The sequence below is a fragment of the Pogoniulus pusillus genome, chromosome 18, assembly GCF_015220805.1.
Source record: "Pogoniulus pusillus isolate bPogPus1 chromosome 18, bPogPus1.pri, whole genome shotgun sequence".
Classification (NCBI taxonomy): Eukaryota; Metazoa; Chordata; class Aves; order Piciformes; family Lybiidae; genus Pogoniulus; species Pogoniulus pusillus.
The window spans coordinates 14,068,271-14,139,169 of record NC_087281.1 but is presented as its reverse complement, the minus strand read 5'-3'; the positions used below and the strand labels follow the sequence as shown (position 1 = coordinate 14,139,169).

The window sequence follows — 70,899 nt, the reverse complement described above, 5'->3', positions numbered from 1 at the left end:
GATATCTGACAGGATGCAGTGATTGGACGTGGCACTTGGTGCCATGGTCTAGCCTTGAGCTCTGTGGTAAAGGGTTGGACTTGATGATCTGTGAGGTCTCTTCCAATCCTAATAATACTGTGATACTGTGAAAAATAGAAGAGGATTTTGGTGCTAGGAACAGAAGAAAAGAGAGTTTTAGCAACACATAAAGCAAAGGCCAGCCAGAGTACAGCTGACAGGGCAGGTTATGGGTACGGTTATCAAAGGACTGTGATAGGAGACAGAAAGGATAGGCTGGAGGAGAGAGAGGATAAAAAGTTCTCTTATGCTACACAGGGACCGCGAAACTATGGCAAACCTGAGAAAAGATTTAAGGAAAAGAGCCAAGAGGTAAGGCTTGATAGAAGGGAGGCTGATTGATACCTGCCTGAACATGAGCCAGCAGTGTGCCCAGGTGGCCAAGAGAGCCAATGGCATCCTGGCCTGCATCAGGAATGGTGTGGTCAACAGGAGCAGGGAGGTCATTCTGCCCCTGTACCCTGCACTGGTTAGACCACACCTTGAGTACTGTGCTCAGTTCTGGGCCCCCCAGTTTAGGAGGGACATTGAGATGCTTGAGCGTGTCCAGAGAAGGGCGACGAGGCTGGGGAGAGGCCTTGAGCACAGCCCTACGAGGAGAGGCTGAGGGAGCTGGGATTGTTTAGCCTGGAGAAGAGGAGGCTCAGGGGTGACCTTATTGCTGTCTACAACTACCTGAAGGGTGGTTGTGGCCAGGAGGAGGTTGCTCTCTTCTCTCAGGTGGCCAGCACCAGAACAAGAGGACACAGCCTCAGGCTGCGCCAGGGGAAATTTAGGCTTGAGGTGAGGAGAAAGTTCTTCACTGAGAGAGTCATTGGACACTGGAATGGGCTGCCCGGGGAGGTGGTGGAGTCGCCGTCCCTGGGGCTGTTCAAGGCAAGATTGGACGTGGCACTTGGTGCCATGGTCTGGCCTTGAGCTCTGTGGTAAAGGGTTGGACTTGATGATCTGTGAGGTCTCTTCCAATCCTGATAATACTGTGATACTGTGAAGTGGAAGGGTGAGAGGGGAGTCTTTGGCCATGAGGCTGAGGCTAAGGTATCATGTAAGTGACTGCTGTCATCTGGGGACCAAAACCCCAGGGTAAATGGAGAAAACACTGTGGAATGCCAGCAGGCTAAAACGAGAGCCCAAGACATTCCACAACTTCAACGCTACCAAGCATCCAGATTTTCCACAGCCTAAAGACCATCCCTTTTTACCCTCGCTCTTGTAGTCACCCTCACCAGCAAAGTTCATTTCTCAGACACTGCTCTATTCCCTTCACATATATGATGGAAACAACCACGGGACACAGCCTACTTGGCTCTCGTGTCTGGTATGCAGCTCCCCTTGGCACCACGGCTGGGCTGGGGCTCTTGGTGTGTAACGAAGGGCAACATGGTCTAGTGATCTCAGCAGGCAAGGCCTGGGAGGTGTGGGCATGCCTTGCTTCTCCTGCCAGCTCTCACACTTTGCTCCTCCGCCTTTAAAATGGGACTACCACCTGCCAGCCCCACAGGCTTGTCACGAGGATTGATTAATGTTTGTAGACATCTTTAAAAGAGGGGGAAAGATCAGCAGACAAAGCCGCGAAAAGGCTGCATGTGGACAAACGGTTTTATTAGCGCCGCTGCGGCTTTCACTGCGCCGACTGAGGCCTGCCATAGAGGCACGGCTACATTTGGATTCAGTTAGGTCTGAAAGATTTGCGGCTGTCAGGCACAACGACAACACACAGCAATTACAGAACAAGTGACTTAACCGAGGGGAACACTGCCCGGCCCTTGCCTTTCGCTTGCCTCCGAAAGCCCCTCTGGTCCCCTCCCGCACCCTGAGGTGGCTCTGTGCGGCTCCGGCCGCGCTCTCACCACGCACACGCACTCCGAGCAGCCACCACACACGCTCCCTTGGCCCTGGGCTGCCACCCGAAACTCTGCCTGCCTCTGCAGCCCAGCCCGTCCGGCCGCAGGTTTCACCGCAGGCACGTCAGCTCTGGCTGCAGGCTTTTCTATTCGCCCTAAAACCCCGCACTCGAATTTCGCCTGCGCTCCCACCGCAAGCGGAGGGCAAAGGCAGGGGCTGGGGTAACCCACAGCACAGCGGGGCTGCCATTCCAGAGCACAGATAAAAGTGAAACCTGAGCGGAAAATGTTTGCGGTGCCACTGGCAATCAAGGGCCGGGTTGTCCCAGCAACGGGAACACTTCATCAGCTCAGCTAACAGATGGTCAGTGAGCAACAGGCAGCATATGTTCCAATAAGCACTGACATCAGCACAGATGGAGGGTGGGCAGGAGGCTGGCCCTGAAACATAACCTGACATTTCCTTCTCATTTGGTGCTGCATTGTTGTAACTCACACAGGAAGATTAGCAGGGAAAAGTGAATAGCATTAGGGAATCTGCTCAGGAACCGATTACTAACACTTCGCTGCAGTTTTAGACTTTTTACTTAACCAGAGTGCAACATTGTTAACAACATTCAGGGGCAGAAAAGGAAAGCGCAGGGAGTTTTAACGATGGGGCCCTATTTTCATCACATCTTGGTTGGGTTTTTTTTTTCCCCCCCCAGGAATGGTAATTAACAGATTGGCACCTTCCAGGACTCCAGATCTCTCCAGTTCTACTGATTCCTACAGCTTTTTCTTTTACTCCTTACATCCTTGCTCCAACAGAATGCACCCAAATACCCCACGGGATTAAATGAAACTCCACGACACGTCGTCACAAAGGGTATAACTTTCCTTAGCTCACAAATAAACTTTAATTGTTGCTAAAGGAGATAGAAAAACTTGCCACAAAAGGGGGAAAAAAAAAAAAATCAAGCATATATCCTTGCTGACAAGCATTCAGTAAAAACTAGGACTCAAAGGAGACTATAGTCCTTGAAAATCAGCAACAGATTGATTTGGGACACAGGCAATCAGTATGCAAACAAGATACACACAAGTTCTGTATTTACAGACTTGCATTGAAGGTAATGGGAAAGCATGCTGGACTGGCTCCAAAATGTCTCTTCGTGATCGACAGGACCATGTCAAGTAGATACCTCCAAATGATGTAACCATAGTGCTATATCACAGATGAATGCTAAAGAAATGCAACATGTATAGCAACAATTTTTTGTTACCCCGTGAGGTACCTTTAGGAGTCTAGTCCATGGCTAACGTGTGGGAAAGCTAAGCAGGCACCTGTTTTCAATGCTAATGGGATTTGTGTGTACATCCATCTCTTGTGTCAGCAGAAGCCGCCTCCAGTAAAGCCAGGCTACAGTCTGGGGGGCTGCTAAGCTGTCTGGGGAATGGAAAACCCACCTCTGCTCCCTGTGCCTTTCTTTGGAGAGCACGAATTTCATCAGAGATTTGCACTCTGGGTACCCTGCTCCACGCTCCCCTGTTCATTCATATCATTTCTTCTGTGAAGATTTACCTAGATACTATGCTCCATTCCCCCCAGTCCTCTCACTCCCTGAGAGCCTAAAAAGTCCCTCCCCAGCTTTTTTGGAGGCCCCCTTCAGATACTGGAAGGCCACAAGAAGGTCACCTCAGAGCCTCCTCTTCTCCAGACTGAACAGCCCCAACTCTTTCAGTCTGTCCTCACAGCAGAGCTGCTCCAGCCCTCTGAGCATCCTCATGGCCCTTCTCTGGACATGCTCCAGCACATCCACATCCTTCTTGTAATAGGGCCTCCAGAACTGGATGCAATACTCCAGGTGTAGGTATATCTCTAGTGCTAGTGGTGGTAGTGGATGGGTGTACAGAGTAGCAATATTAAAGCTGTTAATGATGTTTAAGTTTAAATTTTTTCTTAGATGAAATGCTTGGAGGTCTTAAGAGCTGTTGAATAGTTACATGCAAGGTTTTGGGTTTTTTTTGTTTGGTTGTTTTTTTTCCTAATAGGGAAGCTCATTTGATTCCTGACCACACAAATTGTGCTCTAGGGCACATTGCAGTGGCACTGAGGGACACCCCAAAAATGATGGAACCTATCCTACAGATCTGTTCACATAAGGTTCTCCTGCCCTCCAAGCTGTAATCTGAGAGGTGAATACCATCCCTTCCCTTGTAGCTGTTCTTCTAAAGGTCCCTTTAGAAGAGTAGCACAGGCAGACACAGGCAGACATTTTCAAGTGGTTGTAGATTTGCATATCTCAGCATCTGCCCTCAGCATTACAGACTCATCAGAGGCACTATCAACACATTTACCAATCACCCACTACAGCAATCAGTGCCCAGTGGAGCTGAACTTAACAGACTTCTAAAGGTAGCAGGTTGTACTCCAGCAAATGATAGCGGGTGTCAGATGATACTGGTGTGCTTTGACATAATCACAGAGTTAGCCTAGGAAGGTGCAGAGGAATTCAAGTTTCCTAACTGTCCCATATCCTACCAACCAGACAAAATCCTCCTACTGCAGGCCAGTTTAGACACACATCAAGTCTGAAAACAGGTTCAACAAGAACTCCCTATAAAACAATGCATGTCAATGAGCAGATCACAGACTGCAGACTTCTGCATCAGTAGGTGTCCCAAGCACATGCTCTTGTTGTTAACTTCCAGAGGCTAGCACTGCAACTCTAATGAAGCCATTCAAGAACACTTTCAACATGAAAAGACCCAGTAGCTGAACCATTTTGATTAGTTTCCAGCACAAGGACGCCAAGCTGCTGAGAGGTGCCCATTTTATGCTCCGGGCTTTATGCATTATGTTATCAGTGACTTTCAGTATGTCCAAAAGGCAATTTGGAATCCTGGGATTATGCTGGCAGAAGCCCACCTCTTTCAGTGCTGTTTGGGGAACACATCCAGTCATAGAGGATGTTTTGTTTCTTCCCTTACGAGCTAAGGTTGTACATCCTTACAAATCAGGATCCATAAGAATTGGTTTGGTGCTGCATAATGTGCTCTTTATCAGAAAAAAATAGCTCTATTTGCACTAGATATGTTCCAAAATATGAGGCAAGTAGGGCATTTGGATTAGTTAATCCAATAAGACAGGCACTAAGCGTGCCTTTTCTCCCCATGTATGTATCTGTATGACACAGTCTGGACAGAGACCACCCCTGTACTCAACACTGGTCAGGCCACACCTTGAGTCCTGTGTCCACAAAAGCATCCATGAATTCAACACCAGACACTGGGCAGCCTGGGTTTAGTATTTTAACCACTGAAGCTGCAAAGTACCAGCACAGGCAAGACCTATAGCAAATGTGCTATACCTACAAGTAAAATCTCTGACGGCGCAGACAAACGAAACCAGGTCATTTAAAGTCAGCTCACTGAGGGCTTCCTGAACCTTTGCCTTTGGGACACAGAGAGCAGGGCCCATAAAACACTGAAGAATCCTTACTGAGAACAAATCCTGCAGCCTATGAAAGACAGCATCGCAAATGGTGGTGTTTCATCTAACGCTCCCATCAGTAGGAGGACTTCAGTGATAACGCTAAAGCATTGCAAATAGAGGGATCCCAGCAAAGCCTGCTTTGAGGAAGCATACACAGAGGAGTTCTAATGTGGCTCATGCAATGCCAGGGGCATATTTGTGCAGAAACTGCCAGTGCTTTACAAGCAATTGCAGGTGCCTGATCTTAATGTCATCAACTGCTTCTTTTTGTCTTTACTGTAGCCAGGACTTGTGAGACTTAGTCAGGACTTACTGAGAGCAAGTCCTGCAGCCTATGAAAGAGAGCATCGCAAATGGTGCAGTTGCTTCATCTAACGCTCCCATCAACAGGAGGACTTCAGTGACAACGCTAAAGCATTGCAAATAGAAGGATCTCAGCAAAACTGGCTTTGAGGAAGCATAAACGGAGGAGTTGTAACGAGGCTCATGCAATGCTAGGGGCATATTTGTGCAGAAACTGCCAGTGTTTTACAAGCAATTGCAGGTGCCTGATCTTAATGTCAGCAACCGCTTCTTTTTGTCTTTACTGCAGCCAGGACTTGTGAGTGCCAGAGAGATTGAATGCTTTGTAATGAAGGTATATTGTAACATTTCTCTCCAGGTGGCACTTTGTTAACAACAATTAGATCCTGATTGATCTTTGAAGGGCTAATTCTAATGTGGTTGCAAGGGTCCTACAAGGACCAAGTGTTGAGTGGGGGCACTTTAAAAGTATTAGTGAGGAAAAGGAAGGGGGGGGGGGGGAGAATAGTGCTATAAGAAATTTGCAATACAATACCCAAGCCTCTTTTGCACCCCACAGTAATTTGTTCTTATTCCTGTTATTATCCCCTCGGGCACTAATGGTCACTTTATTAATTAGTTGAAAATTGCATTCTAGGTCAAATGGCAGCTTTTTTCCCCTCCCATTGTTGCAAATTGCTAGTGGTATGGCCCTGTAAATGGCAGCGTTGCTGCAAAATGGGAAAGATCCTTTGCTTTTCAAGATAAAGCCCGTGGACCAGCTGCACTTTCCATGACATTTCTAAGCAGAGCGTTTCCCTAGGCCTGCTTTTAAGCAGTTAGAAATTAAACAGAACTCACTGTCATTGTTAAGATTTCTAATCATAGGCTGTTACTGTATTTGCTCTCACTCTCTTCACCCTCCCCCCTGCCCCGGACATTTTAATTCCAACCAAGTCTATTTTCTAAGGTGCATCTCTGCAGTGCTTGGCTCCATTTTCCAGGAAAGCACCCAGCACGTTTAGGTGCCTTCCCTTCTGGTGCTCTAGGGGAAATGCTTTGGAGACATCTGCCTTAGCAGGAGCGGGCAGATTCGCAGCCACTGCTGAGAAATAAGGTCCTGTCTGTGGCAACTGCAGTTGGAGAATCAAAACCTACAAACCATTCTCCAAAATATTTGCTGGCTACCGAATGTAGCAACAGAGCAAACCACAGCCTCAGAAAACAAAATGGAAAACCCATAGAATTTGTGAAAGTTTCTGGTAAAGAAAACTCCTAGTGAGGACAATAGCCTTTAAACCAGAGGATCAGCCCACCAGAAGTGAACATCAAAGCAGTCTATTTTCCATTAACTGCTTTCTGGAGCCTACTGTGCTGGATGCAATCTGTCATGCGAGTTTGTAGCCCGGCAGTCAGGAAAGCTAGCAGTAGTCAGGAGGCCTGGGCTAATTTCCCAGCAGGGTCAGTGGAACACATCTAGAAGGGTGCAGTTAATCTGAGGTCGGTTGCACAAGTCATCTGAGAAAAAACACAGCCCTCAATTTCTACTTTTCAAACAGTTCTGGCCTCATATCCTCATCAATCTTCTTCTGTTAAGTGACCACTAAATTGATTCATGTCCTTCTGTGGTGGGCCCAATTTAAAACTTAACAGAATTCATGGGGCAAAAAAACCCAACCAACTTTCATAGATTTAACTGAAGTAGTTTTTTATGACTTCATAAAGGAAACTTTTGGTACAGGAAAAAAAAATCCAGAGAGTCTCTTACAGACATTTCACCCATGCTACCCTCACATACCTGGAAGCACAACTGTTCTGGGGTTTGAAAACTCTTCCCTTTCATGGATAGCTCATACCCAGTGAAGGGGAAGGCAAATGCATCTTTATCCTCCAGCAGGCTGGATTCTCATCCTCTTGAAAACTAAAAGCTGCAGGCTGGCACCAGCTGTAGCCTGAAGTGAGCCTTATACAGGGCACTTAACCCACTGAATCACTGCACTCCTGGAGCACAAGGAACAGAAGACAAGCCTTCCCCCCCACCTCCCCTGCCCTGGCCCCATTCTAATTTCTGAAACAACAAGCTATCAGCCTTGCTAAGTTGGGCTGTCCCTACAGACAGATGGGGGGGTGTTCATCAGGGACAGGGATGGTGAATTGATCAAGCAATAATACATTAGTGCAAAAATAAAAGGCAAAATGACAAATTTGGGATTTTTTTTCCCTACTCCCAACAAGTAAACATTAGGACACACAAACCCACTCCTAGTAGCACTTAATCATCGTGGGTACTTTTTTTTAGTTTGATGCTATTTTTTAACTTGCTTGCAGCAGAAGTTTCTTACACTACTGTTTGTTGCCAAGAACTCATACAGCAATGCAGGTTTATTTCTTCAAACTTGGAGTTTTTGGTGTAGCTGCACTAGCTGCCTTCTTAATGCTCTGTGTTACTGTGTATCAACTGGGTAGCTGCTCTCCCTTCTTTGGAAACGTATCACTGCAAGCGGATTTTTTGAACCTCTCCTATTAGATGGGATATTAGAAGAAACCATCCCAGCAAGGCAGTTGAATCCCCCATCCATGGAGGTGTTTAAAAGACAAAGAGATGTGGTGCTGTGGGGCATGGTTTAGCACCAGACTGGCTAGATAACAGTAGGACTCGAGCTTAAAGGTCTTTTCCAACCGAAAGGATTCTATGATTCTATTTGCTCCTTTGTAGTGTCTCCCCTCTGCATAGAGAAGGTAAAGCAGAAATGAAATCACATCTACAAGACCAAGGCTTTGTTAAAGAGAGCAGTACTGCAATTTGCCCAAAGATGGTTAAGACTCTGAGTCAGCCTTATCACAGTATTTAAATGGCTTGATCTTTCCTATGCATATTACATAACAAGAGGTCTAGCTTTATCACCAGCATGCCTCAAACCTGGACGAACTTTATTCAAACTGAAAAAGCCTCCAGCAGAATGTAGATCAGAAGAACTGAAGGATCTGATGGGTAATTAAACCAGAGGACAAAGCCCATTGTAGGCTGACATCCTTTTGGATGGGCTGCATCATCATCACAAACGAAAATTATTCTCAGAAAGTAAATACAGAGCCTGCTGAGTCTCTGCTGTTAACGAACAAAACAAGCCCTTGACTAAAATAAAGCTGGATCTGATAAAGCTAATCCCTGAATAGTTACATCTTAGGTTTTTCTTAATGCCACAAATGACAAGAGAAGTTTCTCATCACGTTTCTGACTGCTTTCACTGAGCAACTATTCCAACTACCTACAGCACATTCAGGAATGACATCCAAGACCAGAACTAGTTCTTATAGTATAGTTTTGCTCTTTTGTAAGAGTCCAAATGCCAGCTGCATATTTGACTAACTAATTTTTAGAATTATAATAGAATGAACCAGGTTCTTCAGCATGAGAGTGGTGAGAGCCTGGAATGGGTTGCCCAGGGTTGAGGCCCCATCCCTGAAGGTCATAGAATCATCATAGAATCAACCAGGTTGGAAGAGACCTCCAAGACCATCCAGTCCAACCTAGCACCCAGCCATAGCCAATCAACTAGACCATGGCACTAAGTGCCTCAGCCAGGCTTTTCTTCAACACCTCCAGGGATGGTGACTCCACCATCTCCCTGGGCAGTCCATTCCAATGCCAAATCACTATCTCTGGCAAGAACTTCCTCCTAACATCCAGCCTAGACCTCCCCCAGCACAACTTGGAGACAGGAGGCACCATTCTCTATGGAAAAGCCTTCAGTCACCAAGTATTTTCAGAGGGCTTATACTCAGGTTTCTGTGCATAGTATTTTTTGTGTCTTCCAGCATTAAAATAAAGAGAAGATTAACACATTTGAAATATCACCATGTTTCATATCAAAATGAAAGACTAGGTTAAATATATTAACACTGCATACATGCCTTTTTATCTATACAACCACTGCTAATAATAGCTCATTCAGTATGTGATCTAATGACCAGCTGTGGAAGAACAAAAAAAATCATAAAGATAAAAGAAAAAAAAAAGGAAAATATTGTAGGCATCCTTGGTAATCTCTCTTCCTTCCCTACACTGTGTAATCTTCAAGTTTGTGATTGTCTGAGATCAGCAAATCAAGTAAGCAGTAGTTGCAAATGCAATCAAGGAGGAGAGGGGAGTCTTTTGGTGACCGTTACTGAAGAAACACAATTTTTATATCAAATATGAACACTCAGGGCAGAATGTAACATTCCATGTGACTGAAATTCTGCAGAGTAGTCCTTTAGGTCACCACAGTATAGGAGGGACACTGAGGTGCTGGAGAGGGTGCAGAGAAGGGCGACGAGGCTGGCGAGAGGTCTGGCAAACATGACCTGTGAGGAGCAGCTGAGGGAACTGGGGTTGTTTAGTCTGGAGGTGGTTGAGAGGGGACCTTATTGCCCTCTACAAGTACCTAAAAGGAGGTTGTAGTGAGGCTGGAGATGGTCTCCTCTCCTGAATTACTAATGACAGGACAAGAGGAAATGGCCTCAAGTTGCATCAGGGGAGGTTTAGGTTGGATGCTGGGAGGAAGTTCTTTCCTGAGCAGGTGGTCAGGCACTGGCACAGGCTGCCCAGGGAGGTGGTGTAAAAGTATACAACATAAAATGGAACTGACTATTAGGTGTGATATATTCCTGATTAGAGCTTTCCCACTATCATTTTTTTACCTGCTTTTTTGGTGATCTTCAGCACACAGAATTTCATAGAAATGTATCTTGTTCTCTTATCCATTTTCATCCTCTTCCTGAAATGAACAAGGTCACCTGGGTGATGTAAAAGACAAACACTTTTGACAAGCCAAATAAAACACATGAGCATCCATTAACACTAAGTATTTTAGAAGTTATGGCCTCTGGGAGGGTAGCATTTTGTGATCTGCATTATGTAGGTGATGAAAGTACCATAACAATGCATTCTGGGCATATTAATTATCCAGATCAGTGCTTGTGTTTTGAACCTTAAGTCCTGCAAGTCTCAATGCAAGCATTAAGATTTATAGCATCTTCTATTCTCTGTTAGTATGAGTCATGAGACAGTTTCCAGATATAAACTTAATTTTCAAATGCTTATAAAAATAAATCCTCCTGGCAGTATTATAATTGGGCAGAAACCCAAGACAGATATACACTTTCTCTATCAGTAAAACCTGGAATGATGAGACATTGAATCAGTCAGGGTTGGAAGGGACCACAAGGAGCATCGAGTTACAACCCCCCTGCCATGGGCAGGGACACCCTACCTAGAGCAGGCTGGACATAGCCTCATCCAGCCTGGCCTTAAACACCTCCAGGGAGGGGGCCTCAACCACCTCCCTGGGCAACCCAGTCCAGGCTCTCACCACTCTCATGCTGAAGAACTTCCTCCTCACGTCCAGTCTGAATCTCCCCATCTCCAGCTTTGCTCCATTGCCCCTAGTCCTGTCACACTCCCTGAGAGCCTGAAAAGTCCCTCCCAACTTTTCTGTAGGCCCCCTTCAGATCCTGGAAGGCCACAGAAAGGTCACCTTGGAGCCTCCTCTTTTCCAGACTGCAGAGCCCCAACTCTTTCACTCTGTCCTCATAGGAGAGGTGGAAACCCTAAATAGAATCCAGAAGAGTGGCTTTTCCAGCATGAAGACCACGCTTCTGTGTGTAAATACAAAGTTTTGTCCACGTGTGACATCAGTGACTTCAGTGTTCAGAAGATCAATCAACCTCAATACACCAATAACCAGACAAGCACATACAAAAATCTGCAAACTGCACCAACTTTCAAAATCTGCTCTAAATATTTTGCCTGTCTTTGGCTATCCTCTTTTATTTTCTGCTTGTCTTTTCTGAGAGCAGGAACAGGATATCAGGCTTTCACTTCTCTTTCACCATATACTTCCTTTATGAGAAGAAGAGTGGTCATTATATAACATCACACACTGAAAACGCTTAAGTACAAAGCTACAGATACTGTGATTCCACAGCACATAGACAGATGAAAACTCCTCAGTCCCATTACCATCCACTTGAGAGAGCCCCATTCAAAGTCTGCTAAGAAAAGCATGAAATTGTTGAAGGTTGCATAGATGGAAACAATTTTCTATTAGGTGACACAGATGAGTAAACTGATAAACACGGTTCTAAGTGTGTCACTCACTTTCCTTGTGGCATTAAGTGTTGCTGACACTTTTTCCCTCTGTTACAATTTTTATACTTCATGATTTATAATTAGATTTCTATAGAACTGCCTAGTCAGTAATTAAGAAAAGGATCACTGCTTATTTGTAGCTGAATGAGTATGCAAACAGCAGACATATGAAAGTTGTTAAAGAGGAGTTTTTCATGGTACCAGTTCACCAACACATCATTCTATGGTGCTGTTAGAAATTGCACAGGCTCTGTTATTTCTCATTTCTTTAACATTATTTACACTGGATCTGTTTAAAATTAATTAATTTTATAATTAAAGGCATAAGTCAATGAAATTTTAATTGCAAAGTGGAATACATACATTTTAAAGAAATAATGCTGAAGACAAGTGTTTAAATTAGAAATCTGGAGAGGAAAAAAATACTTAGTTCTCTTAAGTATTATTTATTATAGAAACATAGAATCAACCAGGTTGGAAGAGACCTCCAAGATCATCCAGTCCAACCTAGCACTCAGTCCTGGCCAACCAACCAGACCATGGCACTAAGTGCCTCAGCCAGGCTTTGCTTGAACACGTCCAGAGACAACGACTCCACCACCTCCCTGGGCAGCCCATTCCAATGCCAATCACTCTGGGAACAACTTCCTCCTAACATCCAGCCTAGACCTCTCACAGCACAACTTGATACTGAGTCCCCGTGTTCTGTTGCTGGTTGCCTGGCAGAAGAGACCAACCCCCACCTGGCTACAACCTCCCTTCAGGTAGTTGTAGATAGCAATGAGGTCTGCCCTGAGCCTCTTCTTCTGCAGGCTAAACACCCCCAGCTGCCTCAGCCTCTCCTCACAGGGCTGTGTCCCAGGCCTCTCACCAGCATTGTCGTCCTTCTCTGGACATGTTGCAGTACCTCAACATACAGTAGCAAAGCATGGCAGATTCTTTCTCTCCTCAGCAGTGATGTGGTTCACTCCACACAATCACTTAAGAGACAGAAGTTGCTTAACTAGAAGTGCCAAAAGTAATCCCTGGAGGTATTCAAGAAATGTGTGGACATGGAACTTCAAAATGTGGTTTAATGGGCATGGTGGTGTTGGGTTGATGGTTGGGCTGGATGATCTTACAAGGTCTTTTCCAACTGAAACAATTCTAACAGCATTTTTTGGCTGCTGTGAATTGCTGCATTTTACAGGAAGGTCGTTTTGTTTCAGTGGCAGATGATGTTTATATCAATGATTTCTTGGTTCAAACTTCAGTAGCAAAGGGATAATCCTTAAGACAAAAGAGATAACCCACAGTTAAGACACAAAGCACAATTCAGCATGGGTATGTCATATTATTCATGGGGAGCTAACTTTTGCAATATACACAACTGCAATAAAAATATGGAAAACACTTTTAGTCTCAAAACACTTCAGTCTTTCCCTTGTCAAAACATAGCCATAGTGGTATGCTACTGTTTTTCTGCTGGTGTCTTTAACTTGCACTTCAGTGACTCTGGACTCATAGCAAACCTAAACCTAACATGACAAGTGATTAACACACTGAGTATCACAGCTTGGAGTGATCTTCTCCACAATCACATAATCAGTTCATCTGTACAAGTTCATAAAAAGAGTCTCTCATAGACAAAAAATATTTCAATGGCAATTATCATCTCAGCTTGCTAGCTGGGCACATGAATTCTTTAGTGAGGGGGAAGGTGGAATCTTCTCCTCCAGTCTGGATGTCTCAATCCATATTCTCTACCTGGAGGAAGCAGGAGAGGAATTTAACATTTGTAATTAACATTAAATCAAGAACACAAGAACTTATTCAGACAGCCTGCAAGAAAAATACTGCAGTTATACATCGTCCAAAAAAAGAACACATGCACCTTTTAGGATACCAGGTAGTGACTAGGGGAAATGGACTGAAGCTGGAGATGAGTAGTTTCAGAGTGGATGTGAGGAGGAACTTCTTCAGCATGAGAGTGGTGAGAGGCTGGAATGGGTTGCCCTGGGAGTCGGTTGAGGCCCCATCCCTGGAGCTGTTTAAGGCCAGGCTGGATGAGGCTGTGGGAAGCCTGCTCTAGGGTAGGGTGTCCCTGCCCATGGCAGTGAGGTTGGAATTGGCTGATCCTTGTGGTCCCTTCCAACCCTGACTGATTCTATGATTCTCTCCAGTTAATATGGAATTAATGGCTAGTATTTTGAGACACTGGAGAATAAAGGTCACTGCGGCATTGCTCTTCTTAAAAGCTCTTGGGACACTGTAACTTTTAAAATCTAGCCCAGTTAATGGGTTAGGATAGTCAATCATACACTGGAGTTGGCAGAACAGACTCTGTGAATCCAGGGAAGGAAAATACACCATTTAGAGCCAGACATAAGCCACATTAACAAACACCTCAATATTAGTTTAAGTGTGCCTGTGTCCAATAATGCTTTAGTTACAGATTCCTATAAGCAAAGTAGTATTCAAACTGTAAATTAAGAATGTTTTGGCTATTGAAGTTCTATTAAGTCCCACCTACATCACAGTTCTATCAAAATTCTGTTAATTTGAGACATGCCTGAACACAGAGTATGCAACATGATCGTGCTAAGCTGTAAATATAAAGCTTCACTCCAATTTCCAGATCGACTGAGCCTAGTCTGGGTGATTTTCCTAAGTGTGGGGGGGTGGATAACATCCAAACCATCACAAGAACAAAAAATAATAAATAAATAAATAAACAAACAAAAAAACACCTCAACAACAAAAAACAAGCCCAACCCCCTAAAAACCCCACAGCTCAAAATACAGTTGGAGGATGAGAATTAGAACAGCTCAGTGGTTAGTATTCACCACTAAGTTAAATTCTTTTTGCCTAACTTAAACCCTTTTCTCTGCCTGAAAGGATTCAAACCATCCTCTCAGAGAAACTGTAGTGCTTGTTAAGTTGATGCTTTTGGGTAGAGACACTTTCCTGCATGGTGAGACACTGTCATGGAATTCTTAAACATTCACTGATAAGAAACAGCAAAGGCTGACTAATCATTAGGTACACTCCAGACAAAAGATATGGATCCAGTGGTTACTGTTCCATTATTTTTAAATGCATTTTATCCAATGATTTATGTAAAATATGCAACAGCAGGAACCATAACATTGTACAAAAGAAGGTATACAAAAGTCAGAATGGATAAATAGGTATCAGTAATGTGACTCTGAAGTTTTCTCATGTAGGCCATGATGGCACACAAAATCACTGAGGTAGTTTTTTTGTTCTCTCTCTCTTTGGTGATACACACATATAGCAGAGACAACAGCTACATAATGAAGCAAAATAAATACCTTTATTAGTAAAAATAGGGAAAAAACACTGTAAAAATGGCTCTTCTTGGCAGATCAATTTAAAATGAGCTCTAAACCTCAGCAAGGCTCTTTTGTAAGGACATGCAAGATAGAGCTTGCATTTCTATTACTTCAGCGATGACCTAGAAGCTGAGACCCTGATCCAGAAAACTACTTAAAAATGTTTTCAGTTTAAGTATTTTGTTTTAGTATGAACTAAGACCCACAGCTGAAGACTCCAGACAGTTATGTGTGGCTGTGCCAGTTTGTTTTAGAACTATTCCAATTTTCATAGAATCACAGAATCAACCAGGTTGAAAAAGATCTCCAAGATCATCCAGTCCACCCTAGCACACAGCCCTGTCCGATCAACTAGACCATGGCACTAGTGCCTCAGCCAGTCCTTCCTTGAACACCTCCAACAACTCCACCACCTCCCTGGGCAGCCCATTCCAATGCCAATCACTTTCTCTGCCAACAACTTCCTCCTAACATCCAGCCTAGACCTCCCCCAGCACAACTTGAGACTGTGTCCCCTTGTTCTATTGCTGGTTGCCTGGCAGCAGAGACCAACCCCCACCTGGCTACAGCCTCCCTTCAGGTAGTTGTAGACAGCAATGAGGTCAGCCCTCAGCCTCCTTTTTTCCAGCTCCCTCAGCCTCTCCTCACAGGGCTGTGTTCCAGGCCCCTCACCAGCTTTGTCACCCTTCTCTGGACACATTTCAGTATCTCAACATCTCTCTTGAATTGAGGAGCCCAGAACTGGACACAAGCCTCAAGGTATGGCCTGACCAGTGTTGTGTACAGGGGCAGAATAACCTCCCTTGTCCTACTGGCCACACTGTTCCTGATCCAGGCCAGGATGCCATTTTAAACACAGTTCAGCTGAGAGCAAGAAATAAGCAAGTTTAAATAGCACAGAGAAAGGTTTTTTTTCCCAAGAACGCTGACTAAAAGATGACTCCAGATTCTAATGCTGGCACTCCACCTCACCTTGCAGAGTTAAGATTTCCTCATGGTAGTACCCAGCTATAACCAATAACTAGTTTTGCTACTGACTGCTGTGGCCACAAGGTAACTGCAGGAAAAGGAAACAGTGGTGATGTCTGCTTCACTCACAGGCTTGCTGAGATGTATACAAACAAGAACACAAACAGATAATGCAGTTGCTGTGCGTCTTTGGCTGCCTGCACTTTTCTCCCTAACCTGCTGTCTGTGTCTATACACAGTACTGTGTTGGCTGTGACACTGTTGACAGAGATGATCTTAAATACACAGTGCACACATTTTTTACCTTGTGGTTGAGGATTTCCTGATAGGAACTCTCTCGTCTGATTATGATACGGAGGAATGAAAGAACTTCTGTGTGCTTGCTGGAACTTGGGATTAAATTGTCTTTGTTGTGTTCCTGAAAAAAAAGAAGTATTTACTAAGCAGCTCTGACTGTATATAAAACGAAATGAAGAAAAAGGAGAGACAGCACGTTCTTTTTTTGGGAAACAACATTTCCTAGTTTTATGTCAAAATAATTAGGCAGGATTATGATTTCTTCCAAACTAAACTAAGTCTAATAAGCATGATTCTTGTCCTCATTTCCATCTGTGCACATCATGATTACAAGCTGCTAACAAGTGTATTTAGAAACCAGACATGACACAGATTTGGAGGCTGCAGTCATTAAAACAGAGCAGAAATCCTGTTCTAAGTAGAATCACAAATCATAATTAAAATGGTCAAGTACAGTTCTCAAGCAATAGCAGATGCTAACAAGATCTGGTATCGTAATTCACTGTGCTAGTTTGAAGCTAGCTGGAATATTTTGGTGAGAAGCATTAGATCATAGGCTGTGAAAAGGAAACAGTGGTGATGTCTGCTTCACTCATAGGCTTGCTGAGATGTATACAAAAAAGAACACAAACAGATAATGCAGTTGCTGTGTGTGTCTGGCTGCCTGCACTTTTCTCCCTAACCTGCTGTCTGTGTGACTATCCTTCTGCTTCCTAACCTGCCTGGCCAATTCTCCAAACACACCTTGAACGTAAGGCAAAGTCTGGGATAAGGTAGAGGGGTGGAAAGGAGGTAGAAGTGTGGTTGGGAGCCCCTCCTGGGGACTGGTTTTCAGGGGGCTGTTGTGTTTCTGTATTACTTTTTAACCTGTATATTTCTGTATCCAGCTGCATCTATTGTAAATACCTGCTTGTATATTGTGCTAAGCTGTAAATAGAAAGTTTCGTCTTCATTTTCAGCTTGGCTAAGTCTAGTCTGGGTGATTTCATAAGAGTGTGGAAGGGGGTGGGTAACACCCAAACCATCACTTTCACCAACACATACCCTCAGTACCACATCAGAAGTATTGTTATTACATAATGCAAAGTATTGAACTAGCAGAAAATCAATCTGTCTGTTGTCATTGTCTCAAGAAATTCTGAAGCAGTAATTTTTTTCCTCACATTAACAACTGGTCAGATATTAAGCAGGTAAAAACCTTAATTCCAGTATAAACACTGCAATGCAATGTGAATTAATTTGAAGTCTCTGAAGCTGCACCATTCAGGCTGATCTGTGAATGATGCTGAAAACCTTTTAGATGTCATTTACCCTGAACATCAGGCAGCTGAAGTAGGAAAAATAGTGTCTTTAGTAAACCAAGCCATAAAGTTGGAGGAATAAAGCACAAGGACTTAGGCAAGACACCTGACACTGCAGGCTGCCCAAAAGGCACCTTCTATGAACTGTATCAGTCAGTCCAGTAAGGAGCATTCTCTTCAGTGCCTCACTCAGACCTTCCAGCTATCAATATTAAAATAGCTCTTCTGAGTCATCTAATTCCTTCTAAAAGAACAAATGTAGTGACTGAGTAAAACAGCAGCAATGTTTCTGTCAGCGAATGATGTTATGTTTACTGCGCATATATATCTTGAAGGAGGTATTATCCAGACTTGGGTAATCAAATTCACATGAATTCCTAAAACCCACATATATTTTTCTTAGATTTCTCCTTGGTTTCTTGCAAAAGAATCTTACAATTTACTTAGCTTGACAGGCAGCCTCTATAACCAGCTGGTGCTGTTGCTGAAGGATAATTGAGCTCATCAATATACAGACTCTATCGAGAAAATGAACACAATGCCCACCTGTGGTAAATCCACTCCCTCTTGGTCTGCTCTGTATTGTTCTTTTCTTAGCCATGCAAGCATTGCAAATGATAGTCTTCAGATTCTGGAAGGGTGCATACAAAGACTCCTGGAGACAACGGGGTTAAAAATCAATGACTGTTCTGATCAATCACATATACCACAATTAAAAGACTTTTGTCTTAGCCAGACTTGAACACATATGAAGATCCAACACCACTGCCAGAGCAGGACCATAGAATCTAGCTTAGGTCACACAGGAATGCATGCAGATGGGTCTTGAAAGTCAACAGAGAAGGAGACTCCACAACCTGTCTGGACAGCCTGTTCCAGTGCTCTGTGACCCTTACAGTAAAGAAGCTCTTTCTCATGTTGAGGTGGAACATCCTGTGCTGTAGCTTTCATCCATTGCCTGTTGTCCTATCACAGGGTGCAAGTGAGTAGAGTTTGACACCCAGCCCTCAGATATTTATAAACACTAATTAGATCCACTCTTAGTCTTCTCTTCACTAGACCAAAAAGCCACAGGTCCCTCAGCCTCTCCTCAAAAGGGAGTGCTTCAGTCCCTTAATTATAGCCCTCCACTGGATTCTTTCAAGTACATCTCTGTCCCTCTTGAACTGGGGAGCCCCAAACTGAACATAATATTCCAGGTGAGGCCTCACTAGGGCAGGGGAGAAGGAGAGGAGAACCTCCCTTGACCTGCTGGACACACTCCTCTTAATGCACCCCAGGATCCCCTTGGCCTTCTTAGCCGCAAGGGCACAGTATGAACATGAATATTAAATGAACAAACATGGGCAGGTATAGCTTTTTCAAAGACCACAGAACTGAGCATACAATTACTCACATTGCTTTCCAAAAGCTCTTCCACAGAGCAACCTTGGTGTGCCTGCTGATACTTCACTTGAAAAAGCTTTCCATCAAATGCTTCCCAAGGCATCAAATCATTCATTCTGAACGGAAAGCCACAGGCACTGTTCACCATAAGCAGAGTTGTAAGACCACGAACAAAGACAGCGCCAAGATGTACAGCTCTGGAGTCCACTTGTGCAAGCTGTGAACACAAACCAAAGCCAGCCCTCATAAGAACAGCAGAGCAAATCACAGAATCATAGAATCACAGAATCAATCAGGTCGGAAGAGACCTCCGAGACCATCCAGTCCAACCTAGCACCCAGCCCTGCCCAATCAACTAGATTGGCACTTGTCCTGATGGCATGCATCCAGAGGTGCTGAGGGAGCTGATAAACAGTTAATGATGGTCCTCTATTGCACAGTAGAATTCATCATAGGATTCTGTACCTTTATTCAGTGAAGTGAAAGAAATTTGTTTTAACAAATACTGCATCTCACTCAAGTTTTTAAGAAAGATAGATTCAAAACAAAACCAGGAACACAAAAGAAATGGGTATTCTCCATAGCATTTCTCAAGCATTAGCAGTTTCCCACAAAGAATTCTCTTAGTGGAATGCAAAATATGAACTGGGAGTATAAAGTGATGTGCGGAGTGATCCATTGACCTTCCATGGTTTGATCAACTGGGAAATGTTACAGTACTTAGTGATAATTTAAATTATCAGATATGACAGGACAATGTTTATTGTACCCAGGTTTTTATTTTAAACACTCTGAAATTTCCTCTAACTGGAGTCTGAAAGTCAATTCATTTCGCTTCAGTGTGAATGTCTCCAGAAGAAATACTGGAATGGCATGACAATATCCAGAATATCAAAAAGAAGAAACTCATTAAGACAATTAAAACTCATGGCCAAAATAAATTTGATGGGTGAACTGAACAGCCTACTGTGGCAGAACAGAGCAAGCTGCAAAAGCTTTGACTCCAATATGCGGGGGGAGGGAAATGTAATTTTAACTACTGTGTAAACACTACAAAGCTTCTTGGTGGGGAATGTATTTTCCACTATCTGTACTGAAGCAGTCTGTCAGGACCAGGAGGGCCATAAGTGTGGCCATCAATAATGCAATCTGTGGCAGCTCTTGTACCTTTACAGTACTGTATCTCTTAACAGTGTATCAGGAATGGAACAGAATCCAAAATAGCCCAGAACAGAAAGAACTTGGCCAAAAATTTATACCAACATGATTTATACCACCAATAATCTCTTTATTACATATCAGGTAATGGTTTCAAATCAGACTGAAATTCCCTGTCATACAAACTCAGTCAGCATCTTCTGTCACTGAGTTATCAGTAAATACTGATAATGTAAAAAAATTAATTGTGGAAAATAAACTGTCATGAAGAATAATGAAAACGAGTACTTAAAGGGATGAGAAGAATAAGTGCTGTTATCTGCAGCAAGCAATTTCTCATATTCATAGAATCATAGGATGAACCAGCTTGGAAGAGACCTCCAAAACTTCCCTTAAGCACTTAAGTATCAGGATGGAGTCGTGTGTGTGGATATCAGGTAAGCCTTTTTTAATGGAAATCTATATTGGTAAGATCATGGCAAGAACTATCAGCAGTGATTGCAGGAAATACATTCAGTGCAGGGTAGTTTCCATTTCCCATGTTTAGCAATGAAAAACAAAGAAAATGAAAGCAGAGTGAGTGTATAACAATGAGCCTGTGCACATGGCAAACCACAGACTTGCTTTGCCATGGGAATGCTCACAACTGCTTGGTGTCTCAATGCAAAGATGTCACAATGAGAAGTGGAAAATTCCAAAAGAAAGGAAGGCTTGTCTTCCAGGGCATTGCACCCTAGAGATTATTTCTTATTAGAAATTGTGGCCTTTTAACTATTTTTATAAACTCAGGACCCCAGTGAATCATAGGAGATACACCCCTGTGATCCCACTGCTGCTACTCCTACCACCGACTGATGACATTTGTGTGAGAGAGACAGGGAGTGCGTGAGAACTGCTCCTCCTGCACCAGCTGCCTGCACTGTGCCCCTGCTGCTGCTCCTACCAACAGCAGCTCCCCACATTCTCAGCATTTGGAAAAACAGGTTACCTTTCCTCCTTTCCAGCATCAACTGAGAAGAGAGCTTAAAGTTCACAGCCCTCTAGTATCGTTGCAGCAGAGGTTACTAATATTGTGCTGAGAATGCCTGAGCTGAACTGGGTAAGCCTACTTGCAAAAAATCAGAGAAAGGCTACAGCACTCACATCACTAACATATGTTTTTTTCTTGCAGTTTGGGAAATGTTCTTGCTAGAAGAGTCATCATCGTTGACTTATCTCATGCCCTTTTCTGCTCTATAAACACAGGGCTTTAGCCTGCAGACCACAAGTTCACACTGATCTCTGTGCTTCTGTGCATCCTCAATGACCACAGAAAGAGGCTTTACAAGGAGGAAAGTGCTTGCTTGTAGCATTTTGCAAATCTAGACCCAGACACTGTATATCCTGCTGAAGAATTTTCACTTACAGGAAGAAAAATACATGGATGTTGCATATGGAATGTAAATTTCTATCTCAAACAATCTTTTAAGTAAATTTCAAGTAAATACTTACAATATAAAACAAGTCAATACTAATAGTCCTCTGAATCTTTGTGGATTCAAAACAGATCTTTTTGATAGAGGTGTAAACTTTATCCCATGCACTTTGAAAGCTGCACAACTTTTTTTGCAGGATTGTACTAAAATACCCCATGACTCCATCACCACTTTATGGAATTTAGAGGGTGCCAATCATATTAAAAAGATGAATAGGTTCTATGGTACCTGAAATGTAAGAGCAAGTATTTCAGTATGCCAGATGTTTAGAGACACAAACGAAGATCAGAACCATACTAAATGGCAAGCTCATCTCACTATCTTAAATTCTAGAAATCAAGGGGAAAGATGATCATAATTTTACAGTTATTTACTTAGAATAGAATCAGTCAGGGTTGGAAGGGACCAGAAGGATCATCTAGTTCCAAGCCCCCAGCCATGGGCAAAGACAGCCTACCCTACATCAGGCTGGCCACAGCCTGATCCAGCCTGGCCTTATATGTCATCTGTATCTCAAAGCACTAATTACTGCATTTCATTTAAGAAATGGTTCCTCTAGTAAGATTTTAAACAATGTTCTGGAGACTTTTTTTGTTTTAAAAACAATTGCATTAATAATTATCACTTAAGTTGTTGTTAATACATTTATTTCTTTCCTAATCTGTTGCCTTCTTCCGATGGCTGAGTTGAATACAGAAGATCTGACTGTGGCTAACATTTTTTATTAGAAATAGGTAACTTTAAAATTACATAAGGTATTCCCTCTCTCCTCCCCTCTTCCCTATACCAACCATTCTCAAGAGACCACATACGTTCCTGTTATAAAAAGAAAATCATGATACTCAAGGGCAGGTTACTGTTTGGTAATTTCTAGTTAAAATTAATCAGCTGAAGAACTAAAAATCAAATACATTTCATCCAGGCAACAAACAATGATGATGACACTTCTAGCAAACCACTTCTCAAACAGTTCAATTATTGGCTGTTGTTGCAGCAGCTTTAAAGTATCACAGAATCATAGAATCAACTAGGTTGGAAGAGACCTCCAAGATCATCCAGTCCAACCTAGCACCCAGCCCTGTCCAATCAACTAGACCACAGCACTAAGTGCCTCAGCCAGGCTTTTCTTGAGCACTTCCAGGGATGGTGACTCCACCACCTCCCTGGGCAGCCCATTCCAATGGCAAATCACCCTCTCTCTGTCAAGATCACCTTCTGGACTGCTTTCATCAGTGGTTTCAGAGCACTCACACTGTCCTCCTCAGGTTGTTCATTACTCTCTGCTAGTCCTGGGGAAATGACTGATCTGTTTGGATCAGAACCTGCTGATAAAAATCTGAGTACTGCCCTAGCGTAACCGGTTCTTTTCAGATAGATCTGAACTCAGTCAGTCCCTCAAGCCCACCTTTAATTTGAATAATCAAATATTTAACCACATCTCCCTCAAGCCCACCTACAACTTAAATAGTGAGTATTTAACCACAGGCAATTTATGCTCAAATGCTAAAGGCAGCAGTTAGATTCTGTCACAGGAATTGTCATCAGAACAATAAGGCTTAGCTTTGCCTGGGAAGGTAAGGCATGTTATGTTCCAAAACTACAGAGAAGAAATGTCAGCTGATGACAACTTCACTGAAATTGAATTTTCTGAAAAAAAACAAAACAAAACATTTTATTTCAACCAAGACACAGAGTTGCTTCTTGAATTCCACATCATCCTGCCTTCAGCCATTAGTCTTCCTAGGGTGCACTGACAAAAGATGCTAAAACTCCTGTGTACTGGAACTATATGCCCTCTTCTTGAGCAAATCCAACCTAAACTGTTACAGTGGAAGTAACTTTAAGGAGTGCTATCCTACAGAGACAGGCTGGTGAAACAGTATGTTTACTTGGCATCAGGTCAGATTTAAGCAAGAGGCTGCTGGGAGCGCAGTACATGACCTGCTTTCTTGACCTGTCAACTTGATGGGAGAGAGAAGCACCAGTATTTTGAAAACATGTCTAAGGTTTATTCTGATAAAAGATTATGCCTTAAATTAAGCTCTTCCTGCTTAAACAGTGTTTGTGCAAAGGAAAATAAGGGTTGAAAAGAGACCCTATTAGGGCATGTGCTGCAATAGAAACTAGAAAAACCTGGTTTAAAGCACTTCTTAAGAACTCACAGTAAATATTTAGCAGTAAACAATCCAATTGTTTAGTGTTTATATGCTGAGAAAAGTTTATTTACTGAGTTTTATCAGGAGTTTGATGTAAAATGATACTTCTCTGTGAAATGAGACTGTTATTTACATTAAGCAAAAAACTCCACTGAAGTCAGCCTAAAAGGCTTTAAATTAGCTCTTATCTTTAAGCACCCTACAAAATAGCAACACAAAAGTACTACTGCTAACCAGTATGCAACCAGATAAAAATCTCCTTCAGTTCCAAAAAGACTAGTTTTCATTACTTACTTAAAACAAAAATGTAATGTATCAGAGCTTTTGATCATATCTACAACAAAACTCAGCATAAATGACATAGCTGTGTTGATGAATGTCACCAGTTAAAATATCTAGCCTCCTCTGCCTAATTGCATTGTGTAATGCACAGAACACTACCATTAAGGAAAAAAGTATTTAAAATAACATTACTTTCCTTATTTTAGCCACAATTGTTAGACTGATCTAAATTGAGCCAGCATTGTGCCCAGCTGGCCAAGAGAGCCAATGGCATCCTGGCCTGGATCGGGAACAGTGTGGCCAGTAGCACAAGGGAGGTTATTCTTCCCCTGTACTCAGCACTGCTCAGGCCACACCTTGAGTCCTGTGTCCAGTTCTGGGCTCCTCAATTCAAAAGAGATGCTGAGATACTGGAACATGCAGAGAAAGGGGCTACAAAGCTGGTGAGGGGCCTGGAACACAGCCCTGTGAGGAAAGACTGAGGGAGCTGGGGGTGTGCAGCCTGGAGGAGGCTCAGGGCTGACCTCATTGCTTCTACAACTACCTGAAGGGAGGCTATAGCCAGGTGAGGGTTGGTCTCTTCTGCCAGGCAATCAGCAACAGAACAAGGGGACACAGTCTCAAGTTGTGTCAGGGGAGGTCTAGGCTGGATGTTAGGAGAAAGTTCATGACAGAGAGAGTGACTGGCAATGGAATGGGCTGCCCAGGGAGGTGGTGGAGTTGCCATCCCTGGAGGTGTTTAAGGGTGGTTTGGATGTGGTGCTTAGGGATATGGTTTAAGGTGAATCTTGTAGAGTAGGGTTATAGGTTGGACTTAGTGATTCTGAGGGTCTTTTCCAACCCAGATGTTTCTGTGAATTGTCCTAACATAAGACCATCCCCTCTCTTAACCTGCTTTAATAAATACCTCTTAGGGGCATCATTTATTTCCCACTGAAACCACCAGAAGCAGCAGTGAACTTCAGAATTAGGCAAAATTTAGCATGTCTGATGCTCTGCAGTTTCCAGAAACATGCTGACGACTGTTAATAATATGATGTCTAGTATATAAGTTCTCCAAACAAAACAGTCATAGAAACAAGGTGGTTAGTATTGAGAATTCCAGGTGAACAAATACTGTTTGCCAGTGCAATATAGATTGTAGTGTTCTTCTTTAATCCTAGGGTATCTTTACATTGCAAAGCAGCTGCACAGTAAGACTGCTGATAGTACAGTTCACTTTTTGAAGTGATATGGTTCAAGGTAAACAATTACCACTAAGAAATTCTCCAGGTGTATAGTCCACAGGTTGATGAAAAAAGGAATTTATCTGCTTCTATTTCCTGAAATCCAAGACAATGCATGTTTTAACACAGCAGTATCTCAGATGATCTATGAAAGGAACTCCTAACCTATAACCTGTGATCAGGTATGTTCAAGGTACCAGGAACTGATTTGCAATTAAGCTGCAACAGAGTATCCACTTCCAGAACATCTATTTTGTCTGACATGGAAAACTACCATAAACAGCTTGAAAGTTGCTACCTTTTAGCAAAAAAACATCAATCCTATCATGTAGTTTAGATGAATATATACAGTGAAATTAGAGAATCCTTGTTGGGTGCATACAGCTGTTGCTTAAAGACAGTCTTCTGAGCTATCCAAGACCTGGCAAGTGAAGATTTTAAAGGAAGTAACACTACTTACATGTAATATTCTACATCTTCTTGTGTCAGCACTGCATCATAATAAATAGAATATAAGTTGGGAGGTGTCTTACGTGAGACTAACTTGGCCATTTTTAAATGTGTATTTACCAGGAAGAAGAATGCTGTTTAAAAGAAAAGATATGTTCTATATAATATGCTAAAGTTTGGGATCTCAGCACTTCAGCCAGCATTGCACTCTGCAGGTGCTTTGCTGATGAAATAAGCATTCACAGGCATTCTAAGCCTCAGCCATTTTAAAGCAAAAAGTACCTTATTGATCTGTCAGAAGGTGTTGTGCCAAAATAAACCTCCAGCAGAACCACTACAACTACACTTTCAGCCTATGACTGAAAAATACTACTTGCTCTTGTTGCTAGATTGAAGCATGCCTCTGTTGCATTGAAGCCTCACTGTACAAATACAGCACACAATTGTGCAATCTGGCAAGAAAGAAAAAAGCACTGAACAGACTGAGGGACTGTTTTTTGGCATAGCTCTGCTCTTACTAAATTCAACAGTAAAGCTCTCATTGACTCTACTAGGAACTTAATGGAATTTCAGTCCTAGCATAGGAATATTTTCTGCCAATGCATATTTCTGTATCCTATATGCAGAAAGTAACTAGGAAACTACTGCTAGATAGGAAATGATAGTTAGGTATGCATTAACTGCTCTTGCTAAAACAAATACATAGTTTTTGATATGGTAAGAAACTGAACGTCTCATATTGAATCCATCAGGGGAATATACAGCAGCCTAGATGAACACTACATACCTTTCTAGTTAATGTGTATATGTTTCCTACCAGTGCTGGTGTAACACCAGACACACTGATTAGATCCCTAAACAATAAACTAAATCTTCCCATAAATCACTGATCTTGTTTGGAGGTAACACACAACCACCCTTACACACCTGGTGTTTATTGTCCCTGTGTGTCGTTTCCTCATTTGGAACGCTGGGGTAGGTTTCCCTTTACAAAGGACAACATCTTGAAATTCTAAGATACAATGATGTATGTTACATGTGCATGTAGCACTCTTAGCACAGCTCCATTTCTTTACAAAAAGCTCCTTAAATAACACCTCAGTGAATGTCAAAGGAAATAACCCCAAAATAAAGGTGAAGGAAAGGAGAATGCCTGTGACACATTAACATTAATAATATATTAAAGCCTCACTTTTGGCTGAAGAACTGAGTTTTGAGTACTACAAGAAAGAACTAAATGATGAGAAAGAACTAAACCATTTTACCAAAGTCACAGAAGAAACAAAAGGTAGGAACTGGACACTGCCTTGACTTTTAACTCTGGACTATGATAATGCCAATCAAGAATACACTTGAAGAGAAAGGAATCAAAAGAGTTCTTGGTTAGGCTGGCTGTTTCTGATACCTTCAAGGTGGACATTTCTATTACAGTAACTTTCAAATTTGCACTACATCCTACACTGTAGCCATATGCCTTTAGGCTTGCTTCGTCTTGTTTTTCCATCCACCTATGACTCATTAGGTTGTTTGAGAAAAAAATGTTTTCTTCTCCTAAGTTACACACAGCTATCTACTTCTCCAGAGAATGCCTAAACAGATGTGCAGCTTGCACTCTGGCTCAGGCACGGCACAGGCACGCAGGCAGGTGCAAGCAGCCCTGAGCAGATGACAGGCAGGTGCCACTGCTTCCTGATGGCATGCTCCCTTCCCTCCCTAGCTCCAGCCCCTGAACATCACCTGCCCTGTAGGAACACAGGTCGGCCCTGAAAGGCAATGACCAACAGCCCCACCTACACCATGCAAACACCACCTCCAGCCCTCATGTACTGATAGTTCCTTCTAAAATGCAATATACAAGGCAGTGAAAAGTATTTACCATGTTACTAAATGTACACTTTGATCAACATAAACTTGGCAGGAAAATAGCAGCTGCTACCAGAAATTATTATTTTCCCTGTCTGTAGTAAGTTATCTTTAACTTTTTCAAAGCTGTCAGTTTGCTTAATATTTTGGGAGAGGTTTATTACTCTTACCACCAATAACAACATTTCACTTTCTGCAATTTTATTGAGCATGGATTAAAAATTAACAGTAATTATCTTAAATTCCAGAGTGTCTTTTACCTTAAACATAATGAAAAAGTCTTTATTGTCTAAAAGCAATTTATAACTGAAACACTTCCTTTCTGTTGAAACCCTACTAATGAACCATGGCAGTAAAGCAGAAAACTCAGATAAGCAGAGCAAACTCGTGACATCATAGAGAAAAACACACTGTTACCTTCCATGAAAAGGAATATGAATCCTCTAGTTTAAGGCCCTTGCTCAAAAACCTGCTGCAGATTTTCTGTAGGCAAACTGCACCAAACTAAACAAATGCTTTTTTTTTTTCCCAGAGAGAAGAAAAGTTCATCTAGTCCTGCTGGGGTTTGTATTTGTGCCCGTGCTAGTTTCAGCCTAGGTGGGATATTTTGGCTAGAAGAATTAGATTATAGGCTGTGAAATGGAAATAGTGGTGATGTCTGCTTCACTCACAGGCTTGCTAAGATTTATAAGAAAAGAATATAAACACTGATAAGGGAGTTGCTCCTGGGCTCTGGGGCTGCATGCACTTCTCTCCCTAACTTGCTAACTAATCCCTCTGCTTCCTAACCCCCCTGGCTGATTCTCCAAACTCACCCTGAATGTAAAGCAAAGTGTGGGATAAGGTAGAGGGGTGGAAAGGAGGTGGAAAGGTGGTTGAGAGCCCCACCTGGGGACTGGTTTTCAGGGGGCTGTTGTGTTTCTGAATTGCTATTTAACTTGTCTATTTCTGTCTGTAGCTGTATATATTGTAAATATCTGCTTGGATATTGTGCTAAGCTGAAGATCTAAAGCTTCATTCTACTTCACAACTTGGCTGAGCCTAGTCTGGGTGATTTCTTAAGTGTGGAGGGGTGGGTAACACCCAAACCATCACAGTGCCAGTGACGCATAACAGAATTCAGAGTTACATGAATTTTGATACTCCAGCTGATGTCAAAATGTACGAAACCTTCAGGAAAACAGGCTCTAACAATACTAATAAACATACCCAGTCTGGTAAAGAAGAAAATGGAGGACAGTGAGACAGAACAGCAATACTGTCTGGAAGCTGAATATGTTAGCTGAAGAAAGATTATTTATATATATGTTTATGATCCAAAGGCAGCAAAGAAAGGTAGAGACAGTTGTCAAGAAAACTCTTGAATTTCTTCTGAATTTCAAAAGTTTATTATGAAAACAGCAACAGATTTAGTGATAGAACTTTAAAAATGTAACGTAGATAGTCACTGATTTCAAGTCCTGAGATGTAATTGTATTTGCAGTAATGAGTGGGAGAGTCATATCCACTCCTTCAAAGTCATTACAGAAAATAAATAGGCTCTGCAGTACTGAGCTAGGCATGCAGACCCAGGAGATCAAAACAGAGTTATCAAGAGAATAGTAGAGTATGGAAGTCTGAATACATGCAGTCTCCATACACAGATTTAATATAAGCAGGCTCATTTGATGTAACTTTCTATTGATTAATTATGTGAACTTTTAGATATGTTTTTAACTGAAATTAATGTAGTGTCTGGAAGACTGTTTCTGTCTGGAGAAATTTAAGTTATCTTGAGGAAATGAGAAGTATTTCTGAGAGTGAACTGGGAATGAAAATCTCAGTTTTCAATCACATCCCATACTGCTGACTTTTGCTTCAGATTAGCTCAGAACATGGAGAAAACCTGAAGACTGCAGATGAGAGGCTTGGTTGAGATGCAATGTCAAGTAAACTACCCCAAATCCCCCACCAATCTTCATCCCCTGTCAGTTACAATCTCACCTATAGTTTAAAAACCACTTTTGACAGATGCAAATTTTGTGGGAATATAAAGCTCCAATTCAGTAAAGCATTTGGGAATGCACTCAAATTCCATTTTAATCAATACTAACACACATCACAGAATCAAGTCATGAGTATATAAAAGAGGTTTATTTTGGAGATTGTTACCATACTCTTATTTGTATTTCACATCTTCCTCAATGTAACTGAACTTCAAGCAAGTACTTATTAGGAAACAGTCACACAGACACAGGAGGCATATTGGGGGAGAAGGGGTTATTTTAAAAACAATTACACTTTGAAAAACACAGAGAGCTCACAAAGACTGTTTGGAGTCTGTCTGAAAAATATCACATCTAACGGTGTTGACAAATGTAGCTTGGCTTGCCAGATAGGTCAAAAGACTGAAACTTTGGAATGTCCAGAATCTGGTGATTATTTATGTTTTTTTCTGTCTGCATGGCAGGAATAAAGAATACTGAGTTTTAAAACAGTGAACAGATTTAGAATTACAGAATCAACCAGACCTCCAACAACATCCAGTCCAACCTAGCACCCAGCCCTAGCCAGTCAACTAGACCATGGCACTAAGTGCCTCAGCCAGGCTTTTCTCCAACATCTCCAGGGCTGGTGACTCCACCACCTCCCTGGGCAGCCCATTCCAATGCCAATCACTCTCTCTGACAACAACTTCCTCCTAACATTCAGCTTAGACCTCCCCCAGCACAACTTGAGACTGTGTCCCCTTGTTCTGTTGCTGGTTCCCTGGCAGAAGAGCTCAACTCCCACCTGGCTACAGCCTCCCTTCAGGTAGTTGTAGACAGCAATGAGGTCACCCCTGAGCCTCCTCTTCTCTAGGCTAAACAACCCCAGCTCCCTCAGCCTCTCCTCACAGGGCTTGTGCAACTTCCTTCTGAAATTTGCAGGACTTTCATCAAGATATCTACTCACTACTTTAAAGAATTAGTTTTTTCATGTATGTGGCCAAGTATCATTCACCTAAACATGCAGAGAAAAATGCCTTGTGCAATACTGGCATAATACTATCATCAAGCTAATTCTGCTTCCATGACACTGTATAGCAGAAAACATTCAAAGGGTCCATGCAACTACAATTCTTGCTGTGCTGGTTTGAAGCTAGTAGGAATATTTTATTGAGAGAAATTAAATCCTTAGCTGTGAGAAGAAAGGGGAAAAAAAACAACAGTACCCTGTATCACCCATTCTTCTGCTGAGAAATGCAACTAGTCAAAATATAGGTAAGACACTTCTCACACAATGCTCAGCTCTCGGTTCTGCTCCTTTGTGGCAGTCTGGTCTCTGTGGTTGCCTCTGCCTTAACTTTAACCCAACTTAACTCTTTTTCCTCTAACCTCCTTGTTATCTTTTTGACATCTCAGATCTCCAGATTTATTATGTGAGATATACATGGGTTGATCTGGTTATTTTTGTGGGGAGGGAAAAGCGGGGGGACAGAAGAAGTTTGGGTTGGGAAGCCTCCTGGCAATCTGATTGCTCTGGGAGGGCTACTGTGTTTCTGTATTACTTTTAACTTGTATATAACTGTATATGTTTATGTATACATAAACTTGTAAAATGTGCTAAGCTGTAAATATAGCTTCATTCCTTAACTTGCAGCTGGCTGAGTCTAGTCAGGGTGATTTCATAAGAGTGGGGGTGGCTAACACTCAAAGCATCAGACTTGCTAAAGCTACTTCTGTCTGTCCAAATCACTTAACTAGTATGCTGATCATTGTATAAATTATTATTATTATTATTCCAAAAACTAAGTAATACTTAATATGTCTTTTGTCAAAGACTATCTGCAGTCAAATTGCAAAGACTGTCTGGAGCATATAATTTAAGACCTAAAATGACTGTGCTCATTATGTATGGATAATACATTTAAAATAACTGAAATCACTTAAAAAAATGAAGAAATACACTTCAGCACTTGACTATCTTATATTTCATACACAGCTAAACTGTTCCATTCACAAGTGACAGAAAAGATGAAATTACTCCAAAGTAAGTATTCAGGAATTACCAAATATTTTATGGTAAAGCTATGAAGAGCTTGTAAAGGCCATAAATTCCAGCAGTGATGTGTATGTCCACTTCTATATCTGCTACTAACTTCGAGTCCATGTTTTCTGACCTACATTTCACTTTTAAAAGTAGTTAACAGGACCCAAAATTCTTTTACCAGATTCCAGGTGCCTTTTCTTTTCAAGCAATTTTTCCTCATTTCATCCTTGGCAACAACATTCAGAAAAGACTTGATTTTATGTATTTATGTATTAATATATATTGTAGCATTTAATTTATAATTTTATTAATATATATTACATATTAATACTTTATTTTACACCTCCAGTATACATTCTTCATATATTCATGTATGTAAAGATATCTTAGAAAAGATGCATTTGTGTTTATAAGTCATTATGGGCTCTTTGAGCAGTATTTTACAGGCATTACAGGTGAAAGATGATTTATAATAGCACTTGTGAAAAACAAAAAACCAGGGACAGCACAATGTAAGGCACTAAACTGCAAGCATGACTGCTGGTGCCTTTTTTTCTCTACAATGGCCTCAAAACTAGTCTCATGGCTTTCCGGGCTTTTTGCCAAAACCACACACTAGAATAAAGTAAAAAGAAGGCAACCTGGAGTCCAAAATGTAATCCTGACCTTATGTATAAGCCCTATGGGAGGTTTGGACAAATCAGAATGTTAATGTAGTATGTAAGAGGGGCACAAGGAAACTAGAAAAAAAAATCTTAGGAGTAAAAGAATGTATAAAATCTTTTCTCTACTGCATGTACAATTTTGGTATTTTGAAACCACTGATCTTGAAAAATAATCAAATCTTCCTGTATAAACATGTTCTTCTCAGAAAGTAATACTTAATGTACATTTTAGTTATACTTCCACAGGGGACTTACTTTCAGCATGATATAAATTACTTTTAAGTAAACTCACAAGTTACCATGAACATTTTATGTTACTCAATTACTCCAGTTCATACCTGCAAAGCTTCCAGTTGAGCAGCAGACTTCCCTTTCAGGCAAAGAATGAGTGCCACAAATGCATTTAAGTCCTCCATAGAGAGGGTACTGACCTAGAACAGATGCAAATATAACACATTATCCAAAGGCATTGAAGAACTTTCAGAAAATCAGAGAGAATCATGGAAAGGTTTAGATTGGAAGAGACCTCAAGGATCATCCAGTTCCAGCCCCTTGACATAGGATGCCTCTTGATCAACTGCATCAAAGTTACATCAGTGACCTTATAAAGCTATAATCACCATGAATGTATCACCTAGGAAAAGACACTTAGAGAACAAAACACTTTCTTTCATATCTTTCATGAAGTGCATACCCAAATATCTGTGTACCTAGATATTCATGCACCAAACAAAATGCCCACCCTTAAACGTATTCCCTTCTCCTCTTGCCTTGGAGTTTCTTAATAACAGGAAATTTCTTCATCTCAGTAACACTAAACATAACAAAAAACATGTGATTAAAAAAAAAAAAAAATCAAGACCCAGAATAAAAACCTCCTCAATGAGCCACAGATCATTAGGATTTCTTTCAAATTTGCTTACATGGTTATCTTCTGGAAACTTTAAAAATAATCTAAAATATTTCTATTACCTATTTCAGCTAAATTTCAGGATTTAACAAAACATATTCCTTTTTTTTTAGGCTACATATTTAAGCGTTAACATTAAAACTGTTAGAAAACTAACCCTAAAATGTTTAAGTGGGAAAACATAAAGAAAAATTCTAAATCCATGTAGCAGTTCACTCTAATGCTTCCATTAAAAAAAGAAACAAAGAACCAAACAAAAAAGAAACAAAAAACAACCAGAGAATGAGGAAGTTCACTGCTGTCAAAAAGCATTCTGAGATTCTATACAGGCACACCTCTGGAGAAAGCACCTCTAATTCATTTGAGTTGATTCTCTGACAGTCCCTTGTAAGATGATACATGTGCATCAAGACCACATATCTGTTAAAAATGGTAAAGCCATGAAGAGGTCTCTAAGTGACATCCATAAAGAATTACAATTCTTAATTACCTGGAGCTTGAGGGAAGGTTTCTCTTGCAAGGTGTGGAAATGGGCATTATGGACTTAAAATACACTTAAAAGGCTGCCTAACCCCCTGCACTGCCTATTTTTGTAACAACTTGGTATCTGGGGATTTTTCAATCTGTTTAGAGTTTCCATTACAGCTATTAAAAATCAGAAAGTGACAGAAAAAGAGGAGGAGAGAAAAAATAGCAAAAAAAAAAAAAAATTATGTAAATCAAACCAAAACCAAACAAAAACCCATACCAAGAAGCTGCCTATAATTACTTCACTCATGTATTTGCATAGGAAGAGTAAACTCATTCTTTCCTCCTCAAGATAAAAAGCATTCAACTACTACCAAGATGTTTTTTCCCTTTATCACACCTTGCTTCTTGTCCCACTGTGAAATACTTTCTCTTCTACGATGCTATTAAAACCTGCACAAGAATGTAAAGGCTATTAGAAAAAAAATAAGCTTTTAAAATGCTTCTTGGCATTCATTAAGTCCACCTTGCAGTTAAGATTCGATAGTGGCCCTACTTTACCCTTTATTTCAAGTCAGGTGTCACCTTTGCATAGATGGCAACAAGAAGTCTATTAAACCTGTACACTTTATAACCGCAGTAACACAAAAAGTGACCAATTCTGGTGCCATGTTGTCCTAAAACAAAAGCAAGACAAAGATCACTTGCAAGTACAACAGCAAGAAAATGCCCCTAACAGAGCAGACACTTAAAAAATATCAAAACACTTCTCTAAAGAAGCTTGGCAAGTTATCACATTTCCACTGTCACATTCCTTCCGAACTGCTAAGAACTTGAAAGAGAAATTCCCCTGTCTTCGAAGGCTCTATAGTTTGAAATCATTTCACTCCTTTCTGCAGCTTGACAACCAGACCTAGTATTTTACATTTTTTTCCACAGATTTTGTTCTCAATTTGGATATTTGAAAATATTACTCTTCAAAGTGACATTTTATTTACATAATTAAGATCTGATTATTATTTTTTTTCTTCCTTTAAAAACAAGCAGCTGAAGTTTCCTTTAATACTTGTGCATACGTTTTGAGCAAGCAGGATTGGCTGGTCAGTATGCTGGCTCTTGTATAAGCCTAAATTTTAGGTTAGACTAAATAACAAGTAATGAAGCTTTAAAGAAGTTATTTATCCCTTATGTGAGTTGAAGTAAATGATGTTAGCCCTCATTGAGGCAACCTATAATTGCTCTACTTCAATCACCTCCAGGTTAACAATCCATCCTCTCTCTCTCTAATACAAATACAAGACTGAAGTGCAAAGAACTAGGCCACAGCTAGACAAGGAATGTTTTCTCAGCAATAAACCAAATGGAAGCAGTATGGCCAGCTCAAAGCATGGCTGCTGACACTCTTGCTCTCAAACACCCCCAGAAAAACAAATGGACAGTATCACAGAACTATCCAAAACTCGCCAATGAAAAACACTTTAATCCAAATCAATTCCCTAGTCTCATTCACAGGGTACATTTTAGAAGTGCAATCCAAGAGGACAGAAGGGAAATAGGAAATAGGTGTTAAGAAACTGGCACTGCCATGAAAAGCCTTTCATGAAACTAAACCCTTTGCATGATCTCTTTCTGCTATTATTCTTGTTGAAAACAGGAGCTGCAAAACAGTTTTCATCTGTTTTTAACACTGGATAACAAGTTTTAAAAACCACATCCCTAATGAGCACTTTTTGTTTTCATTTTATTAACATGCTGTGATCAAGGCTTAATAAATCCACAGTTCTGGGCTTTAGGCAATCTGATCTATTTGAGGATGCCCCTGCTTACTGCAGAGGGGGTTGGACTAAAACGACCTTCAAGAGGTCCCTTCCAACCCAGACCATTCTATGATTCTGTAGGTGTCCTGTTTGGTTACCCCTCTTCTTAATGCCACTAAATGAAACCCTTCTCAAATAATTAGTAATCATGCTATGAAAAGGTATACAGGATAGCACAATAAATGAAACAGCAAAACCAGATAAATAGATGGAATTGATTTCATACCCCAATGTGAAAAAACACTAAGTATTTTAAAAGCTAAGTACATGATATGTATTTTGTTGAATTGAAACCACAAAGGATGAAACTATGCTTAACAAGTTTCATCCTCAAAAAACTTTCCATTTACACTCTGCTCTTCAAAAATTAAACAAAAAAAGAACTATGTGGACCATTTGTGTAATTCCCATATATATCTCCTCAATGCATCTTTTAAGTTTGAACAAATATGTGTTAAGCAAAAAAGGAAAAGTCAAGGAAAATTTGTTTTCACATATCACACCCTAGTATAAATCTGTTATTGAGGAAAGTAAAGTCTGCAAATGCAAAACAAAAGACAAAATGCAGTTTAGTGTGAGTAAAAGTGCAACAGATCTTATCGGATTAAAGGCATCACAGTTTTCTCATCCTTAGAGAGAAAAATGTGCTTGGGAGATCAGAATTTGAAAGGTGGCAAGTGCAAACAATGTATTAAATATGTAAGAGAAATGTAAATAATGAAGGAATATTGTGTTAAACTTGTGTTCCTTTTAATTAAGGTAGTCAGCAGGCTGCCAAATGTTTGGACTTAGAACTGCTGCCTAAGGATCCCTTATTACTAAGATTTTAGTGAGAAGAGCCATATCCTTAGTTCTGGCTTGAAACTGATTGATAAGGTGGTATGAAACAGTAGTGAGAACTGACTAAACACTTATATTGTCTCTTGCACAACCTGCATAGTCACCCAGAAGAATGTCATCTTTTGATGACACAAAGGAAGCAGAAAAAGAGAAGCGTTGATTTGTAAAGGTCCCAAAATCTCTCAGTTTATACTCTCTCTGCTTACCCGCCCACGTGGCTTTGTCATGGGCATGTGAGAGTTACGATTAACTACTTAAAACACCTCAAGTGCTTTTTGAACAGGATGATACATGTAGAATGGAGTAATTAAAAACATCATAATGCAATACTATCATATTTGACAACTATGTCCACAGTAAGGATTAAGAGAAAAACCCAGCACAGGCCAGCAAAAAAGTTTATTAGTTAATCATATTTATCAGGGCTTACGGCTGAAGAAAAAGGAACTTCCCCAGTTACCTGCATCATAAGATAGGCCAGCAAGCAGCAGAATGCAGCAACAGGTGTTCCTAGAGCTTGGAGCTCTTCCATTCTGTCCTGAAGGTGAAAGCATGCCAGAAATGTACCATATCGTTGCTTTTCCACATCAGGCCCTTTGGCAAACCACAGAGTTTTCAAATCAGGTGTTCCACCTACAAAAGAAATACACTATTTTATCTTGGCAGCAACAAACCAAAACATGTCCACCCCATTACAATCTGAAAGGAAATAACTGCTCTGTGCTTGGCACTTGAAAGGACCACAGATCTGAAAATAAAATGTATTTGACAGAACTGGGCTTTTGGAAAACAAAACAAATAAGGCCTGTAATTTAAACAAATTGTACTGAATGCAGAGAGGGCTGAATTTGAGATAGCAGACTTTTACCCTTTGCAAGAAAAAGTTTGCTTATAAGCATGTCCTTTCCCTTGGGGATCCACTAAACTAAACAAGGTTAGCTTCACTGTAAAACAGTGATTCAGCAGAAAACAACCATATCTGTTTCTTCTCCCTCTCTCTCCTAGAGCTAGCATGTCAGGGGTCCTTGAAGGATCCTCACATTGCTCCCTTACAATCACCTGTTTCAACGAACAAACCAGTCTTCTATGCCATTTGCCAGCAAACACGTTCTTCATAAAACACTGTGCTAGGTTCTAGTTTGGGAAGGAATCCCAAAGATATCTGGTATTTTGTATTCTCCAGGCTATTGTACAAAACACTGTTGCAAACACACACAAAAGAACTGTCATCAGTTATGTATGATGTATCTTTCCAGACTTTCTATAGTATCATTGACCCGAGTCTCCAAATCCCTAATGTTTGCCCCATGTTGCCATCTCCCTATTTGTAACATGTGTGAACTAACATAACATTTGCTCCACATTTAAATTTCATCTAATCCACTATCAAAATAAACACTAATGCACGTGAAATAACGGGACAGCTAACTGGTTATGCTTAAGAATCCCAATTAAAGACAGAATCTTACCATAAACTACTGATGTTTTTCCAGTTAAATAAAACGAGGTGTGAATTTTAAATGTGGACTAATTAAGCTACATTTGGTAACACCTCTTCTTTTTTTGTGTGACATGTAGCAGCTGTAGTCCAGTTAGGAACACTTGGTGATAATAAATCGTTGAAGTGACAAGGTGCTGAAATCTACACAGAAAATGTTTATCTAGCCAAGAAAGCCCATTAACCAAACGGTACTAATTCTTTGGAGAGGGGGATACCAGAAGTCAGTAATTTCTTTCTACATCTCCCTGATGGGTGTTTCTTTTATTATTTTTAAGACTAACTCTCCCATTCAAAGTTTTAACCATGTAATGAATTACCATTTCTAAGCTTATTTTGTAAGGAAATATATATATACACATATGTATAAATATAAAGAAAATACAGCAGTTGCTTGACTGGAGTTAGAAATGCAGGTTAGTGATTACATAAATAGTGGCAGTGTGCAGGCCAGTACAAGCAGTAAGACTCAGATTACTGATTTCCATACTAGCAATTGCTGCCTTAAGCAAAAAAACAACCAACTAACCAACAAAAATCTAAACCAACCACACCACCAAAATACACAACTTCAGAAACTGACTTCTAGGAAGAAAAGCAAAAATAATATGCATAAAACTTAAACAAAGCCAACTTTTCCTACCAAAGCTAAGCAACCTTAATGCATGAGACAATTTTTAATGGATAATCTCAAATAGTTTTGACGGTTTCTGCTTTCCAAAAGATTCCAAATCAGCTGTCTGTAAAGAGATATGCTAAGAATCAGTTCAAGTACTCTTTCCATCTGTACATTTTTTTGTGGTTTGCTTCTTCTTTTCTTTTCCTAAATTAATTGTATCCAGAGGTATATCTAATAATAGAAATTTCCCTTTCTTCAGGATAAACCCATGAACTACATTAATAATCAAGATTATATATCTATATTGAGAAAGAGCAACAAAAAATTCAAGACATTTCTTCCATAAACAGTTTCTTACACTTTGAGAAATAACATCTACTTGTGCCTGGGAAAAAGAGGTATGGATGAATTATGAGTGATTTACTCTGGGAAAGAAAACTTGATGCTACCTCCTTTTGGAACATACCAACCAAAAGCATTATTTTACTGAAAGGATCTCTTCTACAAGTAATTGAATTCCACATAATACGCAAGAGACATCCATTATATTAACCCTTAAATGCAAAATAAGCATTATCATATAGAAAGCATCGTGATAAACAAGAGTACTTCAAAGCAATATATACACAGTTAATTTGCTTGAACTTCAATAACTGATTTGTGAGTATGCGAAAAAGTTGTGAAATGTATTAATACTATGATATCACATGTAAAGACTGAGCAATATCCATGCTGGGAACACTGAACATTAACATATCAACAACTCTGGCAAATTTTAAAGAACCCATAAACCTAAATGTCAATGAAATCTGACCACTAATGAAGCATTTCAGAGACAGCACTTTGAACATAAATGAATTCATTACATATTCCTGTAAGACACAATGATTAGAATTTTGGAAGTACATAAAAGCTCTGTGATATGAAGCTAACATTTTCAGAAATAAAAAGAAAAGCAGAATCCACGCAATTTCCAGTGAAGACTTTAAAGCTTCCTCTCTTCCATATGTATCTGCATACATATAAAATAGATCCAATGCTTTCACAAGATACGCATGTTATCGATCACACAGGATCACAGGATGTCAGGGGCTGGAAAGGACACAAAGAGATCATCTAGTCCAACCCCCCTGCCGGAGCAGGACCATAGAATCTAGGACAGGACACACAAGAACGCATCCAGAGAGGTCTTGAAAGTCTCCAGAGAAGGAGACTCCACAGCCTCTCTAGGGAGCCTGTTCCAGTGCTCTGTGACCCTTACAGTAAAGAAGTTCCCCCTTGTGTTGAGGTGGAACCTCCTGTGCTGCAGCTTACATCCACTGCTCCTTGCCCTATCACAGGGAGCAAGTGAGAAGAGCCTGACCCCCGCTTCTGACACCCAGCCCTCGGATATCTTAGACTTCCCTTCTCCAGACTAAAAAGCCCCAGGTCCCTCAGCCTTTCCTCATAAGGCATGTGCTCCAGTCTCCTAATCATCATCGTAGCCCTCTGCTGGACCTCCCTCAGCAGATCCCTGCCCCTTAAACTGGGGAGCCCAAAACCGAATGCACTAGTCAGCCTGGATATTAGTGCAACATTTTTACTAGTCTGCCTCATCACTCCAAGACATTACAGATCCATACAGCGCTTCACCTTCTCGTCAAATATCAAATCTTAGATGGGTGTCCAGCCAAGTTCATTTAAAGTTTTTTGGATCACAAGTACTGTAAAAAAACACCCTGGTAAATTAATTTTGTATCAAGTGCTGCTCTGTCAACATGCAGGATCATTATGAACACATTCCTTCAGCAGAAAAGAAACATTTCAGGGAAGAGAGACAGAGAATGAGCCTACATGCAAATGCTAATTCAAAAGACTGTCTCAAGAAAAACGCAGGTATATAATACACATGATATTTTAAATGTATTTTATGTTATCATCTTAACATCTTTAGGATTCAGTATTTCACTTCAAAAGAAAAAAACCCTAACATTAAATCTATTACCTGCAAGCTTTTCAGAAGCAAGACAATTCTGCAGTTTTATATGCACACAAAATAGCAGTGGGAATTTTAAAGATTAATACAAAATATTGATAGATTCTATGATTCCTGATCGAGTGTAGAGTGTACCTGACCATGCCAGGGGGGTTGCAACTAGATGATTATTGTGGTCCCTTCCAAACCTGACTGATTCTGTGATAGTTATGCACATTAGAGATTAAAGTTCCTACAGGGTATTCTTTCTTTAGCCTTTTTCATTTAAATCAAATTCAGTAAGAGACAGAATTTCCCACGTATTCTCAATATGCTTCTGAAGTAGTTGTGATGATGAGGTTATAATGTTTCCCAAATAAAATAAAGCAAAGAACCTTTCCAGATTAATTGCATCTGTGATTTTTCAAATAGTTTCTGGTAAGGTTTTCTCTCTTTTTGAGTAACCTGATCTTGATTGACAGCTTTGAACTCTAATTTCCTAGAACTTCTTTAAATTTAGCTCTAAATATGATCCCTGTCTCAAAAATGTGATGCATGGTTGAGAACCTTATTTGGTGAATTACAAAGTCATGCTGTGGAAAATAAAGGATGCATGAGTGAATGTAAGGCATACAAATATGGACTGCAAAAATTTTATAAAAACATTTGTTCACTGAAGGAATGACAACAGAGCACTAAAAATAAACACTCTAAGTCCTCCTCAACCCCCACTTTCGTAATAGTCTGCTTGAACAGCCTTTCATTATTCAATTAGCAAAGATTATGGCTGGGAAGTTGATGTTTTTACAAACCAACAAACATGCTGGTTTTAAATCCTGCTTTTTGTCATCATGAAGGTAGGTTCTATATACGTAAGAATGTTTGCAGAGCAGTAGAACCAGAGTACATGAGATTAAATGTACTTTCCTCTCCAGAATAGAAGATACTACATTGTTTGGGAAGGAAAAATTGACAACAATAAATACAGCGTGCTTGCCATGTAAACTTAAATGCAGCTGCATAGGTTGTTCCACTGAGTTCCACAAATGCTCATTCCCAGAACACTGTATGCTGAAATAAAAGAGTTGTACAGCATGGATCATCTTTTACCCTGCATAGTCATATCCATTTGGAAAATTACAGAGTAATTTCATGCTATCATCAAGTCAATTAGATAATCATTCTCCCAACATTGTATAAGGGATACTGGACAGTGAAGCTAATGTATATCAAATGAAACTTACTTTGTAATTTGTCTACATAAAACTTCTTCCTTTTCAAATGGTTCCTTTCACAAGAACTTTGAGAAGAATGATATAAAACAAGCAGCTGCTTTTCCTTCATACTTGAATACTCTCAAGATGAAGACAAATGCACAAACTCGGACTACCTTAAAATTTACTAGAACCCAGAAAATAAAAAACAAGTAGTTTCTAAAGCAATGCCAAACAAAACAAAAGAAACCCAAACCCAAAACCAACCAACACAAAACAAATGAAAAAAAAAAAAAAGACTGTATGCATTGCAACAATTTCTGAATTTGTATTTAGATTGTATCAGAACAAGGACTGCTACAGCTCTGAGTGCTGACTGAAGCAGTACTGATAATTACTCTCAAGAAGTCAAGTAGATATTTTTTACTTAAGAAGATATCAGTGGTATTGTATTATCAATAGAACAAATTAATTTCATATGAATGACTAACAAAAACTCTGAGCTCCTGATTCATAAAGCAGCAGATGACTAGACACAGAGAACTGTGAGTGTGAAGATAGAGAGGTTATGACTACAACAGCATGGGAAAATTAATAATTTTCCCTCTGAAATACCAAAATTGATACAGTGCTGTTTGTTTCCTATCATGATATATTTAATGATAGAGTGACACATACAGGGCCACATCTTTTCGCTAACGTGTATGATACTTCCTCATAAATGTAACACATTCCACGTAACACTGATTTCATGAAGAGCGTTTCCTTTACCAAAGTAAAGAAGATAAACCCACACACTTAGTACTTAAGACAGCAGAAACAGCTTGATGGAAACAGATAGCTTACTTATTTTTTCACTGAAAGCTGGATTCTCTTTTTGGTTGTCACAGGCAATCAAAAAATTACTCTTCTGAATATTCTCCACCAGTCTCACTAATATATTCTCTCAAACAGCTTAACAGAAGAATTTTAATATGGCTCTGCACATTACTTATCCTGACCTCAGAGCAGTATTAAGAAATTGTTAGTGTTTCAGTACTGATATTTGAATCAGCACTGGGTTTAACAAGACATTGTGATAATGCAGCTCAAAGTTCACTCCTATTATAACCACATAGGGTAATTAAAAGCAATTTCAGGCATGCAACACTTCCACTTTAGCTCCCTGTTCACAACAGTTGTTTTGGATTCTGTACCAAATACATAATGGTGGACTGTATAATCTGATTTTAGTGATGTCATTAGTTCAGATTTAAACACATTTTTATTCTACCTGGAACAGAAGGTTCTACAGGTTGTATCAACTCTGGCTGCTGTAGAGGATTTCCAAAATAGACAAACCACTCTTTTATCAACGGACAGGCTCCACCTAAAAAAACATAAGAATTGCATCAGTAAATCCAGTGCAAGTATTGACACCAGGGCGAAAAATGAAAGCAGTACTGATCAGGATTCTAAAGTAATAGAAGACACCTCAAAATGAGTTGTTTGCTTAACTTCAAAGAGAAAACAAGAAAAAAAATCTTTTTCATTTTCATAATGAGCTGGCAGTGTGCTCTTGTGGCCAGGAGGCCCAATACCATTCTGGGGTGTATTAGAAGGGCTGTGGCTAGTGGGTCGAGAGAGGTCCTCCTCCCCCTCTACTCTGCCCTGGTGAGGCTGCATCTGGAGTACTGTGTCCAGTTCTGGACCCTCAGTTCAAGAGAGATATAGAGCTGCTTGAAAGAGTTCAGCACAGAGTCACAAAGGTGATTAAGGGAATGGAACATCTCTCTTACAAGGAGAGACTGAAGGAGCTGGGGCTCTTTAGCTTGGGGAAAAGGAGACTGAAGTGTGACCACATTAATGTTTATAAATACGTAAAGGGTGAGAGCCAGGAGGATGCAGCCAGGCTCTTCTCGGTGATGCTCAATGACAGGACAAGGACCAACGGGTGGAAGTTGAGGCATAGGAAGTTTCATGTAAACGCGAGGAGGAATCTTTTCCCTGTGAGGGTGACAGAACACTGGAACAGGCTGCCATGGGGGACTGTGGAGTCTCCTTCTCTGGAGATATTCAAAACATGCCTGGACATGTGATCCTGCAGGGGGATTGGACTAGATGATCTTTCAGGGTCCCTTCCAGTCCCTGACATTCTGTGATCTTAGTATCTTTATGATAAATTATCATAACAAATTAAGAGAGTCTGAATTACGTACTTATAAACACGAGTTTAGACTTGGGAACTGCAGCCAAAAAACTGTGGAAAGCATTCTAAAATGGCTTCAGCCGATTTTAGGCCTTCCCATTCCAAGTCAGTTTGGGAAGCTGTGGAGGCATTTGGCATAGTTTAAGGACCTACGTGAGCTACATCAGTCTCTCAGGCCTGTCGCACTGCCACATACGCAGGCAGTCCTTAATATGATTCTCCTGACTTGCCCTGACATTTCCTGTGTCAAGGTTTGAGATGTAATCTTTATAACAGCCTTGATGGCTGTTTGAAAGCTGACAGCAGTGGAGTCATGCCACCATCAGATGAGCTTTTACAGCCCATTGTTTCAGACTCTTTATCTAGTATAAAGGGATTGTTTATGTATAATAACTCACGTGGCTTCCTACCCTCTAGCTCTGCCCCACCCTCCAGTAAAGAGCAAGGTGCCTCTTAAATAAAATTTACCTCAAAAAAAAGGTCACTCTTTAAATTGTGCATCTAACCACTTGATGCTTAAAAAAAACAACCAAAAATATCACCACAAATGAAAAAAGGAATTGAGAGCTTTTGAAATGCAATCTACCAACCTCTAGAAGCCCATTCCAATGCAAGTCTTAATAAAAAAAACTAGTCATTATTTTTGTTATAAATGGTGTTTCTGCTTATTGTAACCAAGTCATAGTGCCCATAATTTCTAAATTTCCAAATTCCCTATCTGTTAAACAATATGAAACACACAGATTCAGCTATTCCTGGGCACCTGAAACAGTGTTTTTGCAATCTTTTCCACATAAATGTCAAAGCTTTTAATTTTCTTTCCCTTCCCTTGTCCCTTTCCAGATTACACAACTGCAAATCTTAATTGTTCTCAGTTCTCATTCAGTGCTGAAGTCATTCTTCTTAAAATTCCTCCCTTTTATTGATTACATTATGCTGCACTTCACTCTACCAGTATTACTGATGCCACATTATGAACCCTAATAGAAAACTGCACCTAACTTAAAACAAATCAAAGCAATCCCTCCAAAATTATTCTTCTTCTACCAGCAGCTGGATTGTGAGTGACACCATTTCAACCTGGTTTACCCATGCTTGACTGTTCAAAAGCTAATGACATTAAGAATAAAATGAAAGCCACCTACGCTGGGAAAACATAAAGAGTCTTAAATTGCACATTCCAGTAAATGAATAGTCCTACATCTTGATTATAAATAATTGCCTATGATAATGCTATTTCATGAACAAACCCCTTCAATTCAGTATTCCAAAGTCAATTTCAGAATTGTTCTGATGTTGTATCATTCTAAGAGTATTACATAAATTATCTGCTTTCTACAATCTGGTTCACTCAGCCTCCCGCATTTTAGCTTGGCTGCTTAAAGACGTCTAATACAATTAGGACATATGATTTATAATTAATCCATGGATGTATGGCTCTCTTAACTTAAAAAAACTTTAAAAAATCTTCTAAATGTCATTGTTTTGCCCAATCTTTCAATCATTAACAAATTTCACAACTTTCTAATGAAAAAAATCTCAATTTTTAAAAACTCTTTCAAAGCACCAAAATTAAACAGCACGTAGAAAAAAAAAAGCAATTTCATAGTCAAAATGTTCTTTTGATTGCTTAAGAAGTATACTTCAGCTGCCTGCAGTTTTTATGCTAAATACCATGCTCATGTGGCCACTTAAAGAATTCAAGATTTAGTATTTCAAAACTGAAAGTAAACTTGAATAGTAATGCAAGTAGTATAATCCTTACCTTTCCCAGATTCCAACACAACAGAATAAACATGCTGACGAGCAGGACGGTAGATGAGAGCCTGTCCAGGAATCTCTGTATCACATTCATCTTCTAAAGAGTTGCTGCAATCAATCTCTCCATTACTCAGGATATTGAAGATTATATAATTTTCAGACTGGATGTGCTGCTCTTTAGCTAACTGTTCATTCAAAGAAGAAAGCAAGCATTATCTCAAAACTAAGAAGGACCAAAAAGTAACAAAATGTATTCACTGTTGTAGGAAACAATACTTTCAGAAGAAATGGAGGGAATGGCCAGGGAGGTTAACAGGTGCCTTTACAAATAAATCCAGTAGAGTACTTTTAGTCATCTTTCTGTGGACAGGAAACACATCACTGCCTGCCTTAGCCCCTGTCTTGAATTCTTAAAACCTGGGTTTAATGGTTGCTTTTTAGAAAATAATTACTCTTGAAATCAATTCTTAGGCAGCACACAATTTCAGTCACTAACATTTGTAGCGTGGCCAAGTGCAGATGCAGGCCAACTTTGTACTTCACAGCCTCATACCAAAACTAAGGGTGCATTCAGACAGCTGCACAGAGTCAATTATTTCCATGGAGCATCACTAATAAATTCTCCTGGATCTATAGCGTATGGTGAGTAAGCACTAAAGTTTCTCTGTTCTGCACTCCTTGCATGTGCCATGTCACCTCTATTATTTCAGTTGTGTCATCCAGTTACCAGTTTCTTTCAGCTGCTGGACAGAGTAAAATTCACCATTTCTACAGAACTCCAGTATCTACCAGAATGGGAACTCAACAGAACAAAGATGCAGTCAATTGCTGGAACATTACAGATCAAAAGTAATTCTACTGAAATGTCATATTTCCAGAAGAAATTTTCATGAGCATAAAATCAATCAAAAACTTCTGGGTGCACTACCAATCAAAAGGGTATTTTCTTATAACAATAAAACTAATGGTTGCCCTGGAAGAAATAATTTACTATTCCTGATGTGTGTAAACAATGTAATTCCCCAAATCTATTTCTGTAGAAACAACATATTTCTAAGTATAATTTGAGTGAAGTATTGAATTATTTCATACAAAGCACTGTCACAGATGTAATTTGAAAATACTGGTTTCTCACAATTTGTAAATAATCTACACACTCTTATGTACCAAAAAAATGCAAACTGATTTCAAAAGTATTGCTGTATTATAGGTACAGACCTGTACAGGAGCTGCTCCCCATTATTTGACCTAAGTGTTGTTTCAAAAATAAAGGAATTGCATTTAATTCATGTGCTGTATCTGTCCTCATAGATTGCATGCAATATAGTTCTATGCATGGCTGTACTTAACAGACAGAAGATTTTGCCAAGTAAATTTAAATCTAGTTTGGTGTACTTATTACCAACTTCCACTAAGTAGTCACAGCAATAAAGTGACCATTAAGTTTTTAATAAAAACATACCTGAAAGATTTCTTTATCTTGACACACAGCTGCTTGTTGTTGAAGGGAGATTGGGCAATTTGTTATGTTGGGAGGAACCCACGGAGACTGCTGCCCAGGCAAAAGATAGGATTCCACTCCCCTGTAAAGCAGTGTCTTATCTGATCCCAAAGGTAGCCTCTCTTCCAAGTGTTTCAGGCTGCTGTACGAGCATGGAAGTTTTGAGATGTAATCTGCTACAGCTAGAAGTATGTTTGCTCTTCTGCTATACCTATTGTTCTTGCGACGACTGATGATTAGACATTTTTGCCAAAAGCTTTCCAGGAGGTTTTCTTGAACAACATCATTGCCCAGCAAGCAAGCAAAGAGAGGGAGGTGTGTCAAACTAAGACCCAATGCACAGCAAAGAGCTTCTCGAGAATACATAACAGTGACTAGTCTGTCCAAACGGAGCTTCTCAATGGAAAAGTAGGGGCATGTATCATAGATAAGATAGTCACTATCTTGCCCAAGAATTCCTATGCAGTTATGTTGCAGACCATATGCAGCCACTTCAAAGTCTGCCTCTTGCAATGTGCATACCGTTTCTTGACCAAGCAACTTCAGGGCAAAACGTGTAAAAGTAGGCAAAGCTGAAATAGCAGTGAACATTTCTCTTCCTGGTTGTTTCCTGTGAGTCTTGATAAACCGAAATATTCTGGCTATTTCCTCACTATTCTTCATCCTCCGTTTGATCCACTCATCCCTCTTTTTCTTTTCTACCACTCCATCGAAGTAAAACACCAACTTAATACCAGCTGCCGTAAATGCTTTAATAAAATGATCTAAACTGACAAGGTACTCCCGCCACTGGCCACCACACACCCAGGATTCCGCTGTGTACCAGTATTTTACACAACTCATGGCATCTACTACGATAACAGGTGGGAAATTAGGATGATTGATACGATGCCTTTCTGCCATCTCTCTCAGGTCTACTGGTGTGCATACATCAGGACAAACTCTTTCCACAAATCCCTGTAAACCTCTAACGCCCATGGCTGATTTCTGAAACTCACAGCAGTCTGAAAGAAGAAAAACAAAAAGTACATTCTAAAATGCAATATTGACAAACTTAATGAAATTCTACAATCCAAGAAAAGCAGTGTGCAAACTGAATAGTTTCCTAGTTTTGTCAATAGCTTGCGTTGCACTGGCCTTTAAACAGTATGCATTGCTAGAAAAACAAATTTAATTAACTTAAAGCTTTATAACATCTTAACTGTGTACAACACAGGAATAGCTTGATTTTCACACTAGAAGTATGAGAACATATTTAACTGATGCTAATGTGAAAAAACAGAGTAACTTTAGCAATCAGCCTTGTACCCTGACTACACAAGTGGCTCAGTTACCATCTGAGTTCACAGACATTAGTCCATTGATACAGTGTCAGTTGCAATACCTCTGCTTCTGCAACATTTCTGGAAGTGTGTTTTGATTTGAATCAGAAATTCAATCCATTTCACCTTTCTGTCATTTGAAGACCTGTTTAAAGAACCTAAGGTTTACCTATATTTTGTGAAACTACAAATCTATCACTATATTAACTGTGAGTTTAATACATCAAATGTGATTTTGAACTTGCACAGCAATTCTGAAACTGTTTTTAAAAATGCACATGTAAATATTAGCTAAAAATTAAATAATTAAAGATGGAATAAGCCTATTTTCAGTCTAAGAGATAACAAAAGATTCTGTGGCAGAACACAACAGCATGCCCAATGAACCAATTTCTACATACTATAGAGAGCAAGTTGTGGGATAAAATTAATTTATGGTCTCATTATTTCTCTGCTACAGCATCAATTTCCTCTAAGGACCTGGAATGAAAAACACAGATAAGAAGCTACATCGCCACACGCCCTTGTAAAAACTCCCTTTCCATCTTTCTGGAGAAAGCCAGGTTGGACAGGGCTATAAGCAACCTGATCTTGTTAAAGATGTTCCTGTCCATCGCAAGGAGTTTGGACTAGATGACCTCAAATGGTCCCTTCCAATTCAAACCATTCTATGAAAGAAACACTTCCTTACCTCCTCACACCTGTATTTGAAGCACTCCTCTTGCCTAACAATTTAAGCAAGTCTTTGACACATAGATTATATTTTAAAATTCCATTACTAATTTAGCTTACTCAATTTCATATCCAAACATACAGGCAAGCTCCTTGGACACTGCTAGCATTTCAGTACTACTATCAAACACTTTCACTGAAATACTATAGCTTGTTTCACTACTGAACAGCCACGCTAAAGAAACCACTAACTCAACACCACAGCAGAAAAGAGAACAAGTAATATGTAAGGTCTCGAGGAGTCCTTTCATCAGAGGAACCTTGATAAATTAGATGCAGTCAGGGCTAAAATATTTCATGTTGTAACGCTAAGTGGGAAAGCACGTTCTGTGCTACAGAGAAACAGTGTAGGGCTAGATGCCTATTTCCAATGCTGCTCGTGTGAAGCAGTGAGCTTACTTTACCGTACGAGCTCAACCGCACTACTACCAAGTGTATGAAGCAGCAGGGGCAAGTTTTTCACACAAACAATAAAAGTCATTTCCACGTACAGCTTTATATAGACGTAAGAATTCAGAGGTGGTCTCTACGACAGCCGACGATACTATTAAACATCCATCTTGCTAGCAAGGAACTACCACAAGTTTTATTATGAGCACACCAGCGCGCAGCATGGCAAAAGGCTGTCAGCAGAAAGGGTCACGATAACCGCTCCAGCCGCTACCGCAGCCCCCTCGCCAAGGGCCACACAGCACGATGCGTAAGGAGCAAAGTCCTCCGCTTGCCACGTACAGCATCGCACAGGCAGGCCCGCAGCTCCCTCGCACTGCCTTTAAGGGCCAGAGCCTGTCCCAGCGGCACGAAATGCAAAACCATAGGCCGGCCGGTGAAGGGCCGGCGGTGCCCGCCTGACGCAGACGGGAGGGCCGAGGCCTGCACCAGGCGAAGCGAGGGCCGCTGCAGCCAGCCCCGGAAGGGCCGAGCCCCTCCCTCGCGAGGCCGTGCAGCACACGGGCTGGGCTACGCTGCGAGCAGGAACTCGGGCTCCACTCGGGCTCCACTCCCCTCACTCCCGACAAGCGCCCCCCTGCCCCCCGTTCCCGCGCAGCTGGGCCGTTAAACGACACACCGCACGCCCCTAACGGCACCGACACTGACCCGAACCAGCGCTTCCGCTTCCCGCTGGGGCGGAGTGGCGCATGCGCCGAGACGCCAAGCCGGGCCGGGCCGGACGGGGCTGGAGGCGGTGGAGCTGCCTTTGTTTCTGTGTTTTGCACCCTGCCCGCTGGTAGCGCTGTCCCTGGCCGCCCTGTCTGGGACAGCCAGCTGCAGCGGGCACCTTCTCACGGCTGCGACGGGGCACTTGGGGGGGCTGGTTTGAACCGCGGCTGTCCCCGCCCGCGGCCTGGTGTCTCTCGGCTTTGTGTGGCCACAATGGGGCCGGAGAGGCCATTGTACCCCCGAACAAACCCAGCCGGGACGGGGTGGGGGGCGAGAGGGGATGAAAGCGTCGCACACCGAAATTGCCTGAAAACCCCTGAGATTTATGTCGCCCCTCGGCTGCGCGGCCTGCTGAGCGGCGCTGGCCGTGGGTAAACAAAGCGGCCAACTGCGGCCAGGCCAGCGGCTCTTGCGGCACCCGGTGTGGAGCGGGGAGAAAGCCGAGGTTACTTTCCTTGGCAGTTGCCAGCGACCCAAGGTAACCGGCTGGCTGCTGGCGTGCTGGGAAAGCCACCCATCCATTTCCACCGCACTCGCAACAGGTGGGGCCCTGAATAACTTCACATCTTTTCAGGAGAGTGAAGAGGGACATGGGGGAGTCGATGGAAGGATTAGATCAGATGTTATTGCCGGTGAAAAATTAAACAGAGCGGTGCTCAGGGGAGCACAGATTAATATATTTGGTGACTGCATGCACAAAGCCTCGCCATTGTAGCCGTGCCTGAATGCCTGTGAATAGGATGGAGCATATGTGGCCTGTCACCGCAGGTGCCCACATCTGTTCGTCTCCGGGCAGATGCTCTCAGAATAGGAGAGAGCATTTCCAAAAGCTCAAGCCCGCCCCATCCATACTCATCCCATTTCTTGTAATCACCTTCTGCAAAGGGCTTTCTGCCCACTCCTCTTTCTCCCTCTTTCTCCCTCTCCTTCCCTAGACTTGGAGAGATGCAGAAAGAAATAAGATCAACACAAATGGAAGTGGCTCAGAAAGCCCTGGAAGCATTCAGTCAAACGGCTCCCCCCGTCAAGTATATTAGCAGCAGGTTTTGCGCTGCAGCCAGCACACAATGTGCAAGATGTGCACACTAGGCAAAGGGGGCTGCAGGCCACAGAGGAACAGAAAAGCCCCTCATGCATGAAACAGTACAGTACGGTGACACGCTGTGCTGGTTGTCACAAGGAGAGAGTGGTCCGTGCAGCTACTGTCTGGAGTGACTTTTCACAGCTACTGTTAAGAGTTCTGGCTTTAAGGTGATGTTTACTAAAACGTGGGGCAAAGGGAGTTTATGAGAACTGATGAAAGCAGATGCTGCTACTGAAGCTGCTAGTAGAAGGCAGTCTTTCCAGCCATCCAGCAGAACCTCATAGCTGGAATGCAAACTGTTTTTCTGAAAAGTGTGTTTGTGCTTTTTAATTCTGTATATATGATTTGAGCTCAGTTGCTTGCCCTCTTTGCTCTGTGACACCACTGCCAAGAAAAGACTAGCCTCAGCAGTACATGGGGTTATGCAGGGCTTGCCTAATGGGGCAGATAGAGTGCTCGGGCACAGAGTGAATCTCAGGATCATGGAGTATTTTGGGCTGCAAGTGACTTTGCAATGTCATTTAGTACAAACATGATACATGGTTTACAGCTTGGCAAAGATCGTGGGTGCCCTTGGGGTTAAAGTGAGGCAGAGAGACCAGTTTTCTGCAAGTCTGACCTGCCATTCAGAGGGGTGCAGGCGGTGGGATCGTTTGAAATTCCAGAACAGAGACCAAGAAGGGCAGCAGGGCCCACCTGGCCTGGAGCACCCATTGGAAGTTTTGGAGGAAGGTGCTGCCTTGAAAAGGGGGGAGCCTAAGGGCAAGTAAAGCAGGGAGGATGTCTCCTTTGCTGGGGCCCCTGATGTCCTCTTGTCCCTTGGGGGCCTTTCAGCTGTGCCCACCGTGTAGGGGTATGCAGACCTTTATGCTTCCCACATTGGAGGCAGCGAGAGCTCACCCACACAAGTGACGAGTTTTATCCCTTCTAGTTTCCCACAAGCAAAATCCAGTCGGAAGCAAGCCAAAGAGCAAACCCAAACAAGTAGTGCAGGGGAGCGGGCGAGGGTGATGGTGGGGGTCGCTTTCTCCTCGTGTGCAAGCAGTAAAACACATATAGGGGCCACTTTGGGATTTGCTCAGGAAAGGGTTGGAGAGCAGCTGGCTGCGGTAATCTCCTTCGGAGACAAAGGAATGCCCCCTCCCCGGATCACAGGTAAACACACAACCATTGTCATGAAAATGAGGGGCTAGGGTAGGACAGGAGCAGATGATTTGCGATTTGAAAAAGGGAACTGTGGGGGAGGAAAGACCCAGAGCTGCTTATCTATCATCTGGCCTCGCTGTGTGCCAGCTGAGCCACGCGACTGGCCTTTCTTATTCTAATCAGCACATGCCTTTGCAACTTTGGGCTAACCTACACGCTAAACTTCTTAATCTTCCCCCTAGCACACGGCAAGGCCGACGAAGCTCTCCGCCGGCACTGCCTTACCTCCGCCTACCCTGCCTGTCCGTCTGACTACCTCCCTTCTCGGGCCGGGGCGCCCGGCTAGGAACCCTGGGCAGCGAAAAAGCCCTGGTCACGCCGCAGAGCCCGGGGCCAGCGGGGGACAACCAGCGGGGCGAGCCGCCTGACCTCCTCTTATACCCCATCCCACCTGGCCCATCCCGGGCCAACCCGTCGCCGGGGGACAAGTGAAGGGGACGTGCGGGGAGGGCTGCGTCGGAGGGGCAGCCGCACACACATACCTCCGTAGGGACTATAGTCCTAATTAAAATATTATGCACAGTCGGCTACACATAGCTCCACACGTACACGACCCTCTGTCGACGCACCGTTCGCCATATGCCCGGAGCCCACCGTCCCGGGAAAAATCAGGTTTGCGCGCCACCGACGGCAGCCCGTCTCCCTCATTAACAGCGTACCCCCACTTCACTCCCGCCCGCCCGCCTTGAAATGACTTTTCCCATAATCTGGTTTGTTTTGAAATAAAGATAGGGTTGATGGGGAGTTCTCAGCCGCTGGGACCGTAAATCCTGGCAGAGGCGGGGGGGCGAGGGGGAGGAGGTAGGGGGGTGTGTGGAGCGGGGGGTGTGCTGGTGTTGCGGGAAGGATATCAATTAGGGGCTGGGAGAAAGAGCACAATACTCTACCAGCCCTAGCGAGCGGCTGCCGGGCGGGGCCGGGTCCGCCGCGTCCCGGCCGTGCGGGGTCACCGCACCCCTGCGGGGTCCCGGGCACCGCGCCTGCCTCCGGGGGATCTCGCCACCGACTCATCCTGGCGAGGAGGGCGAGGCCGGGCAGCGCGTCGGGCGGGACCGGCCGTTCGTCCTTCCGTCCGTCCCCGGCCGCGGGGTTCGTCGGCGGTGTGCGGGCGCTGTTAACATCGCGGGGGCGGCGCGGGGGACGGCGGGGGGCGGCGGGCGAGTGCGGTGCGGAGACACGCGGTTGGGAGCGAAAAAGCGCCATTTGGTTGGGAGCAGATGGCTGGCTGGGGGGCTGATCGCGTCTAAAGGCGTGTCATCCCCCTTCAGCGAGAATCCCTAAGGGCTCCCCTTGTCTTCGAAATCAATGAAAATTAAAGTGCAGAGAATGGATGAATAGTTAGACCTCGAGTCCCTTCTTTGTTCGCCTCAGCTACTGGTGGGCAGGAGTTAAACTACAACAGCCTCCTATAGAAACACTTAAGTTAAACAGTCTCCCCGTTAGCCCAGCATCTGAAAGAGAGAGGGAGAGGGGAGAAAAAAAGCAGAAAAAGGAGCTTTCTGCTTGATTTCCCCAATACAGAATCGCGTGGCATAAATTAAGCCGGAGAAGAATGAGCGCCGTGGGCAGGATCCTGCCGGCTCTCACGGCGCCTTTCAGTCACGCTCAGCAGCGGTAATCGAGAAATCTGTGCCACGTCAGTTTAACAAATACCCGGTACCGAAGGGGGGTTGTTAAGGATTTGGGGGCAAGTTTTTTTCGTGGGTTTTTTTGGGGGCTTTTTTTTTTTTCCTTATCTATTAGGGCAAAGCCCTCGCGCGTGTAACTTTTCTTTTTTTTTTCTTTTCTTTTTTCTTTTTTTTTTTTTTTTAAAGCAAGGGGATGCTAATGGACCGACTTTCTCTTTCCAGTAGATTAAAAGATCCGCGGTGATATATCACTTCTCACCTCCACCAATGGACTTCTTCCAAATTTCAAGACAGCTATTGTCGTGCGTGTCCCCCGCTTCAATTCGTAAACCCAATGAGAAGTGCTTTTTTGACACCTCTCAACTCCGCATCAAAGTTTGCGAAGCAGCGGCAAGCCTCTCGAAAAGCTGTTGACGCTAGGTGGCAAAAGAAATGTACGGTTAAACTCGGCACTGCTGCGGGACCCGCTCCCCTCTCCGTTGCCCGTTTCCCGCTGCCGAGGCTGGGCACCGTGGGGAGGGCAGCCCATCCTCCAGGGACCCGCCGCCCTCTCGCACCCTCTGACGATACCTGCGGGATCTCTGCTCCCCTTTCTGCCGATGTATAACTCCATGGTGGAAAAAAAAAAAAGCCCTGAACATTCCTGTACAATTAAGCTTTTGCTTAAGAGTTAAGGGGCAAGGAGAAAGGAAAAGAGTACTTGGATGTAGATGACTCGTGAGATCAAAACTGGTTTTAAGGGACCCACACGTCAACTGGCGAATCACTGCAAAAATCCGGATGCTTGTTCAAGTACCAAGGACACCTACTTGGATTTAGACCCTTAGTAAATGAACGTAGGCAGCTACAGTCTTGGAACAGTCAAGAAGAGCTAGTCTGAATGAACTCATTAGCGATTTTCTTTTAATTGGTATTACCCGATGCTTTTACTTTAAGAAGTCTTTAAGATTTTTTTTTCCCTAGCGCATTGTAAGATAATTTGTGATCAAGACATCTGCTTCAATGAAAGTCACATTTTGCCATGCAAATGCACGTTTCAACCCAATAAAGTCGCCATAATAAGGCTTTTAGTACGGCATACCTACAGTGAGGTTATTGTAGCCAAATCCTCTCCTTTCGCGCACAAGCTTAATCTGTGCTGAAATGATCTGTTACAATTAAAATGACATTTACAGAGACAGTTACACCTTGCATTCTAATGAATCCGCCTGCTCTTACCGAAGGTGTTTAAACAGAAGGCCCAAACAAAGTGCAAAACCCCGCTTCGAGTGACATGCCAGAGTTGCCCTCCAACTTTTGTCCTTCTTCTTTCATCCATCATTAACAAACTGCTCAAGTGATAATAATTTCTATCTCTCTTTTCCTGCAGCAGTAAATTCTTTGCCATTTTTAAAGAGTCTAGTGTCCGATGGCCATATAAAATAATAATGTGACAGTTGTAATATTTGGGTTATTTCTTTTTCTTTTTTTTTTTTTTTCGGATTGGGGGAAGCGCTGGAAGGGATTTCTTTAAAAAATGTGCGGACATTGTTGTAGAGGCAGTAGCGTGCGCCGAGGGGAGCTCTTTCTCTCCCTCGCATTGTGCAGGGAGCAGGTGCTGTCTACATTACCATACAGCTGAGAGCACAAAGAGCTAACTGATTCAGCCTCACACAATAACAAACGGCCTTAATGACAGCCACGCGAACGACACACACCAAACTCACTTTTTACTAAGCTGAAGAAGGAAAAAAGAGAGAGAGGCAGAGGTTGCTGGTGAAGATGATTATAATCATAGAGTGTTGCCGGGCCCGGGCGGAGCGGGTGGCTCTCTCCGGCAGAGGTGGTGGCGGGGACGGGACAGCGGAGCCTCTCAGGAGGCTCATCTCCGCGTGTCTGCTCCGCGAATATGACTGCGCCCTCCCCCGCCACCGGGACCGCCGGAGACTCTCTTCACTCCGTCGGCGAGATGAGCGCTGTGAGCGGAGCTGAGAAAGATCGAGCCTCGGCTTGGTTCGCGCATATTCATATCCCACTCCTCTATTATCCCGGTTATGCCAGGGGGAATGCGGTGTGAATTTCAAGGGTTCAGCTTCCCCTTGTTGCAGCTCGCTGGCTCCCACCTCTCTCGTCTCTTTTAAGCTGAAGGTGTCCCTAGGTAGTGGTCGTGATCACCGAGTTACTTTTTGGGGGCACGGCAGTTTTGCACGTTTCAGGAGGTAGTAACAACCCTCCACTCCCGGGGTTGTTTTCACGCCGGAGCGTGTTGCGCTGCCTCTCTCTGGTGCACCGAGGGTGTTGCCCTCTCCTTGGAGCAGAAGGGGGATTCTTGCGGTTACCAAATTTGCAGGAATGTAAATGAGCACGTTTTGTGAACGCTCAGGGGAGGGGGAGGAGGGATTGCACATTTTACAGCTCACTGACCATTTGGCGATCCATTGAGAGGAGGGTTTGGAAAAGTGGCTCCTTTGTGACAGCTCTAGCCAGATTGGGGGGCTGCTCATTTGCATCTCATTAGGCATGCAGGCGGCCGGCGGGATATAAGGGAGGCAGGCGCCCAAGGAGAGGCAGATCCTTAGCGCTTCACCCTCGGAGAGAGGCGCCGAGCCGCGGCGCAGAGCAGAGCAGGCACACACACATCCCACTCCCCCACCTCCCTCCCCCCCCCACCCCCCTGTTAAGAGCACACCCGGACACGCTTCGTGCGCCGCTATTGAGACACGATCGTATTTTTGTTGGCTGGGATTCCTCTAACAACAAAAGTAAGCCCACAACAAGGAAAGAAAGCTTCGCTTCTTTTGCAAAAGAGAAAAAAAGAGGATCAAGGCTCCGACGTGACCCGCTGCCGTTTGACATCCACCGTCCCCGACGTGCGCAGGGCGACAGCAGCCGCGCAGAGCCGCGCAGAGCCGCTCCCACACCGCACCGGGCATTACCACCGCTGCCGCCGCCTCCGCTTCTGCCTCTGCAGGGATTTCCAGTTTGTCGATTTTTAATCTTCCTTGAGAAGTCTTTTCTCCGCCTCTGTTGGGAATTAAGTTGCTTATTTTTATTTTCATTTTTCTTCCTGGAGAAGAGGAGGAGCATCGTGGATTGGGAAAGATAAAGATTTTAGCAGATCAATCTTAAAATTTTGTTTAATTTTCTCTCGCGCGTTTTTTTTTTGTTGTTGTTGTTGTTTGTTTTGGTTTTGGTTTTATATATTTTTAATTTTTTTTTTAATCTTCCATCCGAAAAGAGCTGTCAGTAGCCGACAGGCTACACGTAAGAGATAGCGACAGAGGGAAAAAAAAGTCAGAGACACTCCTGAAGGGAGACCGTGACACTAACTCTTCCAGCTCTGCTGGGGCGTCCGGCTTCAGCCGCTGTGTTTTTCCCTTCCCCCGAGAGACACTTTCCCCTTTCCCCTCTGACGAGAAGACAAGTGGCAGGACAGAGAGGGCACCAGAGCTGCCCCTCCAAAATGGGAGGTCGGTTCCTGCTGACGCTCGCCCTCCTCTCTGTGCTGCTGAGCCGCTGCCAGGTAAGTGCCCACGGAGTGGGGTGCAGAAATACCTGCAGTGGTCCCGGGACCGCGGGGTCCCGCGGAGGTGCCGGGGTCTGGTGCTGCCTGTTGCAGAGGAGGAAGTGGGGAGGGGCATCGGGAACCGGGGTGTTGGTCCGGCTGATGCTCGGCGCGGTTGGGTTTGGGCCAGGGGAGCGAGCTGCTCGGCGGGCTGACGGCCGATGTCCCCGTCTCGCAGGTCGCCTGCTCCGGGGTCTTCGAGTTGAAGCTGCAGGAGTTTGTCAATAAGAAGGGGCTGCTCAGCAACCGCAACTGCTGCCGCGGGGGCAGCCCCGGCGGCGGCGGGCTGCAGCAGTGCGACTGCAAGACGTTCTTCCGCGTCTGCCTCAAGCACTACCAGGCCAGCGTCTCCCCTGAGCCGCCCTGCACCTACGGCAGTGCCATCACCCCCGTCCTCGGTGCCAACTCCTTCAGCGTCCCCGATGGAGCGGGTGGTGCCGACCCCGCTTTCAGCAATCCCATCCGCTTCCCCTTCGGCTTCACCTGGCCTGTAAGTAGAGGGGCGGCGCGAAAGGGGGCGGCTCGAATCTCATCCCACCCCCCCTGGCTGGCTACTTGAGTGAGCATCTTTCCAATGAGCCATCAGTCTTCCCAGGGGTGTCTTGAGGGACTGATAACTCTTGGGATGCTAGGGGCACTGACTGTCTCTGCCTGCTCTCATTCTCCCCGTGGGTTGTGTCTACCTCTTTTTTCACCAGGGCACCTTCTCGCTCATTATTGAGGCTCTGCATACGGACTCTCCTGATGACCTCACCACAGGTAACTGTCTCAAAAGAGACTTTTCCTAAAACATACTCTTCCCTGGAATAATCCCAGCCCTGTAGCCCCTCTCTCTGTGGTGTGCAATATGTTCCTTACCATCCTTTCCCTGAGCTTCTTTTTGGGAGACCATGGGAAGAGAAGGCAACCTGTTGGCATCCAGTCCTATCACCCTGCCTCTGCAGTTCCCTTTCCAGCTGAGGGTTTTCCTACACCCCTGTCTGCTTCAGGCTCCCAAATTACTTCTGTCCTCTCCACTTTGACACAGAAAATCCTGAGCGCCTCATCAGCCGCTTGGCCACCCAGAGGCACTTGGCAGTGGGTGAAGAGTGGTCCCAAGACCTGCACAGCAGCGGCCGCACTGACCTCAAGTACTCCTATCGCTTTGTTTGCGATGAGCACTACTACGGAGACGGCTGCTCTGTCTTCTGCCGCCCCCGCGACGATGCCTTTGGTCACTTCACTTGTGGAGAGCGTGGCGAGAAAGTCTGCAACCCAGGCTGGAAAGGCCAGTACTGCACTGAGCGTGAGTGTCCACCTTCTTGTCTACTGAGGTGCCAGTTGCAGCAGTGTCCCCTGAGCTCTTGTGAGGTTGTTTCTCTGACGTCAGGCCCCACAGGAGAGGGTGAACCAAGCTACAGTGGTAGAGGTCTGGTGCTGTGCACAGCCTTTATATGTGTGGGTGATGGGAGGTCCTCTGCACTGCCACAGAAACTTAACAGACAGGCTCCTCTCCAGCTAATAAAGTACCAGTGCCAGAATTACACTCTTGCTCCTTTGCTATAGACATCCAATCTGACAGCAAAATATTCAGCATTTGCTTGACAATTTATTAAAGTAGATCATGACTACTTTTTATACTTGGCCACCCCTCCAACCATGGTACATTATATCATCATCATCATCAGGTGAGTGAGCTAGGCTTTGGTAACATTCATGCAGCCAACCTGTTGGTAGGCTTGTTAAAGTTTGATGCCTTCCTATCTTATATTGAAAAATGTATTGGGAGGTCCAAGGTATTCTCTGTGATCTCTAAACTACACGTGACTCATTTAGAGCACTCATAAATTGGCACTAACAGATTGTTGCACCTGGAACTGTAAAAACCGTCAACTTCTTCCCCATCTCTTCTCTGTGCCATTGCCATGATCATTACTATTAAGAAAGTAGTGAGGAACATGAGTTTAAAACTATACTTGAGGTTAGAGTTGTTGAGGAATATGGTGCGTTGATACAGCAGAAAGAGCTGGGACAGTAAGCAGATCACAGAGGGGACAGGATTGTCAGATACCTGCAGCTTTGTACAAGATTACTCTCTTTCATAGATACATAGCAGTGTACACCCAAACATGCACACAGAGCTCCTGCTGCAGCATGTGATGGTATTCTCTATGTGTGTATAGATGGACCTGAAGTACAGTGGCAGATGACATGCTGGGTGAGTGTTCCTGTAGACATTGAAGGGCCAGATAGCCAGGAAGAAAACATTTAGAGGCTACAGCCTCAAGTTGTGAACTTCTTGTGTTTGTCTTTTTTTTTTTTTCTTGCTTGCTTTTCTTTTCCTTAAAGCCCACCTAAACTTCAGCCTCAGCTGAGCTGCAATCAAACAGGCCCAGGTGGATTATACACACTGTTAGTGACTGCTAGGATGCTTTTAGCAGTTTGTGATATGTTGCACAACAAACAGCAAGCAGAGTGGGCTTGCATTTCCTCTGATAATGTTTTAAGTAGGAATTACAAGCTTTCCCATGATCAGAAGTACATAGCCCAGTTGTGTCAAGGGGCGGGGAAAAAGGAAGCATTTTGATAATCAGCTTTTTAGGGCTGTCAGCACTTTTTGATGCCTGTAGGTTGTTGCTCTTCCCATAGCAAAGTAAAAGGCTGTCCACCTTTCTTGTTATGTACGTTCTTTGCTCTGCTTTCACTCTTAGAAAAAAGCCAGCTTGTTGCAGCAACTGGAACCTACTAGTCAGGGGAGATGTGTTTGTGTGTACATGCAGAAAGAATGTTTTGCCGTTAGCGAACAGAGCTGCCAGTTGCAGATTGCTTCCCGTCGCCTTGCCCCCAGCTCCATTCTTTCTTACTTGGAGGCGATCTGATTATCAGTGCTGATTCTTTCTTTCACCCCCCTCTTCCCCCCCCCGCCCTGCTTCCCCTCGCATGCCATTGTCTTGGGCTGGCTTTGTTGAATTAAAACTTTGCAGTGCCTGCTTAATGAGTTCCATAACCAGGCAAAGTAATGAGCAGAAGTCCCTTTTTTCTCTTCCCTCATCCTCCCTCCTGCTGGCCCGCTTACCTCTTTTACTAGGTCTGCACCCACCCACCCGCCCCTTTTCAGAGCGAGGCAGAGGGAGGGGGGGGGGGGGGGGGGGGGGGGAAGAAGGGAGGAAGAACTTTAGACTTATTTATTTGAATAAGAAAAAACAAAGTTTTTTTTGCAGCGAAATCACGCGCGTGCCATAGATTAGCTGTGGGCTGGGATAGGCTGCCTGCCTGCCGGCCGCAGGCCCCATTGGCTCCTGGACTGGAGTATTGTTGCAGTGGGGCAGCTGCTGGGAGAGAATAGACAATAGAGCAGCTGTCTTGCACTGGCACCCTGCACACCAGCTGTCCACTCTTATCTGCACACACACTTTTGGAGGATATTAAGAGGTGGAGCTGTGTGCATAGAATTGGAAAAAAGGACTTCTGACCCTCACTGGGAAGGGAAGGGGGGTGAGTGGCTGTGGGGAAGGGAGCAATTGTGAGCCCTCTTTTGTCTGTGTGCAACTGTATTAAGAAGAATGCTCATCCCTGGCGATAAGTAAAGTGCCCAGTTATGGGGTGAGATCAATACTCCTGCAGACTCCAGAGATTAACTCAGCTGCACTCAACTGCCCCGACCTAGTAAAAGGGGCTCACTCTGCACCTGCAAGGTGCTCTTGGGATCGGACTCATAAAAGAGAGAGGCCTTTCAGCCCCAGTGCTGATGTCTCTCCCTGCTTGTTTTCTTTTTCACAGCGATTTGTTTGCCTGGATGCGATGAGCAGCATGGCTTTTGCGACAAGCCTGGGGAATGCAAGTAAGTTTTCCACTTCCTTTCTGCTCCCTGTTTTGCCTTCAGCATTGATGCTCTGGTGTTGAGTAAGCCATTGGTCAGTCGAAGAGTCAGTATGAATGCCTTTCTTCATGTTAGGGGGCAATGTGAGAAATCCAGGTGATGTCAGATCAGAGTATTAATCTATGAGTCAAACATCAGTGCCATTAATATTAACCTAATGAGTTTACAGTGCTGTGTTTGAGGTTTAGCTGTTTGTTACTAGAGTAAACACATTAACTTCCTGGAACCATGTCTCTGTCTAAGGAAGTGGAAGAAATAGCTGGGACTGATGAAAGCTGATGCTACGGTTGGACTCAGTGACTTTCTTACATGAAGGATCACTGAGGCCTTGTAGGAAACTTGATCCCTGGCATCAGTGTGTTTGCAGAATCCATGATAGGTTTTCCAACTGTGAAAAGTTTTAATCTAACAAGACTGTGTTGTTGTTTTTTGGTTTTCTTTTATGTTTTTTTAGATGCAGAGTGGGTTGGCAGGGGCGATATTGTGATGAGTGTATCCGATACCCAGGCTGTCTTCATGGTACCTGTCAGCAGCCATGGCAGTGCAACTGCCAGGAAGGCTGGGGTGGCCTTTTCTGTAACCAGGGTGAGTTCTTAGTCTTTGGCTGTGTCTGTTTTAAAACACAGAAAGCAAGAGGCTATTTCCAACTCACTCACCTTGTGCTAGCAAGTATTTTGACTCCCCTCTTTTTTCTTGTTTTTGCAGATCTGAACTACTGCACCCACCACAAGCCCTGCAAGAATGGTGCCACATGCACCAACACTGGTCAGGGGAGCTACACTTGTTCTTGTCGACCTGGGTACACAGGCTCCAACTGTGAGATTGAAATTAATGAATGTGATGCCAACCCCTGCAAGAATGGTGGAAGCTGCACTGTAAGTTTGAGTCCCCTGTGCCATCTGAAACTCCAAGGGAGGAGTTAATGTCAGTTTTACTGATTTTCAAAATCCTGTATTGGATTTCAAAGCAACTTCAGATATTTATTATATCTTTTCCTCCCCCCAGGATCTTGAGAACAGCTATTCCTGTACCTGCCCCCCAGGCTTCTACGGTAAAAACTGTGAGCTAAGTGCAATGACTTGTGCCGACGGACCATGCTTCAATGGTGGGCGATGCACAGACAACCCTGATGGGGGTTACAGCTGCCGCTGCCCACTGGGTTATTCTGGGTTCAACTGTGAGAAGAAAATTGATTACTGCAGCTCCAGCCCTTGTGCTAATGGTAAGGCCAAACACACTACAGTGACCTTCAAAGGGTCGCTTCCCGCTACTTTGACTTCTGGTCTGAGCTTAATAACAAGACCCACTAATCAGTCATGATGCATGTCATGTCCATAGCTGCCCTGGCGGAGGAAATGTACTTAAAAAGTAATGGTGTGGTTTGAGCTACTGTCGCAGATTGCGTTTTCTCAAGGGGTGGCTGTAGCCAGATGACTTGGCCTGAAGCTTTGTGCATAAAAATGTGGAAGATTATACTTGCAAATGTTTTGCAAGGATTCTTGGAGGTCTGTAGATGCAAAATGCCATACAAGTTCTAAACATTATTGCTTGTAATCTGGTAGTGGTAATCTTCTTGTTTTGATTGAACTAGCAAAGACCTTCTTTGCTGCAGTCCTCTTTCATTGCCACTCAAACTCTGTAACTTGAGATTGTGGTGTTAAACTGATCTGGGTTGGTCTTGTTGTTCAAGCTGTTAAAAAAAAAAAGGTGGGGAATAGAAAGTAGATCTGGTTATTAACAAATATCTTCTTTCACAAAACCTGTGCTTTTTATGGTGGATTAGACTTGGCAAAGGTTGAGCTAACATCTCAAACTGTCAGCTGTCATTTGTGATGGTTGCCCCACGAACAGCAAGTGAGAGGCTGTTGGGTCTGTCTGCTCACCACTCAGCTCCTATCCCCATCAATGTCTTGCAGGAGCCCAGTGCATTGATCTGGGGAATTCCTACATATGCCAGTGCCAGGCTGGATTCACTGGGAGACACTGTGATGATAATGTGGATGACTGCGCCTCCTTTCCCTGTGTCAATGGAGGGACCTGCCAGGATGGTGTCAATGACTATTCCTGCACCTGCCCCCCGGGATACAATGGGAAGAACTGCAGCACCCCAGTGAGCAGATGTGAGCACAACCCCTGCCACAACGGGGCCACCTGCCACGAAAGAAACAACCGCTATGTCTGTGAATGTGCCCGAGGCTATGGTGGGCTCAACTGCCAGTTTCTGCTCCCCGAGCCACCTCAGGGACCGATTATTGTTGACTTCACTGAGAAGTATACCGAAGGCCAGAATTCCCAGTTCCCCTGGATCGCTGTCTGCGCTGGGATTATCTTGGTCCTCATGCTGCTGCTGGGCTGCGCTGCTGTGGTTGTCTGCGTCAGGCTCAGAGTGCAGAAAACGCACCACCAGCCTGACGCCTGCAGGAGCGAGACTGAGACCATGAACAACCTGGCAAACTGCCAGCGTGAGAAGGACATTTCCATAAGTGTCATTGGTGCTACTCAGATTAAAAACACAAATAAGAAAGTAGACTTTCACAGTGATAACTCTGATAAAAGTGGCTACAAAGTCCGATACCCGTCTGTGGATTACAATTTGGTGCATGAACTCAAGAACGAGGACTCTGTTAAAGAGGAACATGGCAAATGTGAAGCCAAGTGTGAAACGTATGATTCAGAGGCAGAGGAGAAAAGTGCAGTGCACCTAAAGAGGTATCTCTCACATATGGGCATAGGGGACAGGTTGCCACTGAAGGGGGGTGGTTGTGTGTGTCTCAGGTAGCATTAAGGAGCAGTCATTTGACCTGTGTTGTTTCTTTTTGTCTTCAGTAGTGATACTTCTGAAAGAAAACGGCCAGATTCAGTATATTCCACTTCAAAGGACACAAAGTACCAGTCGGTGTATGTCATATCAGAAGAGAAAGATGAGTGCATCATAGCAACTGAGGTTAGTATGTTGCCTGGCAGATGGAACAGCAGACAGAACTCTCAGTGTGCAACCCTTGTCTAACACACATCAGGTGCCACAGTACCTGCTGAAATCCAGCCAGCTCGAGTTTGTCATGCTGTGGAAGTTGTAAAGGCGAGCTCAGCAGCTTGTTGCTGTGGATGGTGACTTCTGTGGGTATGGATACAATGACTGTGGTTGTGATCTGCTGACTTACACTTTGGCATGCTTCACGCAGAGTCCATTCTCGCCCGCTCTAAAGACAGAATCTCAACTCTCTGCAGCCTTACAGTTCTCTTCCCACTTTCCATTAACCTCTCCTGGTCTCTGCTTGTGTTTTCTCTCACCAGGTGTAAACCAGAGGCGATATGATAAGGTGGTTGTTCAGAACAATTTCAGAGGAGACATGCCCCGATGAATGCTGCTGAAAGAGGAATGGGAGATAGATTCCTTCACTGACTGCTGCTGAGAAACTAAATTCAGGCTTGAGCTGGTTCTCTACTGAAGTTAGCAAGTGACTGCAAAATAAAGGAACAAGATGGACACCAGGCAAAGGGTCTGTGTTCAAAGATTACTGTTGCACTGCCTTTTATGAAATTTATCATTGCACTATGGTCAGTTGCTTTTCTATATATATTTAAATGAATGGACTTAATTACTACGTAAGAAGCATGCACTGCCTGAAGTGTATATTTTGGATTCTTATGAGCCAGTCTTTTTCTTGAATTAGACACAAACACTGCCTTTATTGTCCTTTTTTTGATACTAAAAATGTGTTTTTACTAGGTGAGAAAAAAAAAAGAAGTGTGTTATTTTTTTGAACCTGTAAAAAAAATATTTTCATGGATAATTGTAAAGTTTGTGTATTTTGTGACCTTCAATTTTTTTTTATAATTTAAATTTTGTTGGTAAATATGTATAAAGGCACTTCGGGTCTCTATGTGACTATATTTTTTTGTATATAAATGTATTTATGGAATATTGTGCAAATGTTATTTGAGTTTTTGGGGTTTTGTTTTGGTTTTTTTTGTTTTTTGTTTTTTTTTTACCATTTTGTTAATGAAGAAATTCATTTTTTAAAAATATTTTTCCAAAATAAATATTATTAATGATAATCAGAGTGCTACGTTAATTCCATCAGCCATGATGAACTCAGTGAATGTCTCCCAGGTGGCCAAGACAGCCAATGGCATCCTGGCCTGGATCAGGAACAGTGTGGCCAGTAGGACAAGGGAGGTTATTCTTCCCCTGAACTCAACACTGGTCAGGCCACTGACTGTCCAATGTGTCCAGTTTTGGGCTTCTCAATTCAAGAGAGATGTTGAGATACTGGAAGGTGTCCAGAGAAGCGCAACAAAGCTGGTGAGGGGCCTGGAACAGAGCCCTGTGAGGAGAGGCTGAGGGAGCTGGGGGTGTTTAGCCTGGAGAAGAGGAGGCTCAGGGGGGGACCTCATTGCTGTCTACAACTACCTGAAGGGAGGCTGTAGCCAGGTAGGGGTTGGTCTCTTCTGCCAGGCAACCAGCAATAGAACAAGGGGACACAGTCTCAGGTTGTGCCAGGGGAGGTCTAGGCTGGATGTTAGGAGGAAGTTCTTGACAGAGAGAGTGATTGGCATTGGAATGGGCTGCCCAGGGAGGTGGTGGAGTTGCCATCCCTGGAGGTGTTGAAGAAAAGCCTGGCTGAGGCACTTAGTGCCATGGTCTAGTTGATTGTCTAGGGCTGGGTGCTAGGTTGGACTGGATGATGTTGGAGGTCTCTTCCAACCTGGTTGATTCTATGATTCTATGTCAGACTTCTATGGACTCATGGGTGGATGGGGTAGGACAGAGATGTATTACAAAGGCTGGGGAATAATGTGTTCTTTGTAGACCCCTTCTGAACTGTTGACCCCATGGTTGTGCTTACCCTTACCCCAAAGGTGGATGTCTATCAAAACCTTGAGCAATGTTTGCTCAGTCACGTTGGGCTGCGTATGAACACGTACAGTGTGACTTCCCAAGGAAGAGCAATGACTGTGCACTCTGTTGCCACCTGGGTGTGAGGCTCATCATGACTCAGCTCTTCATTTCTCACAACCTCATACACTTGCCTGCCGTCCAGGGGAGTTTGGGACACTCAGGACACACCAGCAGGGGCTCCCAACTCAAGTCTTTGATTTGCATCCATGGGATGTAAGCTCCTCCATTTATAGTTGCTGGGAGGTGACATTTCCCTTTCCAAGAAGCGGTGACACTAAATTAACTGGTCACCACAACTCTCCTGGCTAGGATACCTGTCCAAAGTATTAGTTGCATTTTTAATTTCAGTTCCGCTGGCTTCACGTTGGGGCAAGGTATGATCCTATCCCCTGATCAGCCCCTGGATGCTCAGGCAAATTGCCCAGTTTATTTTGCCCTAGTTCTCTTTCAGGTTTTGCTGCATGTTACCTAGCAGCAGCCCTTCAGAAACAGGCAAAGCGTTCTCCCATTTGGGGAAGGAAAGGAAAAACTAGGAAATAATTTCCTTTTTGTTTCATAAAAGCTGAACCCAAATCATTGTGGAGCACTTCCTGCAGCTTCGGGGAGACAATGAAAGTCCTCTCTTCCCATTCAATGCAGGGGAGGGAAGTGCTATCCTAACCACAAAGAGCAGGATAGCAGATACAATCAAGCGATTATCACAGCTGGTGCTCCATAGCTGTAAAATGCATATGTGCTGCTCTTGGTTTAGTGTTCATAACTACACGAAACACTGGGACTGTACTTTGGTGTGAGGTCAACAGAAAACTCACACTGACTGTAGGGGCTTGCCTGTCTGTAAGACTTTCTCACAGAGCCAAGCTTTGGACAAGATCTATTGACTTGCTTCTGCTGAAGCGACCCAAAAGAATTGTCCTTTTCATTGATCCCAAAGTATCTGTTTTATGGAAAGCTTTCATAAGGAGAGTGATGTGGAGTATTCAAGCCCAGCCTATGGGTGATGGTCTGAACAGCATTTGCAGTCTGAGCAGTAACACAACAACCTGCCAATAACCAGTCAATGCATCCTATGTTAAATGAGGCATGACATTGTGTATAGCAACAGGTGTTTGTAACAACACAGCCTCGCAGATTGGACAAACAAGTGAGTCCTGTTAAGTTTTATTTCTACCCGTTGCTGATTTCTTTCTGACCTTAGGCAAATCACTTTTTCTCTCAGTTTCTTCTTCTCAGGCTTTATGGAGCAGGCTTGTCTCTTATGATGCACTGCACTTTTCACAGCCAGCACCAAGGTCTCAGCTGGGCCCTCTTAGTGTTGTTTCTGCAGAAATAGCAGTGACAAACAGAAGGTCACTGATGGTTGAGTGCCTCTCTAACAGCAGGTCTAGTTCCACAGCGAGTACTGCTTCAATATGGTGTCAGGTAAAGGTCAGGAGAAGCACACAGCTCCTTGCTCTTGTAAAGGTGCATGGCATTAGAATGCAGCTAATGGCTTAAAAATGAAACAGCTTCATAAAGTTCTGTTTGTCTGAGGGTGTTAATTATCAAAAGTGCTAAGCTTGGTAAGCAAAGGAAAACAAATTGTGGGCAAAGAGAAGGAAACGGTCTTGTCTTTCTGAAGTACCTGCAGAGATGATGTCTACACAGATAATCCCAATGGCTTCTTCTGTTTCTGTCTTGAGCAGGATTTGGGCTGTGGCCACATGTTGTGTCTACTTCTTGTAGAGGACTGCTAAGCTCCACAAACATGAGTGTAAATGTATATACAGAAGCTCTTAGTGACCAGACCAGAGCAGGTTGAGGCATACAGTGTGTAGCACTGAATCTATACTCCTCATCTTTAGTATCTGGGCCTTTCTGTTGAAAAAAATAGGATTATCTGGGCAGGGGGTGTAATTCATGCATGTGTTTGTGTGACAGAGAGCAGGTGGCATAAGCAAGTGATGCACACCTACTTGCTTCTGTCTTGCTAGGGTAGTACTCACCTGATGACAGGAGCTCTGCCACCTAAAAGTGGTCAAAACTTCCCTGTCAGCAGGCTCTCCAAAAGGCCTCTTCGTTCTAAAATGAGAGGAGAGCCTGCCTGGGAAGGCCATTTAGCCAGGACAGCTGGGAATTCAGGGCCTGATCCAAAGCCCATTAAAATTAATGGAAAGCCTCCAACAAGCTGCAGGGGCACATGGCACTGTGCCCCTCCTGACACAGCACATCTCTGCTTCTTCCCAGGAAAGCTTCAAGTACTAATGCAGAGCACGCCCCCATGGGTGGGGGACAGAAAAGCCCACAGATGATCTAAGCAAGTCTACCCCCTGGGGGGTTCATCCCCCCACTGCCAAACAGCACACTGTACCAGGACCTCAGAGACTTGGGATCCCTCCTTGGGCTCTTGTTGAGATACTATCCCTTCGTGTCCCCACCTCAAACTGCAGCATCTTCTCCCTTCCACCCTGCAGCAGTCAGGGAGAGCTTGGCCTCCTTCAGTGTCAGGTCTCAACAGGCCGGCTGCAGAGGGCACCCCTCAGCCTATGCCTCCACCTGCAAATCTATCTTGGTGACAGGTGGCTTTTGCAGTGTTGGCATGGGTGAGACACAAAGCAGGAGAGGTTAGGTGCCCTGTCTTTGGTAGTGGACTTCTTAAGCTTCTGAAATGTAGGAAGCTTTGGATTCAGGCAGGATGTCTTAGGTTTAATTGCAAGGGGTTTCTAAATTTCTTTAAGCTGATATTGTGTTTACTTTGTATGTAGTGCAGGAGAGCAGCTTAGGTATCAGGAAACTTGGGTACTGTTCCCAGCTCTACCACAGACCTGGAGTGTAACCTTGAGAGAGGAAGGATGGTTGTGTGGTCAAGGCACTGCGGAGGGGCTCAGGAGGGCCCCCGTCTATTTCCAGTGCTCTGTCCAGACTTCCTGTGCAACCTTGGACCTGTGTCACTTAATCTTTCCAGGACTTTAGGAAAATGGGGGCCTCCTGGTTGTGCTAATAAGGAGAAGGTCATTTGTGCCTGTGAGAGAATACAGAGGTTGGCGGGGAATGTTAAAATACCCTCCAAGGTGAGTGAGGCTACTTCCTATCTGTGCACGTCAGACTGCTTGCCTGCAAGGTGGAGAGCTATTTTTGCAAAGTGCTTTCAGATGCTTGCAGGGAATAAAGACCCATATCACAATTGAAACATCCATCATCTCAGAGAGGATACAGAAACCCTGCGCTGGCAGCAAGCAGACAAACTGGCGGGGGTGGGGGAGGCAGCTGCGGTGGTATAACTGTGTGTGCAGTGCAGTGTGTGCAGGAGAGAATCATAGAATCATAGGATCAACCAGGTTGGAAGAGACCTCCAACATCATCCAGCCCATCCTATCACCCATCCCTAGACAATCAACTAGACCATGGCACTAAGTGACTCAGACAGACTTTGCTTCAACACCTTCAGGCACGGAGACTCCACCACCTCCCTGGGCAGCCCATTCCAATGCCAATCACTCTCTCTGCCAACAACTTCCTCCTAACATCCAGCCTAGACCTCCCCTGGCACAACTTGAGACTGTGTCCCTTTGTTCTGTTGCTGATTGCATGGCAGAAGAGACCAATCCCCACCTGGTTACAGCCTCCCTTCAGGTAGTTGTAGACAGCAATGAGGTCACCCCTGAGCCTGCTCTTCTCCAGGCTAAACACCCCCAGCTCCCTCAGCCTCTCCTCACAGGGTTTGTGTTCCAGGCCCCTCACCAGCTTTGTTGCCCTTCTCTGGACACCTTCCAATATCTCAACATCTCTCTTGAATTGAGGAGCCCAGAACTGGACACAGCACTCAAGGTGTGGCCTGAGCAGTGCTGAGTACAGGGGCAGAATAACCTCCCTTGTCCTACTGGCCACACTGTTCCTGATCCAGGCCAGGATGCCATTGGCTGTTTTGGCCACCTGGGCACACTGCTGGTTCATGTTCAGCTACTATCTACCAGTACCCCCAGGTCCCTTTCTGCCTGGCTGCTCTCCAGCCACTCTGTCCCTAGCCTGCAGCACTGCTTGGGGTTGTTGTGGCCAAAGTGTAGAAGCCTGCACTTGGCCTTGTTAAATCTCATCCCAACTAATTACATAAGGCAAGAAGCATTATGTGATACGAAATGCTTGCCTAAAGGGCAAGTTTGCAGATGACACTAAGCTGGGGGCAGATGTGACTGAGCTGGAGGGCAGAAGGGCTCTGCAGCGGGACCTTGACCGCCTGCACAGATGGGCAGAGGCCAATGGGATGGGGTTCAATAGCTCAAAGTGCAGGGTGCTGCACTTTGGCCACAACAACCCCATGCAGAGATACAGGCTGGGGTCG

The 70,899-nt window shown here is 43.4% G+C and overlaps 2 protein-coding genes across 4 annotated transcripts; one reads left to right on the top strand and one right to left on the bottom strand.

The window, feature by feature from the left end:
• Window positions 1-10,318: 10,318 nt before the first annotated feature.
• On the bottom strand, window positions 10,319-50,600 carry FAM120B (family with sequence similarity 120 member B). Of its 3 annotated transcripts, none has more exons than XM_064158475.1 (10): window positions 50,295-50,600; window positions 47,104-48,146; window positions 45,646-45,826; window positions 42,966-43,061; window positions 36,868-37,040; window positions 32,711-32,803; window positions 19,097-19,303; window positions 18,247-18,355; window positions 16,407-16,520; window positions 10,319-10,443 (listed from the first exon to the last, which is right to left on the bottom strand). In XM_064158475.1, the coding sequence occupies exons 1-10, from the start codon at window positions 50,587-50,589 to the stop codon at window positions 10,319-10,321; spliced, it is 2,436 nt and encodes an 811-aa protein (XP_064014545.1). In that variant the 5' UTR covers window positions 50,590-50,600. The 3 variants fall into 3 exon arrangements, with proteins under 3 accessions (XP_064014545.1, XP_064014546.1, XP_064014547.1); XM_064158476.1 differs by lacking the exon at window positions 10,319-10,443 and adding an exon at window positions 11,528-13,543; XM_064158477.1 differs by lacking the exons at window positions 10,319-10,443; window positions 16,407-16,520; window positions 18,247-18,355; window positions 19,097-19,303 and adding an exon at window positions 29,803-30,134.
• Window positions 50,601-57,438: 6,838 nt separating this feature from the next.
• Window positions 57,439-65,624, top strand: DLL1 (delta like canonical Notch ligand 1). Its single transcript, XM_064158474.1, has 11 exons — window positions 57,439-57,777; window positions 57,998-58,309; window positions 58,518-58,578; window positions 58,847-59,104; window positions 61,579-61,639; window positions 62,133-62,263; window positions 62,384-62,553; window positions 62,684-62,900; window positions 63,595-64,387; window positions 64,505-64,622; window positions 64,973-65,624. Exons 1-11 carry the CDS (start codon window positions 57,718-57,720, stop codon window positions 64,976-64,978), a joined length of 2,187 nt encoding a protein of 728 aa, XP_064014544.1. The 5' UTR covers window positions 57,439-57,717; the 3' UTR covers window positions 64,979-65,624.
• Window positions 65,625-70,899: the final 5,275 nt, after the last annotated feature.

Bases quoted from the DNA above. Each gene is read 5' to 3' on its own strand.
- FAM120B (XM_064158475.1), bottom strand. From the start codon at position 50,589: ATGGCCTCTCCGGCCCCATTGTGGCCACACAAAGCCGAGAGACACCAG. The intron at 18,356-19,096 runs GTGAGTAATTGT...CGTTGTCTCCAG, and splicing joins AAGAGCTTTTGGAAAGCAAT to GAGTCTTTGTATGCACCCTT. The intron at 16,521-18,246 runs GTGGGCATTGTG...CTTTTTTTTCAG, and splicing joins AGGGAGTGGATTTACCACAG to GAACACAACAAAGACAATTT.
- DLL1 (XM_064158474.1), top strand. From the start codon at position 57,718: ATGGGAGGTCGGTTCCTGCTGACGCTCGCCCTCCTCTCTGTGCTGCTG. The intron at 58,579-58,846 runs GTAACTGTCTCA...ACTTTGACACAG, and splicing joins TCCTGATGACCTCACCACAG to AAAATCCTGAGCGCCTCATC. The intron at 64,388-64,504 runs GTATCTCTCACA...TTTTGTCTTCAG, and splicing joins AGTGCAGTGCACCTAAAGAG to TAGTGATACTTCTGAAAGAA.